Raw genomic sequence first — 72,089 nt, forward strand, 5'->3', positions numbered from 1 at the left:
AACCTGATGTTAGGTTTAGACACGGCCCGAAATAAAACGTACATTGACCACCATTGACGTAGTTACGGATTTTCTGTTAGGCAGCAGACAGAAACAAAACAAAAGCTCGCAGAATTCAAAGAAAGGCCACGCTAGATCCCTGTAAGCGCAAGGTTAGAACGGGCAAGAACGTTTCTAAAATGCTTTATAGCTACATCCATATTTACAACATAAAATCTAAAATAGAGCTCAAACTACCTTAGTCGTCCGCTTACTTCTCTCTCCCTCTCTCCCTATCCTTCAGGTTATACCCGTAAGTTTAAGGTTAAAAACTTTATCAACGCACAGCCGCAACATAAAACAGTAAACATCGAACCTCGATACTCCAAATGATATTCACATTCGTGTCGGAACAGGTTTGAACATAAAGTTCACGTGAACTGGTGCCGTTTATGTCTAGGGTTTATAACTGACAATATTAGTAAAAGTTTTATTATTCCTGCTTTTTTTATGTATTACTAGTTTTTTGCGACTACTCTAAAATTTCCAGGATAGAAAGCAGCTTTAAGCTCTTAGGGGTAACGTATCATCGTATGAAAGAAAATGGGAGCAGAAAATCCAAATTTAACCGCATTTAAATAAACATAAGATGCATCCAATAGCATAATAACTTAAGAAATAACCACATAATAAAATATATTATACTGAACTTTTTCACTATCTGAAAACATTAATGAAACTAGACTTATTTTACCACAAGCTCAAAACCAACAATCCTGTTAAAAGTTTCTCACCATCACAAAACATAAATAAAACTAGACTTATGTTACCACAAGTTCAAAACTAACCTATTGTAATTATCATGTTGAACTTTTTAAATATTTTCAATTATTTCATCATTTACAATCTTTGTTTACAATATTAATAAGACGACAATAACTTCTAACAAGATTGCTTAGTAAAAATACTTTTATTTAAAACTAAAATCTTAAAGATATTGATAAAAATCACAAAAATCAGTGTAAGATTCGCAATCAATACATTTACACGGCATTTTAACACGTCTGCGACAAAAATAGACGGCGACAAAACGTGGCCCATCGCGACTGATATCGTTTGGCGTTTATAAATACGTGTGTCGTACGATTGTCTCGCGTCCCTGCTTCACTCTTTCTGACCGTCCAGTGCTGGACTTTAGCTAACTTCTTCATGAGTCCACGTGCCTAGTCTTCGCTCTTCCTCAATTGCATCCTGGGTTTCCACGTTTCTAACTATAAGAGCTTTTCCATGCATTTCAGATTCCTCTTCCACTTCTCGACCAACTGGTTTAATATACCTCCATTTAATACAATTGGTCAACTTCAAATAATTTTTAAGTATGGAAGTGTATATCTTTGTGCAAAACTTGTCAATTAATATTATTTTTAATAGTAATTTATTTCAACTAGTCCAAATTTTTAAAGACATTGTTCTATGATAACCACATTAAGCACAGCCTGTATCGTTGCGATCATTACGAACATTAAATCCAAGAGGGCTGTACTGTTATTAACACAATTTTAATATATATTTTTATTTAATATTAGGACGTGATGATTATCTTTATACAATCATTGCGATTTTTAAGCTGTAGTTCTATGTATAGTAGGTATTAGTTATTCATACCAGTATTTGTATAGAGGAAATTCCATAAGTAACTAATATTGATAGTAATCATTCCAGGTTGACCATTAAATGTTTTAACAAGAGTGGACGCGCTTTTTTTTTACCCGTGTAACAATTTTACTGTAAATCAATATATAATCATTCAGTCGTCATCAATTCACCGTGTAACAATTGTACTGCAAATCAATATGCAGTGTTCCTTGAAAACAGAATGCCTTACTAAAAGGCGCTTATTATCACCACAAAAAATGTAGAATAATTGAACGTCAAGCAAAATTGTCAATTCAAAACTTAACTTGAGACTGTTTGGAAAATTGTACATCAAGCTTACACGTCAGTCAAATCCCAAAACTCGCAGTACACTGAGTAGGACGACGGTAGGCGGGTAGTGGGTAGCGCATGGTAGCCATTAAAACCATGTCAAGCACAATAACTTTTCCTATGTAACGCAGATCGTTTACAATTTTCACTAACTTAAACATTTGCATTGTATTAGCCAGCTTGCGACTGACTATTGGACTGACGGTTACATAAGTGTTGAGTAATTTATTTAAGTTATATTTATTATTATCAGTATGTTGCGATTAGTCAAGCTTTAGATATATGACTGTGTCATCGTTTTTAAAAATAATGACAATTTAACTTACTAATTTAGAACTTATTTAAATTTGAGGAGAATACTAAATTTCTCGCTTCTGATAAATTAAAATATATGTATGATGTCGACATAAAATTATTTATTTTTCTAGATCAACAACCATTATCTATATATATAAAAATGAATTGCTGTTCGTTAGTCTCGCTAAAACTCGAGAACGGCTGAACGGATTTATCTTATCTTGGTCTTGAATTATTCGTGGAGGTCTAGGGAAGATTTAAAAGGTGAGAAAAATTCGAATAATTGCCGGGAAAATCCTCAAAACAGCATTTTTCTATTTCCCATACAAACGTTTTCTAACTAATACGTAGAGTCAATTTGAGCTTTATTGCTATTGTATAAAGTTCACTGTTGTCTAAGCAATGTAGGTGTGTTCCTAACATCAAAGCAGTGTGCGTTGGAGCACAGAATATAATAATGTAATGTCGCGTTCTGAAACTCAACAAAAGTGATATCGCGGACCCGACTAAATTGAACAGTCACAAAATTTAATATATCATTAGTTATTTGGTTGGCTTCACGATATTATTTCTTTTGTTTTACTTTTAAAATGCATGTTTTCGTTATGGACAATTTTTGAGCTACTTTTGCATATCTATACTTATAATAAATCTGAAGAGAGGTCAATTCTGTACATGAAATATATTTCCAAAATAACTGGGGGTGATTAGGGATCGATACTGATGCTAAAAATGCAATTAGTAAAATTTTTGTCTGTCTGTCTGTATAACCGTTATAGAAACAAAAACTACTCGACGGATTTTAACTTAACTTGGTACAATTATTTTTCATACTCCTGAGCTGGTTATAGTATACTTTTCATCACGCTACAATTAATAGGAGCATAGCAGTGATGGAAAATGTTGGGAAAACGGGAGAAGTTACTCCATTTTTAAGCTTCCGTCATTTCGTGTGCAACCTTAATGGTTAAAAGTTCCTTCGATTTCACCAGGATCCCATCATCAGACCCTGACCGGACAATCGGACCACCTGCATACCACCATAAATTAAAAAAACATCCCGACAAATTGAGCACCTTCTCCATTTTTGAAACCCGAAATCCACGCGGGCGAAGCTGCGGGCGGAAGCTAGTAATCTATAAAATCTGACTGTGTTAATCCAATTTAAAACCTAGTCCATCCACGACCTACCCTCTTATGAGATATAGTTCAATACCATTAAAATTAGGAGAAACACACATAAGTTACAACAGCCGTAATCCATAACACCTTTAATGTATAAAAATATAAAAAAATACGTCGTACGCGAGTGTACTACATAGAAAGTTACCGAGTTTTATTAACTAGCGCCGAGTCTCTGGTGTTTTGCTTGCAATTACTGATACTAATATATTCCTTCTAGTTATTTGTGTTGTAATTTAATTAAGTAACGTTTAATGGTCATTACGTGGGTGCTGAAGAATTATGGCGTCCTCCATTTACTGCGGGAACTGTGTGTCGTGGAAAAATGTTTTACTAATTAATGATTGTACGTGAGATTCGATATCGCCTGCTTCGATTTGCTGGTAGGATATATTATATCCGCCCGGGTAGCGACCACCGTACACAAGGTGTTCAAACCCGCCGTAGTCACGTAAGTGTTATCACATCCAGTTCCAACAGGCCGGCATAATTGTCTCGACTGCTGAGGGGTAATCAATAGTCAGTCAAATCAGTCGATATTTTACTGGACCCCATTCCACTTACCATCAGGTACAGTGAGGTCGCTGTTCCGTACACGTGTAATAAAACCTAGAAATGATTTATGAACTCGATACGTTAGGGTATTAGATTCAATGCCATCAGGAAATTCTCGGCTTCAGTGCTTTTTATTTGAACTTCATACATTTAAGTGTATTAGATTCAATACTATCAGGAATTTCTCGGCTTCAGTGGATTTCTGGTACAACTGCTTCTATGACAGATTATCTCCATTTTAAAGCAGTGGAGAAATAGTCTTGTCATTGATCTTATTTGATCGGACAAGAGGATAGGTAATCAGATTCTGTTCGTAATCTATCACATAAGACAATAAAGTAGTGTGCCGTTATGCTACGATTATGTGTGATTGCATTAGCTTTAATCCTGTCATTATAAAGAGAAACTGTATTAATGGAGATGTGAGTGAAAAATCTCAAAAAGTGAATGCGATTCAGAAAAGTCTTAGAAAAGAATGTATGTCGTCTCCGACTGCTTAAGGCCGTATTTTAAGTAACTTCCTTGTAATTGACAACTTATTATTATAAACCTATAATATCTTCGATTAGGTACAAGTCACACAAATCATAACCCATTGTGTATACCAAAATTCAGAAATAATTATATAAACGGCAAACACTGAATAAACAGCTTCATTTGTGTACATTATCGTATAATTATTTAAATTTTCATATAAAGCAATAAATTTCATGAATTATCAACACTGCCTTTAATAACGACTTATTTATCATCAACATGACATATTAACTCATTATTGATTCAATACGATAGTGCTATATCTGCCAGTTAGGTTTTTCTCGTGAATTGGCCTGTGTTTTAACGTCATCTCGGAATCAAGTTTACATAGTCTACGACTGGCTTGCACAACGACTTACTAAACATAATTATTTAGTGCTAAACACATTTAAGCGGCGATAGCCTAATTGCTCGTAGAACGGACTGGCGTGTGCTTCTGACTTTTCTAAAAATTATGTGTGTATTCTTTGTGAATTATCGCTAGCTCTAACGGTGAAGGAAAAAATCGTGAGGAAACCTACATACCTGAGAAATTTTCTATAGGAATTGTTGAGGGTGTGTGAAGGCTACCAATCCGCACTAGACCAGCGTGGTGGAATAAGGCCTAATCCCTCTCAGTGGTAGAGAAGGCCCGTGCCCAACAGTGGGACAGTATATAATACAGGGCTGATATTATTATTAAACACATTTAAAACGTCGTGCTGTCACTGTCATCGTTTACAGAGTTGTGACAACAAAACAAGACAGTACTATGTTTAAAACATATTTATTGTTAATCATGTTTAGTGAGTGGTTGTGCAAGTCAGCCTAAGTATAATATCAAGACTATATTAAGGCACCGTCTTCATAGCTTTGTATACGAAATTTTGAAATCTATTAGTTCAAAAACTAACCTTCAAATTTATCATTGACATCATGGCTATTTGTGAGTGAAGGAGTTTTAAAATTCAATTCATTACTTGCAAACATCAAACCTACAGACTACACGTTCATTCTAGTGAAATATTGAATTTAATTGAGCTATTTACTAAACTTTACTAAACGCCCAACCATACTTAAATCCTCGTTCCTCCTCATAAAGCAACATCACAATTTCTATTGTAGTAAAAATACTGTATGTGGTAGGTCCGTTTTATGCGTTAGTCCATTGAGATAGATAGCATCTCTTTGTATCGGATACACTCATACAGATATTTGAATAGTAAAGAGTTTTACATATTTTTTGTAATAATCAGGATTAAACGAAATTTGGATTTTCTCAAATATTTCAATCGACCCTAGGAGTTCTTTAAGAAGCCTAAGCCGTTGCGCCAGCAGCAGCCAGGATGTGAACAGGTTCACGGTTAGTATTTAGAAAAAAATATATTAAAATTTTGATTAAAAAAATACGTGTCAATTGCTCGGGATTAGAATTTGCAACATACCGACTGTCAAATATTACTTAATGGCAATGATTAGTTATATGACGATGAGCAAGCGCTGATGCATGATGCATCGCATCATGGAAATAATAAACTTGACGAAGGAGGTGGTACAGATGCATCTCCGCCTACACCAGAGGTTAAGCGTAGGTTCATGAATGTTTTTTTGTAACTTACAGTTCAAAGTGACCTTACTACACCTGATGGTAAATGAAGTGGGATTCAATGATTTCCTCTCCGCAGTCGACACAATTATGCCGCCCTATAGCAATATATACACAGGCTGATCCCGAAACGCGACGCACTTACGTAGGCCACTATGGCGGGTTTTAACACCTTGTGTACGGTGATCGCTATACGGGCGGCTACAAAATATCTACCACAAATATGTACGTATGTTTACATGTATGTATTATCCTTTTAAGGTGTAAACTGTCTGACGTTCTCAACGCCATCCCGCCTCGCTCGCAACTTTTTGCCTTCAGCTGATCAAAAGCATTAGTCACATGGTAGTGCTCTATTCGTGGCTTTGTCACTCGAGTGCTTACGCGTCGCCGGTCGTTTTGTTCATTCATTGAAATTGTTTCAAATATAAACATGCTGTGTGTCAATAAAAAATTGCGTTTAGTCATTGATTATCGGGGTGTATGTTTGGGAAAAGGATAAACTGCCATGTTGTCTTTTTTTTCGTTTACAAGGTTCACGGTAGAAATTTTGTAGTAATTGAATACGTTTAATACTTTTATTTATATTCCTGAATTTTTTTTTGAAATATATAAAAATTGTTATAAAAATGTTTTATAATTGTTTTAAAACTTACCAAAATCAACTCGCATTTTCAATATTTTTTCAACCATCAAACTGTATAACACAATAAAAAACACAGACTAAAAATAAACTATGAAATAGCCGCACTTTCTGAAGCACAACACGTCACTGCACACACTAAAATTCCATAAAAAATCTGTCAATTTGAATTTGAAAATGGAACGTGTCGCGACGGTTGGATTGTGAAAATGGCGCGGAGTCAGGAGCGGGCGCACGCTGAGCGTTCAAATCTCACACTGAGCTACCGAAGACACGAGACAGCGATAAACCTCTTTTCTTTTTTTTAATTTTTTAATGAAAATCTGCCAGACTTACAGTTCGCTGTGCGGTTTCCTTTGCCTCGTTTTTTTCGCCCACTTTAATTCGGATGCACGCGTGTCACAAATGACGGGATAATCCGTCGAGTTCGAATTTTAAAAATGTATTTTTAACGAACAATTTTAAGGTTGGTTGAGTGTGCAAATTAAAAATTTATATTTGGGTATCAATTTAACCTGTCTACTTAAGTACCATCTTAAGTAGAAATGATATTTTTTTTTAAGAATAATATTTTTATAGTTTATTGTATATCATAGCATTACTATATCGTTTTTTCTTGAAGGTATTAATAGTTAAGTGATTTAATTTAAATAAAATATACTATCAAAACAAACTATAATTAATTCAGTTATTCCATACTTAATTATTTCAAATATTAGTAACGCATACTCTATCACCTTTCCATTCACAACTCAACAACTCGGAAAAGTAATTAGCTGTTATCTCCATACAAACTCTCGAACATCAGTTTTTAAAAGCCTCGCACAAACAGATTTACGATAAAAATACTTATTTTTCTCAATAAATTTCCTTACTAGCGAGATTTATGCCACCTTTATACGACTCTAGATGTTCTGAGATAAGGTATCACCGACCACTTAATATTAAGCAATAAATATACATATTTAAATGAATTTATGTAATAATTATGGCTGCTTAATATACTGGAAACTGGGTGCCGTGAGTTAGTGCTACGTCAGTGTGGATGCGGTGAGGTAGCGTGCAATAAGAGCGAGTCAAGGGTCTACAAAAGAATATAAAATATAAATGACAAGGCATTATTGATGCTAAAATGCATTTTTTCTGACGTAATATTTACGTAAAAAATGTATCAAAGATAAATTGGGAGTAATAAATACATAAACAAATAAAGATGAAGAAACAAACTTGTTAAAACTTTTAAAAGATATTAATATAGCCATTAATAATCATTTCAATTTTACTTTTGAATACTACATAATTGTAGTATTATTTAAAAAACACATCTCACTAGACAGCTACTTACCACACGGCATCACATGCGCACGCGCATCCAACTGCATTCTCGGATCTCACACCGACACAAAGTGTTTCAATGTTTTTATGTACTTGTAGTAATTACTAACGTATTCAGTATACTATTAAGGGCTAATTTATGCGATTTTTCACCTGTTTAAATTTGTTATGTGGGTAACTAACATCGACGATAAATGGCGCAAGAAGAATTAAATATATTGCCTTACTAATAAACGTTGTGTACGTTTGTCACAGTTTAACATTCTAGCTCCTATGACTCTAAATATCATTCAACTTGGTAAGACGTACATACATAACATTACGCATCCTTTTCCAAGAGTAAGCAGAAACGAATTACGCATTTCACAAGTAATGTTGTCTCATGTAATGGCGAAGTCTATGCAAATATTATGTCTTATTTGCAATAAATAGTAACTCAGACTGGCGTATCTAAATTAACAATTATAACAAAAACTAACACTTATCGATGTTACCAATTTTCTCCACAATCGATATAAATCCGATTATAGTAAACACGCATTATAATCGATTACAAACAATTAATCAAAAAAATACAATGGTATTACAATTACGTCGCAAGAGCCCAAGCGCCCGTCACCCGGAGGCGATGTGAAGCTTTGGACACGATACAAACGTAACCTGACGAAAGATGACGCAAATTGAACCTTATTTTAACCCATTAAGGGTGTTTGAATAGCAAAACAATTTTGCAAAACAACGCAACACAAAAGATTTATAATCAAAAATTACTCACGAACATTTCACGCGGTGAAATTATGCAGAATTATTGAATTATTTATTTAACGTCACTGTGATGAGCGGATTAAATTTTTGCGCCTTCCGGGAAAAGATATTAGTTCCCAAATACTGGATGAATACATGAGTATTTTCAACGTAGTATACATAATGACTTCCCGTTGCCTATACATTCATTAATCATCATCATCATCAGCCGCAGGATGTTCACTGCTGACTAGGGTTCCCCCCACAGATTTACAGATCGACCTTTTCAAAGCGGCATTCATCTAGCGACCTTCTGAGGTTTTTATGAGGGCATGGCACTAGTTATAACATTTTAAACCATGCTATGCCTAAGAGTTAGGCTTAGCTCAGTTCGTACCACTGGTAGCAAATATATGTTGCAGCTGACTGGATAGCAACCATATTAATGGAAAACTAATCATAGTGGATCATCCGACCAGTGGCGTGCTAGCATCAGAGTACATTCAAAAATATACTATGCCAGCAAAAATGTGGCGAACATCAAAGGACTCAGAACTGTTGTTTATCGATATATTTGGACTACAGTGTACTACTGGTGGTAGGTCTCTCATTTGTGAGAGTCCGCCTGGATAGGTAGTAGGTACCACTGCAATGTCTGTTTCGGCCGTCACGCAGCAGTGTATAATCAGTGTTGTGTTTTGGTTTGAAGAACACTACTGGACGTAATAAGACTTAACATCTCAAGTCCCAAGATGGCGAGCGCAGTAGAATACCAAACAATACTTTGTAATTCAAGGTGTTGGATGGTTTTCTACTGTTTACGGGCGTATCGCTTACCATCAGGCGAATAGCAAGCTCGTCTCGTCATTCAAAGCAGTAAAAACATTATTGTATTATTTTCATTCATAAGTATCCACCATTCGTACACCAAAAACATGAATGCATCGTCTTTAATTTCAACCGCCATTTGTAAGTATATCGCGATATTTATTTTCGGCCACCGTGTGTTTCTTTTAAAAGTCACTTTTGCACTCAGTTTCCGACAAATACGACTAAAAAGGATTGTTAACTTTAAATATGTATTCTTTTCTCAAAAAAACATTAAAAAGCACTGACCTGTACGTCGATTCCAATCTTCTTTACGATTTTATTCTCTCGGTGATACTATATTTTATCCAAGCCACACATATTATGAAGATATATTATATAAATATTAGAACAAATTATATTGGATCAATTGTTTTAGAACGGAGATCGAACCCGTTTTTCTCATTTCACAACCTCATTCATTGCGATCAGACTATGAAATTATCCAAATCAAACATCATAGATCTCTCACAGGAATTCTATACGTAGTAAGAACTTTGACGTTGCATTAAAATCGGCAAGTGATATCCAAATACCTTGCCCACGTCCTTCCTCATCCTCCTAATGTACTACAATCCCGTAACTTATCTATTTAATATAACTTTAAAAGAATAAAATGAATTGTCATTAAATTACGTATTATTAAGTGACACATTCATTCCGATTTCAGCTAAAAATCGAAGCAAAACATTAAACGCCAACAGCCAAGGTACTATACCATTGTTAAAACAGCACAGATTAGCATAGCAGACATGTTTAACATAAGGCAGACAGCACAATAAGACACGACGGCGACCCGTTGCGATTGTGCGTCCTTTACTAATCGTACAATGTATTGATAGTTAAAAACTGTTTAGGAACAAAACGGTTTAACCTCCAAATACGCTAGACAGCCACGATTGGTACGATGGTCATCCAATGAGTTCTCGTCTTGGAACGATAGTACTTGCTGTCATAGATTTTCCATCTTAAAAATGATTGTCATAGCTCGGAGTTAGTCGGTGGTGTATTATCTCCGTGCCGACAGCCACGATGGTCATCCAAACAGTTTTGGTCCTAGTATGATAGTACTCGTTGCCATGAATTTTCCATCTTATAAAATCACTTAGTTGCAGCTCGGAGTTAGGAAGTTGGCGGTGTGATACCCCCGTGCCTCGGAAAGCATGTAAAGCCGTTGGTTCTGCGCCTGATCTCACTCCAGTCGTGTCGGATTGCCGTCTCACCGAAGTATGGGAGTGAAGGACCAGAGAGTGCCCCTGTGTATTGCGCACACACTTGTGTACTATAATACCTCCTGCGTACTTCGCTGCTATTCTTTGAATTTGGTTGCCATAGCCGAAATTCGGCTAAGAGGAATTCATTCGTTCAATTGTTTCTGTCCGAAATATTAAGTCAACTAACGAAAGATGTAACGTCACTAGATTTTCTACTATTATGCTGGTATATTAATCTATGAGATTTAACTACGCTGGAGGGTTTAAGGAGAGGTTATTCTATAGGTTATTCATATGAAATTTGTTTTAAGCATACAAAAGCAAAAACATTTTCATATACTGCTTTGTTCGTAAAACAATACTTGTGTATTTACTGTTAATTAAAAACAAAGACATACGACACTATATCATATTTTAAAAAGTTTATGAAAGCGTGTATTTTCAATAAATAATTCTAGGGAACAATTTTTATTTATTTTGACGCGGAAGATTTGGAAATTTGTTGTAGTTGTAGTTTTCAATTAACAAAAAAAGCATAGTATATCCCTTCGAAGTAAACGAAATGTTCTAAAGATAATGTAAATGTGAGAAACGCTTAACACTTTGATATCGTAATCGATATCCACATCGTAAAATCGATTCTATTATCGAGCTAATAATTTAAATCGATTTAACCACCCGTTTCTCAGTACAAGCGAACGCATTCATTTCAAATTAGGTATGCGTTGAATTGTTTGAATGGGATGCGGAACGAATGGTATTGAACGGGTTCTATGAGTGAATGATATTTGGTGATTTAAATTCTTCAAGAGGAATGTAATCCGTACTTTTACGTATTTTCTGTGAAGACAGAACACAGTTTAAACTAATTTTACAACCAGATTTATATATATTTTGCTTTTTACTGAAAATTACGAAATATTTGAACGTTATGTATTTAACTGATATTATATATTCTCTACTCTAAAACAACTGTTAGGTACAATAAAACTTCCATAATTCAATTCTCCTCTACCTCATTAGAAAAGCGAGCAAATCCGCATGCCCAACCCATCATCTAGTTTCCGTAACAATGAAAGCTAATGGTAAGTACGCACTCAGTTAAGTAGCCCTCAGTAATGTGGCGTAAGGAATCGCAAAACATTAGTTATCGCTCGTACTACATTGGTGAAATTTACGCACTAGGATTGGGCGGGCAAAAACGCGAACGTGCGACGCAGAGGTGGATTTAGCACGCATTTTCCGTACCATAGTGACAGCATACTTAACCCATGAATTATTTTAGTACTGGTTGAAATATCCTGAAGTCAGCATGATTATCGCCTACATCTTGTGTATGAAGGGACGAGGACATCCTGAGTGATTAAAATTCTAGGATATCTTACAGTTTATGAACAGTCATAAGGCCTACTACCGGATGAGCAATTTTCCCTTACAATATATTCAGTAAATACACTGGCTACAATGTCGCTCAAATTAAAACATGGAGCTTGCCTGACTGGCATATCTCCCTAATTGGCCTCTCGACCTATTCCTTCTAGATACTATCATCAATATAGTTTTGTAAATATATCTGTAGACGTATTCGTACAATGACTATTTAATAAATATTTAAAACGCTATTAAAACAGGCGCCGTGAGTTGTTATCTAAATTACTATGACTATTATTATTACGAATAAATGTTTTGATTTTAGACTTCATCGAATTTATTATTCTTGTAGATAATAAAGTATCTCGAAGTAAGGGCTCGATGTTAAGTCCCGTGCAGTACTATAATATGATCTTATGTGGTATCACGCAAGTTTCAAAGTAGATACTAAAGCTACAGTTTCGTAGGAATAATTCTGAAACATACAAATCCGTACTTTAACGTAAAAATACAATGCGATTTCTAAAGGTCGTTGCGTCCATTGACGATTGCCAGAATTATGCCGAGCTGCCTTTATAATCCGGTACCCTCCCACCCACATGTCCTTCGAGTATGATTTCATTCAAAAAAGGTGCTAGTTAATTCTTACTTACAGTAACAGTAAGGTACTGTCAAAATAATTTGTAGTGAAGTTTAGACATAGAATATTTAAAAAAATCTGATATATTTACCATGTTTTATGAGATACAATTAGATAACACATACAGTAAATTTTTAATACAAAGTTATTCAGTATAAGGGCGTATGATTACGTTTTGAAGGTACCTACAGCTTACAAACTCCTTTCTGCGTTGTTGAGCAATCCTCCAAATCCGTCCATTCCTATCACGTGTAATAGAGAGCGAGCGAACTGCTCTCCACGGGCATCACAATAACGGATCTCGCGTCAGCCGTCAGTGCCGTCACACTTCAATCCGTAAGTATTGCACGCGCTTCCTACAACGCTGTTACCACTCCTTATCTACACCTTCATTAATAGTATATTGAAACGAGATAGTTAAAACAAGAAATGGTATTGCTAATATAAATAGAATTTATCCAATTTGTAATTTGGAATGAGAAGAAAACGGAAAATCACGTAGTTTTTACCAATTGCTTACTCAAGCATAGTTTGATCTTCAAAAATTTCATTATTTAAATTTAATGGCGGTGGAGCTCACTTCACTTGGAGAGACCTGGTCGATCATTAAATATTGATACAATCATTATAAAGCTTGTAAATTCTTATTGAGTTGTATATTATTATGTTATGATAAAAATCGAACATAAGATATTTTTTCGACATTGAAATCGTTAATTAAACATCAGACTTGTAGAGACTTAATTCCATCTAAAATTGCCGTCCTTCTTCTATAATTAATAAATATAGATTGCAAATCCAACGTCCTGTGTATGGTTAATAAAATTGCTGAATCTTTCTAACAATATGCATCAATATGACTATTTTTAATCGAATTATTAATATCACCACATTTGTGATGCGAAAAAATAGCAATTCATAGCACGAGCTCCATGAAATTAAAAATCATGCTGTACAAGGCATTCACATAAGTCTGTCTGTCTGTACGGACAGGTTTATTGTGTGAGGGACAGAGGGTCTAGACGCGTGCTACGTGACCATTATCTGTTGAGTATGGTCAGTGACTCCATGGTCACCATTGAAGACCACGGAAGGTTGTCATTGGCCCTACAGAAGATGCCAAAGATGACAAAGTTGCAGAACATAAATGGGAAGTTCTTCAACAATCTCCTCAATAGGGTAGTTGAGGACTTTTTTTAAATACATTTATCAAATATGTTTTACGTCCAAAATGTATCAGAAAAAGATTTTTCAAAATAAACACAACTAGGTATATTTTAAATACGAATAAATGCTTTATTATTCAATTGATTTTGATGCTGATTTCACAGAAGAATTTCTTTTTCATACTTTATTCTGTTACATATAAAACAATAAACTAAATCAGACATATTCAACTACGCTATTTTGAAATCAATATGTAAATCAAAACAATCTTGTGTGTGTTTGAAAAGAACAAACAAAAATCAAAGGTACGGTATATTGTAGGTATACAACTACTGATATAAACCGAGAGGCGAATCAATTGGTAAACCATTGTGATCTGCAACATGCAAACATCTAAATTTCGTAAGGCATATATTGTAGAATACACTATTCAACCTTTATCCCATCTTCTTTCCAACCAATAACATTATATCAAAAATATTAAAGATTAATTGGGTGTTTGTTAGTAACATAAAACGCGGTCAATACCAGAAATATAAATTTATTATAACTACTTATCAATTCTATTCAGAATGTTATTGATCTTCAAAAATAGTACAAGAATCTAAATTAGCAAAACTAAACAAATTAGCTTAACTTTTCTGGTGGTCTCGAGGAAATCCCTCAATCTTCACCGCCATGATCATTGCTATTCTCTGCCTGTGTTCTACCACTTAAATATTCATTATTATAATATAAATATTCATTTACACCATTGCCTCCCAAGGAGACTATGTCATTTTATCAATTATTGCCAATAAAAAAAAAATATGTCCGAATTTTTTTGTTTTCTTCTGTCGTTTTTTAAAGTGGAAGGCCATATGCAAGTAGGTCGTTCAATGACCATCAACAGCTACAATGTCAGGGGAATCGTGGTTTAATCAATGGCGAAAGGGACTGTTAATTTGCAAATTTATATTCTCCAAAACACCGAAGAATATTTTTGATATGACTAGTTATAGCAGAAATAATTAAACGTTGAGAACTGAAATTTTAGGTATGTATTAATTTTATTCATTTCCCGCGGCTTTTGATTCATTTAGTGACTGCAACAGATTTCTCCACTACATCAATCGAAAATAAACTACTACTTCCTACGCACACCTTGATATATTCCTGTCAAACCCTAATAGAGTCCACGTGGAATTACATCTATTTCCAATCCTAAAATACACAAAATTATGCAAACTTCTAACAAGATACAATTACCGCCCAAACATATAGAATAATAAACCACTCAATCAGATTCAAACAATCCCACAGTAATTAACGGTACAGTATTGTAATGTTGCAGATTTGCGTCGCAGCATCCCCAGCGGAGTGACAAAGGCCCTCATTATTATGTAAAGCGATGCGGAGTTGTCGCTCGCTGTTGTTTTGTTGACTTGTGAGCAGCATTTGTCACTTCGGCCAACGTTTGGTAAGGCTCAGACATTATGGCTGGTGTATGCTTCAATATATTTTTAGTCAACAAAATGCTATTGCGTCTGATAGAATAATGAAGTCTAAATATAATATTTAACAAAAAACAATTCTTGCTTCGACTAAGATTATAATGTTGCCTCTCTTCCTGATCATACACCTGAAACCAGGGAACGCATTTTGTAATGAGCTAATATTATATCCTTTTTTTAGGTTAGATAACATCCAATACAACTACAGGTGATGCGGCCGAATTTGAAGGAGAAGACGGGATCTAGTTTCATGAAGAATAAAGCAAAAAGAAAACATTAGGTATATAATTCATCTTCTCGTAAATAACAACAAACAGATACTGTCATTGAGCATCATTTGATTACTGGTGGCAGTTATTCGTCGTAAAACATTGTAATAACCACACATTAAGCAGCTTAGCATCTTCAGATTGACAAATACGATGCAGTGACAGGCATTGCTTTAAAATTTTAAGTCCAGGATTGATATGGTGTTTGAGAAACAATTTCTGATATCAGTATTTATTTGTAAAAGCAACAAGAAACTACCTCCTCAGGGCTGTATATAACAAAATACTTCTTCCTTAGGACTGCAATAACTATTTCAATGAATTCAACTGTACTTGAATAGCTTTAATACAACCAACACGAACATCCCAATCCGAACACACCCTAAGGATCAATGCACAAAATAAGAATGCACATCGTGACTTTTACTCAGATGTCACCTCGTTTATCAACATTGAAAGCGCGGACGTGATTCTCTCGCGAGCGAGAAAAAACGTCCAAACATTTGCATAAAGCCACCTGGAGAATTGCAAATGAGCCCGACGCTTACACTTTTGTGGGAATTGAAAAATGTACATTCCGATGAATCGTGATAACTACATTATGATTTGTATTGTCTATTGGCTGTCAATCAGTAATAATGTATTCCGTAATGTGAATAACAATTGACGTTTTTCGTGTGGCTGTCTGGAGGAGTTTCCTCTGTCTATTAGGTTATTCAACTTTCACACGTTTTTTTTTTATTTCTTTGAATGACGAGACGAGCTTGCCGTTCGCGTGATGGTAAGCGATACGACCGCCCATAAACAGTAGAAACACCATTCAATACCTTGAATTACAAAGTATTGTTTTGTGTTCCACTGCGCTCGCCATGCTGAGACATTAGATGTCGAGTCTCATTATGTCCAGTAGTTACACTGGCTACAATGTCCTTCAAACCGGAACACAACGTAACACAAAAATAGACCTTGCGGTGGTACCTACCCAGGTAGACTCTCAAATATGAGAGATCTACCACCAGTAAAAAAAACGGTTGTCGTTATATACTTCAGACGAAAACACATTGCTTATCCAAACGGACATGTATATATACCTCATAGTAAAGCTCAAAATGTAAAAGAGACTATTATCAATTTGGTAATTAGTAGCCCTTTACTAATTAACCTATAATCTTCTTATAACGTAATCAAAATAGCAACAGAAGGTAAGTAAAGTGGCAGTCCACGCGTGCATTTCACAAGTTTATTGCCCGCCGTGTTGGAATGCTTGCTATTTTTAATCTACCAACTTCCGATCTGAGTAAAAATAACTACGTGTAGACAGATGTTGAATCGTGCATCAATCAAACTGTTGCATTCGATAAAGAAATATAATAAAATATAAATTTTACAAGGCAGCATAAATTTAATGTTGAATAATGAAATACATTGCTTCTCTCTTCTCTATTGATTCTTTGTAGTGTTTTGTTCCGAATCGAGCTGCTATGGGCGATTTTCTTTAAGGACGATGGTCTTCGATGGTCACTACAGTCAAGTACAAGATATTACGATATTAAAAGCATTGTCAAATTCGGTTTAGTACTTCCAAAGACCACCGCCTACAGAAACCCACAAACTGCCTCTATTATGTAAATTAGTGCGGATAACAAATTTATGAAGATTTCAAACATTATTTCATCTAAAGCCGGCAATTAGACAAAGCTAGACGGGTCACGTTTCTGTTAATTTATTGCTATTGACTTATAATGAGTCTACAAGGCGGACATGGCATCTGGCATCTGATTCAACTACTTAAAGATACCGACTCTAGATTGACAATAAAAAATGTGGAAAACAATACGACTGAAGAATGTGAGAATCAAACTGGCGAGGCAGACGTTCGACCCCTAGTCAGGCATTTCTGACTATTTGAGTAGACAATTCAGTAAGTATATGACGCTATTCATTCCCAATGCTCTCTATCTCATAGAGCAATGTAACTCTAACTAGGTTTACGTACCCAAATTAAACTTCTAAGACAAAAGGCGTAGTTCTTTAAAAAAATACTTTAAAACATATAATATGTAATATCAGCCCTTTACACTATTGTAAGGGTTTAGGCCTAGTGCAGGTTGGCACTTGGCAGACTTCCCATACCTTTGAAATTCTTACGCAGAATATAATATCTGGTGTATAGGTTTCCTCGCGATGTTTTTCTTCGCCACCATTCACCAAGAATACACACATAACTTAAGAAAAGACAGGTGCATGCTCTTCAGTTTTAAACATGTAGACATTCGTCTTGGAAGTCCCTTCCACTGCAAACCAAGTTATTGCCGCTAAATAAGATGAGATATAAAAGATCTCTTATTTTACGCGCCGGTAATTTTGAAATAATACCCAATTTCATTCGAATTCGATTCCTATAATATTCCACCTTTATAATGAATATTACAAGTCAGTAAATTTTAATAACGAAAATTTTGTTGCGTGCCTCCGATCTGCTGGTGTACATTGAGGGATACGCGTATCCTGCTTTGCGAAACCGTTGAAATGCCCTTGTTACTCTATCAATCTTGTGCCCATACTTGGCTCCTTAACACATTGTTCCGAGTTCCAAGAACGCTGTCCAATAACATTAAATAAGCGTGTAAATATCATGTGCTGTATTTAAATGATATACCAATGTTAATGAGAGCGCCGGTGGTCCCGCCCGCCTCTTGTTTGCTAATGAGCTATGCGTTTAGATTTGCCATTCCTCCATTATACCTCCTAATGTATTAAATAACCACAAATTATGCGAAACACACGTAAGTAGAATACTTATGTTTGAATTTGTCGAAAATATATTTTTAAAAGGTCAATATAGTGTTTTATTCGCGTGGTCTGTTGTTTATGGCCGGTGCCGTGAGCGCGGTAGGTTGGATTTACATATTGGCATTTCTGACGGGATTATTTTTAGGTTATGTAGATAAGGGCTGATTCACACGATTGGTCTTTTTATAGTATTGTAATTTTTATGTCGATTGTTTTGTGTTTCTTGAAAAGCTCGTAACATTTTTATTGTTCTGTAACAAACAAAAAGAGATACCTACGAAGCAATATTGGAATAAATGAAGTTATATTGCTAAGCTGAACAGTTATCGGCAATTTTATTAAACTGCACTCTCGTTATTCGCGCTTATTCCGAAAACGAAGCTACTGGAAAGTAAACAAGTAAAGTAGTCACAGTTTAAAATTATTAACTACTAAAAATTATTATCTTAATTAACATGCCTATGAATATTATGATGTATTAAGTGTAATTTTTGTACCTAAAATAAGTAATTAATTCTTACTCTTGGTTTTATCATAGCAATGTTAAGGCTATTTGTTAATCTTCATTAATTCTATCCCAAATAATCAAATTTTATCGACACATAAAAATTCTTATCGATATTCTAAGCCAGACCTATATAACCTCTTTTATGCATGCTTATCATAAATTAAATAGGCAATGTGGCTACAAAACGTGCATTAGCATAAATTAACTACGTTTGCACTTCGTTTCTTAAGATCTGATAACTACTGACTCAATCTTCTAAACTTCAAGTGTTTCGTTATGCCTTGCGAGTGCTCTTAATCTAAATAAACAAAGGTGTGGGTGCATAGGTAACACTTAATAAGAAGTTAACCATCCATCCCAACGAATAAACAACGGTGGTTATTTCCAGACAGACTAAATATGGAACAGTCTACTGAAAAAGATTAACAGCTTTGGGCAGGTAATTTCAACATTGTATTGCATAGATGTGATGGACTGATATGCGTTTAGTAACGCCATCTTGTGTCGTTTTTATAAACTGTATATCAGTAACATCTAGTGTTGAGTAGCAAAAGTAATTTTACAATTCGCATAGTATTTAAAATAAATACTAGATGGCAGTGCATCATACAGAAATATTTTTAGTCTGAATATATTATTATATACGTTTACAAATAAATGTATAAGGTTATATAAAACACGTAACAAAATATTTATACATAATATATTCTTAATTGAATAACAAGTATATAATACATACGATCTTTGACGAAGAATAGGCAACACAAACCAATAAAGCTCAAGGCGGCCATATTTATTTTTCATTCTTTTTGACGTGCCTGTCACAACAGAGCACGCATGCACGTGTAAAAATATACAAAAATGCGTATAGAAACGTGTTATTTCTGCTCATCCAGGATATATCCTGGCCACGGCATACAGTTCGTCAGAAACGACTGTAAAGTAAGTTCATTTTCCATCAATTTTATTAGTAACCACAACAATAATTCATGTTTTAGTACCAACAACCAAATTTGATAGATTTTCAGATTTTGCCGATCAAAATGCCACGCAGCGTTCAAAAAGAAGAAGAACCCGCGTAAAACTAAATGGACTAAATCTTACCGTAAGACTGCAGGCAAGGAATTGGCTATCGACCCATCGTTTGAGTTTGAAAAACGTCGCAATGCCCCAGTCAAGTATAACAGGGAATTATGGACCAAGACCATTGAGGCGATGAAAAAGGTGGAAGAAATCAGACAGAGGAGGAGTAACAATTACATCATGCAAAGATTACGTAAGGGTAGAGAGGTGGAATGGCAGAGAGATGTCAGGGAAGTACAACGGGACATTTCCTTGATAAAGTAAGTGTCAACATTATACTTAGTATAACCTATTTAGTGAATAGTGATAGCGACCACCATACATAATGTGTTAAAATCAATCATACTGGCCCACAAAAGTGTCACATTGCCAGTTGCAACAAGCCAGCATAATTGTGTTGACTGTCAAGCAGTCGACATTCTAATAGATCCCACTCCACTTCTACTAGGTGCAGTGGAGTCATATTGCTATGCATGTATATGAAAAAATAAGGATAAATTCTAGTATCCAATTAAAGTTTTTAGATAGAAGATATGCAACTAAATTGGACCGAGTTATACCAAAATATATGTACTTAAAATTTGTTGTTTGTTTGTTACAGCTGGATTTTTTTATAAAATTGTGTGGGTAGATTCACACATATGTTTTTTTGTGTCAGATAAAAGTAGATCTTTGCTTGTTTTGCTGAACAGTAAAGTTTCACATTTGGATTAATTGTGTGTTAAATGTTACTAACTTATTTTTGGATGATTTATGTGTACATTTTGGCATGACTAGATCCAATTATTTGTACCATTATCTATGTTAAATATATTAACTAAAGTAATATTGTGCAATATTTTGTAAATAAACAAGCTGTAATAAGTTATCATAAACTAAAGCCTTTAAGACATCAAAATAAAAATCTTTATCTTTAATAAAAAATAATTCTCAATAATAATCCACCCATCATCCCAAAATATAAAGTATGTAATTATTATGTATAACATTATTTTAATATCATTTCCAGATCCCCGGCAGCCGGTCTAAAACAGAGACAAGCTGAGGAAACCATGGAGATGGACGTAGAACCGGAAACCATTGAGGTGGTGGACGCTAAAGGAAGGAAGCAAGTCATTGAGGCTCCAGTCATGGTGCCCGCTACTGGAGAAATGATCGAAGACGGAGGAGACATTGAGTTATAAGAATACAGACCAATGGCTGATTTTAATAAATGATCCCAATCTCTTATTGACACTTTGTAAAAATTGACCAATCAGAAGAATGTTTTTTTGACATGATAACAAATGGCTTGTTTTGATTGGTTGATTCTCAGAATTAAATCAAAGATTAAGATTGCGATTACTTGAACTGCCATCAGAGTGATTAACTGTAGATGAGTTTAAATGTCTTGTGCACTTGCTGAAGTTATCTTGTAGATTAAAGACTGCCTTCTATTCTAATTACCCTAGATTTGATTTTACTTGCAAGGTATCAAGTAGAAAATGATTTAAGTATATTTGTTGTTTTATTACAAAATATTTCTTACATGTTAAATACTTTATCACAGTGATGTATTATTTTTTGAAGGATTTGCTTTGAAACTATTTAAGAGTAGGCAAGTGCACAAAATAATGTAATTTTTTCAAAATATTACTATATTGTCCGTGACAAGTACTTGTAATTTTGGTTTGTTAAAACTGCTAACATAACATTCTACTGTGGATGTAGTTGGTACTGTTTACAACTAGACTATGCTGCTACATTTTGTATCTAAACAAGTACAAACTTTCATCATCTGGAAATAAATGAAAATATAAACTAGTGTTTTATTTCCTTATACAATCATTTTGACATTGCGTCAATAAATGAAATCACATTTTCGTGTTTATCTCTACAGTGTGCTAAAAGATATCACGAAAATCTGGGTTTAACTTTACTGATTGATGATTTTTTAATTCAGTGCGAATTTGGCGTGTATTTCTGACTGAAAATGTCATATTGCTGCTGTGAAGAATTCACTTACAGTTGTAGTGGTACCAGGGCGAGTAAAATTAATATTACTTCTATTAATAGTTATTTTGTTCGAAACTAACACGTTTTTATTTCACATATATGGTTAGTAACTTATTGTATTGTTATTTTCAAGAAGATGAATATACGGTTTAATTTAGTAACTCCAATGTCGATTTAATTATATAAACATACTTAATGTCTATCTGGTGTTACAAAATCGTATCAAGTTACAGCATAACTTTTTTTATATTAAATGTTTAAATGTAATTTGATAAAAAAGTTTAAGAACTATTAAAATATAATTGATGAAATTAATTTACTGCCTCGGTTGGGTAGTAGACTGAGATTTGTGCCCGACACGAGGATAGCATCGCACAATATCACATTATGAGACGGAATACACATGGCGGAAAGTGGGTGCAACAGTTGCGCCTCTGCCTACCCCTTCAGGGATAAAAATCATGTTTGTAAACATATTGAACTTGGGCCATTAACAGTGAGGTCAGAGTTTGATTCCCATAAAACTACGAGATTAGTCAATTCGAAAAACAAAATACCCAAATTTAAAATTTGTGCCCAATTTAGCTATATACTCGCATCCTATCTATTTAAAGCAAAATCCAATAACCATTGTTCCGATCCCGAAAATACCAAACAAAGTGCTATTTGTAAATATCTCCCAAAAACCTATTCTCATTGATTAATTCCGTGATGAATAAAAAAAAGGCGATCGTTTATTCAAAACAGTGAAACGATAGGCTATTTGCCAGCACCGGCTTTAGGCGAAGGTCTGGGCGGATTCTTGGGTCCAGGTCCTAGACGGGAGTTCCAGAGTCGAAATATAAAGTAAATAAATTCCTACCTGCCAGCCCGAGCTGGTTACTTTGATTTGTTCGGTCGGTTTTCATTATAAATTGTATCCCTAATTTACATTGTTTTGACTTATTATAAATGTAACTTTGTTCGCCTGCGTGATAAATAAAGTATTTTATTTTATTTATTTGTAAAGATCTATCGTGACTGCTTAACTAGCTGCAAGACTTTTTAGGTCACCACCCTGTGAACACTAACAAAAAAATCTTATTTACCAAAAAGTAAAAACCCAGAGAGTTGGTTTCTACTCCCGCCCCGGTCCTCGCATCAGTTGTCGCCATTGATCATGTTACACACACTGGGCTGGGAGTCCTATTGTTTTATTGGCACCAAGACCCTTGATTACCTAGCTATGTCACTGCATATAACAAAAACGTACAATACTATTCTTCTATAGTGGCATTATATAGGCGCCGAATGAACCGCCTGGAGCATCCTGTGGTATTTAGGCTTCCTCATAATGAATTCCTTCACCATTTCCGACTTAAACAGTTAATAACTTATGCAACAAAGTCCGAACATTGCGTGACATCATGAAAGTACTATTGATCTGCCAGACAGCTACATAATCCTCTTATGTTAAGACAGGGGTTGGAAACATTTTCGATTCTCGTTAATGCCGTAATTTATTATGATATAATTAATTTAAGTCGATTATTATGTCATTTATTTGGCTAGGGGACGTCAGGTATCATAACAGGATGGAAATAAGTTGGCGTGAGTTCCACGACTTGCGTACTCATTATAAAAAAATAAACTATTGCATTACCCGTAGGTAATCTTAAGAGCGTAGCTAAGGGAGGGTTTGCGGTGTCTGCACATTCTTGGTGTCAGACTGTCGTTGAATTCGTGGAAATTTTTTGCCTCCCGCTAGATGACCAACCCCCCCCCCCCCCCCTACAGATAATTCATAGCTACACCAATGGGTTACTTAAATGTACCTATATCCGCCCTATGACCATGAATACTGCACTCTTCGAAACGTCGAGAGTAAAAATTAAATAAATTTATCACGAAAAAATCCGCAAAGTTACATGTCCTACATGGAGCTTACCGCAAGTCGCATATACTTATATTTTTAGGCCGTGCCTATAAATAGTTCACAGAGTATTGCCTCGCCCATAAATCCAACAATATTTCAATGACCCTCCCAAAATGTTAACGTTTTGAAAGAGCTAACAATACGCTTTGTCCTGAATGTTATACGTATGTACATAACACTAACATTGGCATCGTTAGCTATCAGAATTGTCTGAAAAAATACAGTTTGTACGCCAACTAAAATTGTTTATAACCTCTGTTAATTCAATTAGTATCAAATTAAAGTTACTGAAATCACAAAAGTCCAGCAACTCGATAGGTATTTCTAGTTCCGTGGAACATGCCGGTGTATTCCTACATTTTTGGTGTGTTTTTAGCATGCGCTTCTTATTTAGTTTATCAAAAATATGTGAATGTTTACACGAGTGTTGTTCTAAAGCCGGAGAAACGTTATGATTATATTATTGGTAAGTATTTGTATAATGTAAAAATCTCTACCCCCATTATGATAAAAACAACCATCTCTTTCAGTGTGGTTGATCTTTTGAATGTCGAATAAGTATTTTCGTCTCAAAGTCTAATATTTTTGCCGCTAAACCACATTTTAAGCATTGTTGTGTTGAAATTTAAAAATAGAACATAGAGAGACCATAGACAATATGAGGGTCAGAATTTGAAGTCAAAGAGCCTTGCAGTTTTTTCTACCCGGTTTTTGCTATTACTATAAAGACATCGTTTAATAAAATATTTCGAACTTATACTCTTCAGTCGGTGCTGGTACAGCAGGATGCGTGCTAGCCGCTCGACTCTCAGAAGACCCCAAGATCAAGGTCTTACTCGTCGAAGCTGGGGATCAAATGGGATTTCTCACAAAGATACCACTAACACCAACATCGGCGCAACTAGGACCGAACGATTGGTCTGTGAGAACTGTGCCGCAGAAGTTTTCTTCGTTTGGAATGTGGAAACAGGTAATATCTCGGGTCAATTATGGGTACTCTTATTGAACAACAGCTTCCGTCTTTTTCCCAGTCTAATAGTTAGCGTAATATACGTATTTACACGTTGCAGAAATAATTTGCCTTTATTTTTATTACTGGAAGTCTGCGTAATTTCAATTTTTATATTTACCTCGGTACTTAGTAGGTTTTATTGTTACTTAATATAGCTTGCGATTAACTTGTTTATATTATAACACAAGAATTAATATGACAGCAAGATATTCAACTTTCTATTTTTTGTCGTCATATCGATAGGTCGCTGGATTGATAAACTTGCTGTTTGTAGGCCTACCAACCTACATTAAGTAATAAAAAAATATATACAATTATAAAATAATACAATAAAAAGACGTAGTAATTAAATGGAAAGGAATGACATAGTACGAGATCAAAATGTTATTATTCATTGCAGTACTTATTTAGATGTATCAGTGGGTCCCTCAATGGCAAGGGCCCATAATGGCAATTTTAGTTGCTCGCCTTTAGTGCCAAAAGGAAATTATCAAATGGCGGGAATTATGCACCACCAGCTATTTCACTAACCTCTGGTAAAACGGAAAGTAGATTCCATGCTGATTTTCTGGAAAACAAAATGCTTTACTAGGGCAGAGCTGTTTAATTAATATTAATAATATTAAACTTATGGTAAACGAAATTAAAGAACCCTTAAAAGTGTAATACAAATGTCTACATAAAACAGTAAATAAGTTACCATTTTAATTTATAGACATCTATAATACCACGCGGAAAAGGCCTAGGAGGTTCGGGACAAATCAACTTCCTTCTACACGGATTTGGCCTACCTCAGGACTACGAGAGATGGCCTGAATTGGGTTTTAATGGATGGTCCTTTGATGACCTAAGACCTTACTTCATAAAAGCGTTTGGTACCAGCAGAAGTGACTTCGATTCGGGCCATTGTTCTGTGGATGGAGAGTGTCCTGGAGAAAAGGTAGGTTTGGTGCAAACTTAAATAATATAGAAAGGACGTGTTTTTATATTCCGTTTCTGCTAAAGTATAACATCAAATGCTTATGCATATATTTATAAAAACTGTTGTATTCGGCAGATTAGTCGTGCGTAAAATAAACACGTGTTTAAGATGTGTGCGTTCATTACGATACAAAACAATAGACAATACCGACTCATAATATTGTGTTGCATTTTCTATGTAGTTTAACTGAAAGTCACAACATTTTTTATACGTGGTAATAAGGGCAAGACGTGTCCTTTCTGGATGATCTAAGGGGGCAAAATATTTTTTTCATTCCTTTTCCTTGTATTAATTTAAGATACTCAATCGCTCATAAAAACCTTCGACGCTATTTACAAATTCCGATTTGAGATATGCTAATTGTTCACTACTATGTATATTAATACGTACATAATTCAATCGCCAATTAAAACTTTTCACAAAATATACAAGACTTAATTTTATTTCACACATACATCATCAGGATACAATTTTAGGCTCCAATGAAACTCAAACTGATAAACGAAGATGATGAACTGATGAATACGTTCAAGAAAGCTTCGGAGCAGTTGAAGAATAAGTACTCCGCGTTCAGGAAGGCGACGGGGACAGTGGTCAACGGCATGAGACATGGGACCCTGGACGCGTATCTGAAGCCAGCGATGGCAAGGAAGAACCTGCATATATTGTTGCGGACTCAAGCTGTTTCGGTAAGTCACTATTTTATTTTTATTGTTGTGGATAGATTGCAGACTAATCCATTCATATTATAAACCAAAGTCCTCTTTTCTGCCTGTCTGTTGTCGATTTTCTCAAAATGTACTGAACGGATTTTTATGAACTTTGGTATGAAGATAGTTTAAGAGCCTGGGAAGATTTTCAGATTTACAAAAATCAATGAATTTAAAGTTCGCAAGGTGATGCCTTCATCAACATCTTCTTAATGCTCTCGCCAGAGGCATCTTAATCACATTTTTCGTACTATTTCCAACCTTGGTACATTCAAACTAGGTTGTTATTTCCAGATCCGTTTCGAGAACACCACAGCTTCATCACTCTACATTCTACAAGACCATAGGGAGTTAAACAACATTTTCGTCAATAAAGAAATCATCTTGTGTGCTGGTGTGATCAAATCTCCTCAGATTTTGGTGCTCTCCGGGATTGGACCAAGAGATTTATTGCAGAGGTATTCCTATTTTATTTTTTATATTCGTTGCATTTTTACGCTACCTTATGAGCGATGTTATTTGTGTTTCGGTTTTAAAGTTGCTTATCGCAAGGAAAACTGTTAGCTTGTTAAGGACACTTTCTATTATTACATACATTTTGCTAGTAGTAAGACATATTTTATAACTGCCTGGATAGCGATCACCGTACACAAGGTTTAAAAATCCGCCATAGTGGCCCACGTAAGTGTGTCGCATTTCGGGATTAGTCTGTGTATATCCGGTTCCAGCAGGCCGGCATAATTGTGTCAACTGTCGAGGGGTAATCATCTCTCATCAGTTGACGTTCTATTGGACCCCACTCCATTTACTATCAGGTGCAGTGAAGTCACTTTGCGAGTCGCAATAAATAAAAATACAAATCTAAAGCTATGACGTTTACATAAAAATAAAATTTGAAAACATCAACTTAATTTTTTTAACTATTCGCCCAGAGGATAGGCTATTACTTATAGTCTTTCAACCATTCTGCCTAGTCTTACGTACTTAATACTTATGTCAACATACAAAAATAAATGACCTTCTTTACATGTTTTTACAATTGTTCCAGCTTACGTATAAAGGTAATATCGGAGAACAGCCACGTCGGCAGGAACTATCATGACCACATGAATATGCCCGTGTATGTGAGCGTCAAGAAGCCCATCAGTGTGACCTTGTCTAAAGTCTTTACCTTCAGCACCGTGTGGGACTACATCTTCAAAAACGATGGTACCTTTATAAGTAGCGCTTTTAGCTGTTTGTTTTCCGTCCTATGATGTGATAGGGGGCGAGCCTATCGCCATAACGGGCACAAATTCCAGACTCCGGGTTGACACTAAGAAGAAAAACTTAGGTTGCCATTGGAATTTTTTTTTTTTCTTACTAATAGGAATGTAAGACTACAGAGAAGTTTGTGACGTAACGAAATGAAATGGGCTGTAAGAGGATGTTACTAGTAACAGATGGCATCTCTTTCTTACTTTTGATAAGGTCTTAAGCAAGAATATAGAGAAGCATGTGACAGTTTAAAGGAACTATTGACTATCCTGTGGAACTGGAACTGTTTAATTTTTTTCGTAACGATTATCGTTTGTTATTTGTTCATACCTGTTTTATTTAACTGTTACATATTGCAGGTTGAGTGAGTCAACAGTCTACCATGCCATCCACATCCACAACTGGTCAGTTATGACTGATGGCTGATCCTTTTATTTTACTAGCATGATTCTTCATAGAGCTTCGTGTAGTCAATATTTCAGCATTAATTGCGTCTTGTACAGTTCTATATATACTAATACTTCTTGTTTTCAGGATTATTATCATTTCCACCTTTAGCGGGATTCGAACACCAGAACAAGTCCTTGGTAATGTTATTCTCCATGGGGACAGCCAGCGAGAGACTGCTCCGAGATCTGTCAAATTACAAACCTTTGGTGAGTTTTATTTAACATGACCCTGCGTTTGTTAGGCTGGCTAGGGTCACCTCATACAAACACACCGGACTTTTGGTTGAGCGCTTTAGGGACTCGCAATCTTCAATTAAGTGACCATGCTGGAGACAACCCACTAACGGGTAACGAACCTCGGCTCATGACACTGGGAGAGGATGAGACTTCACCGATTATGAACCTTAATGAGTCTGTTTTGATTTTTGTTAATACCTAACACATATTCACGCCTTATATCTGAAGGAGTTAGGACAGGTGCAATTAGTGCGACCATTTTTCACCATGTCCGTCCCAAGTGATAGGAAGCGATTTTCGTAATTTACTTTTTATTAGTGACTAGCTTCCGCCCGCAGCTTCGCCCGCGTGGATTTCGGACTTCAAAAATGGAGCCGGTCGCGAACGTTCGAGAATGTTCGTTTTACGAAGCTACTCGCTAGGTGATTCGCTAGCCTCTAGGTGCCAAGCAAGCCGCCTGCCTGTGCGTTCGCGACCTTATATATATTATACAAAAATAATCCTTATAGCATGATTCAGTATTCACGCCTGATGGCTTATTATTAGCGTATTTCATGTATATATTTGGTGTTTCTATACCGATTTCTATGATTCTTTTTTATGGAATATTTATAATGTTAACTTTTTTAATTAGGGATGACTGAGAGTGTTATAAACGTAAGAGCAGACAAATATAATGAGAAAGCTTCGAACTGCTAAGCTATCGGGAGTTACACGTGTTATTGTGAGTCAACCATAAAAGATAGACATATGCTGTCGTGGGATATTTTTTACATAATTTTAAGGAGAACATTTCCGTCATACATGATTTCTGTGTAGCTTTAACCATTAAGGTTGCACACGCGACGGAAGCTTAAAAAATGGAGTAACTTCTCCCGTTTTCCCAACATTTCCCTTCACTGCTCTGCTCCTATTAATTGTAGCGTGATGAAATGATGAAAAGTATACTATAACCAGCACAGGAGTATGACAAATAATTGTACCAAGTTTCGTTAAAATCCGTCGAGTAGTTTTTGTTTCTATAACGGTTATACAGACAGACAGACAGACAAAAATTTTACTAATTGCATTTTTGCATCAGTATCGATCCCTAATCACCCCCTGATAGTTATTTTGGAAATATATTTCATGTACAGAATTGGCCTCTCTACAGATTTATTATAAGTATAGAAGATTGCTATGACACATATTTTTGCTCAAAAAATTTCGTCATGTAATTCGATAGAACTCTTGTAAAAAGCGGGAATAATGTCCGAACCCCATTCCCTTTACCATCATATAAGTACTGTGGGGCCACCTCATCATGCCCGTATATATAAAATAACTTATATGATACGAAAAATTATCCTAAACATAAAACATGAAATTCCAGGTGTTCCGCTCAACATTCCCATTCTACAATTCAACGCATAAGGAGGGCTTCATATTCCTCTCGACCTGCACGCAGCCTCTCAGCAGAGGCTATGTCACGCTCTCCAGCGCTGCAATCAATATACCACCAGTCGTCGACCCTCGGTACTTAGAGCAATATAGCGATGTTAAATGCATGATCCAAGGTAACAATGCCATATTTTTAAACGTCTAACTTTTCAATTAAATTTTATTTATAAGATATAGTATAATACAAACGAATTAAAATGACGTATAATATTGTCACTGGCTCACTTACCTATATATAGTCAGGTTATAATTTATTTCACGCTTTTTATTTAGCGATTGCAAAATAAGCCCGAAATATTTTGAATAAATTAACATTATATGTTATCAAGAAAGGCTTAACTAAATTCGTCGACTTTTATACCGAAAAGCTCCTTCACGCGGGCGAAACGGAATAAAAGCTCAAATTATAATTATTGTATTAAATTCAAAAAAAGGTCAACACTTATCTTTCCAGCAATAAGAAGAGTGGAACAATTAATATCTTCCAAAGCATTCCAAGAGATTGGCGCGAGGATCCACTGGCCGCGACCGGAGAGGTGTCTCACATTCTGGAACTACACACTGAACGATCAGATGGATACCCCGCCGAAGAGGAAAAGATTGTACGGGATATTGTGCTATTAACATATTACTAATATTGCTAGCAACTTTGCTATTGCTAAATTTAATATAATGTTATCTGAGAATAAGAATAATCACACACACACACGTGCACGCACACACACACACACACACACACACACACACACGCACATACACACGCACACACACACGCTCACGCACACGCACACGCAAGTCTCTTATCCTCCGAAAGGGTAGATAGAGGCGCAACTGGTGGACCCACTTTCCGCCGTGTGTATTCCGTCCCATGACGTGATAGGGGGTGAGCTTATCGCCATATCGGGCACTTCAGTATCAGCCCGGAATCTGGAACTAATTCCAGACTCGGGGCTGATACTGAATAGAATAACCCAATATCACTGCCTGACCCGGGCATCAAACCCGAGACTTCAGCACTGCAGTCGTACCGTAATTCAACTACACTAGAGGTAGTAAGAATAGTGACATCAATTAATAATGAGAACAATCTAAGAAGACTCCATTTATAGTATTCCTTGATGCTTAATAATAATATTTCGACTTAGAAAATAATTATTAATATCCTATCCTTCTATAACGTTATAAAATTTAACAAAATCTTCACAGCTCCAAAGGGCAAGTCCCTAAAGAACCGAAGCAAACCAAACCAAGAAAGTCGGAAAGACCCCCCGACGCGTACCTAGAATGTATCATAAGAGAGGTCGCGGTGACTGGTCATCATGCTAGCGGCACTTGTTCAGGAGGAACGGTGGTCGACGATGAACTCAGGTTCGTATTTATCACATATTAAGGAATAGGAGAAAAATAATATACACAGATAGCGCCTTTTTATAATATAACTAGCTTTTGCCCGCGGCTCCGCTCGCGTTATAAAGTTTTTCAGGCTAAAGATTTCCGTTATAAAAGTAGTAGTTTCCCGGGAGCCTATGTTCTTCCCAGGGTCTAACACTGTCTCAATACCAAATTTCATCTTAATACGTTGGGTAGTTTTTGAGTTTAACATGTTCAGGCAGACAGATGCAGCGGGGGACTTTGTTTTATAATATATTTTTTAGAACTTTTTAAGAGGAACAATCCCGTCATACATCATTGTTGCATAACTTTAACCGTTTACGCAGCGCACGCAACGGAAGCTCTCAAAACTAATAAATTGTTCCCGTTTTTGCAACATGTTTCATTACTGCTCTGTTCCTATTGGTCATAGCGTGATGATATATAACTTAGAGCACTCCACAAACAAAGGGCTATTCAACACAAAAGATTTTTTCAGTTCGAATCGGTAGTTCCTGAGATTAGCCATTACTGCTCCGCTCCCATTGGGTATAGCGTGATGATATATAGCCTATAGCACTCCAGAAACAAAGGGCTATCCAGCACAAAAAGAACTATTCAATTCGAACCGGTAGTTCTTGAGATTAGCCATTACTGCTCCGCTCTTATTAGTCATAGCGTGATGATATATAGCCTATAGCACTCCAGAAACAAAGGGCTATCCAGCACAAAAAGAACTATTCAATTCGAACCGGTAGTTCTTGAGATTAGCCATTACTGCTCCGCTCTTATTAGTCATAGCGTGATGATATATAGCCTATAGCACTCCACGAACAAAAGGCTATCCAACACAAAAAGAATTTTTCAGTTTGACCCGGTAGTTCCTGAGATTAGCGCGTTCAAACAAACAAACAAACTCTTCAGCTTTATATAATAGTATAGATATAGATACTTACTCTGTCAGTTATACTAGATAAGTACAGTAAGGACCTTATATAATCTTAAAAAGGTTGATAATTGAGAAAACGTTATTTTTTACATACTTAATGTAGATATATAAATAAATATTGATTAATAAGTAACCTAGCCTTGATGCGAATAATAACAATTATGATACAGGAAGAATTGTTATAAAGGTCGCAGGAACTCATTGGATGCAAGCCACTTTCGACAGATCCGTCTGGAATTTTTTGGGGGAGGCCTATGTACAGCAGTGGACTTTATGTGGCTGATGATGATGAATAATTGTCATATTTTGTATCAAATAATATCACTTTGTTCCAGGGTAAAGTCCGTGACAGGAGTTCGGATAGTGGACGCGAGCGTGTTCCCCTCGCCACTGTCTTTTTACCCCAACTCCGTCCTCGTTGCAATGGCGGAGAGAGCTGCAGACATGATATTGTCAAATACTGCTTAGTATGAAGAAGGTTTACGATATTCTGTGTCACCATATTAAAATATAAAGCAGGACTTTTATTTCGAACAACCTTTCTTACGCTGACGAAGCCGTGAGCAATTACAAATAAACAATAAACTTATAAACTTATAGACGTTATCTATCTAAGGACGGAGCATTGCTGTAATAACAAGCCTGTTTCTCAGCTTTGTTTATCTGACAGCTTGCTGTTTGTTCAGCTTTGTTTATCTGATAGCCAACTAGATTCAAGTTGTATCTCAATATTAGCCAATCACAACGGTCCTATGTCTACGCACTGCGAAGGCTGCCATGCCGTCAGCACTGAGAAACAGACTTGTTATCACAGCAAAGATAGAGGAGGTTAGCTTCCATTGTCCATATCGGTAAATTATTCAAATCATGTTCAAATTGCAAGGATATTGTCTAATTTTGTAATCAATATGACACGCATGTTATTTAGGAGATATTATGGCATATAAATTGTATTAATAGTAGGGTTTCTTCTCTGTATTGAAAGAATCTGTTCTATTTTCGATTATATAGTGTCGCTCCTAGAGTCGCGTTCAGGTTCAGTCAGCTAAATAAAACCAAACTTTAAAATGTCTGTATCAGAGATTCCCAATGTTTTTTTTTTCTCATAGACCCCTTTTAAAATTGTTTTGGATCGGGTGGACCATTCTTTGGTACGCAGAGGCTGTGGGGTCACCGTGCCTCTTACGACCCCTATCAATATTATCTGCCTACACTGTTAGGTGAAGTCACGCCAACATTTTAGTATCTTACTATAAAAGCAGATACATTTTCGTGGATCCCCTTTGCGAATTGTGGAGCCGCATTTTTTAATTTCGCTAAAATAGACCCGTAAAGTCTCCCTTGGATTCCTGGAGTTCCACCTGGACCACTTTGGAAATCATTGGTCTAAGTATATAGTTACCTACAATACCTTGGTTATTATAGAACTTTTCTTCCTTAAATTAAACTATCAGGATTTCACTTTATTTAAATAGAAAATAGAGGTGTTACTAAAAAAGATTTTTAAATATCATAATAAATTAAATAAAAATACAGAAACAATTCAGTAATATTTATTTATCCCTTGCGTGGTTTGCTGTCATCGAAATGCAATAACGTCAGGATGTCCACTATGGGTTCCTTGGTGGCCGTGATAAACAGCTCCATCCTCAAATAGTAGTCACCATCAGCCAGGGGAATCGGGATGTTCTTCGGAGGTAGTTCCATGTTCGTGTATTTATATGTACCCTGTACATTTTACCGGATTTTAAATCGGAAGCCTATATAAGAAATTGCTAATGCCGACTTTTGGATAATTCGTTTTAAAAGTATAAGTAATACTGTGATATGTTATATATATTAAGTATACAATACAGTTACAATGCTTGGTGATTATCTTCGATTGAGGGTAGATAGTTTTATGCTCACCAGTCGCATGAATGAAAGTGGTAGGACCATAGACTAATGTAATTTATTCTATTCTTGCTTACGTCACTATTATTCAAAATGGCGGTCCTACTTACAAATCGTGGCGCCATTCTGACAAATAAATCTAAAGATCTCCATTACACAATAAAATACAACAAGAACGAAAGAAATTCGTTAGCTCATTATTACAAGGTTCTATGTTCGTTTTTTATGTTGGGAAAATTAGATTATATATTTTCATATTTTCATAAAAATTATAAAAGACAATAAATTCTTGGGATATACATAGCTCAATTTGTATAAAAATATATATAATACAACCTTGTCATAATTAGCCAGCGGCTTGTTTCTCGATACAAGAATAATCATATTTTATATTTTTCATATCCGAGTGTCCTTCGGGTAATCGAACAATTACTTACTGGGGGAAAAGGACATCTGCTAAGTGGAATATTCGTGAACTGCTGCATGAACTCGCGAGACCACTTAGACTTGACGGTGTCACACGCCTTAGCAACTATGCGGAAATCACCGCCGGACTTCATTGTAAAAGTCAACGCAAACTGCAACGAAAATAACAAGATCGGCAAGAATAGCTTGATCAAATGGTCAAATCAACTGCTTAGTCAAGGAATTAGTGGTACTATTAGTGAGTGTATAAAAGGCTAGGTGTGGCTCGCAGTTTCAACCGAACTGAAAAGCATTTCCCGCCACAAACGTTCCTAAATCGTCATCCATCAGTAAACATTAGTGCCATATACTTAACTTATAAAAATCCATGATTTCCCATTGGACCAAATCAACAGAATAAAAATAGCCTATGTATTAGTCCAAGACATTGTCAACCCGTGTGCCAAATTTCATTCAAATCCGTTCAGCTGTTTCTATGTTTAATTTTAATATAAATCCAAAAAATTATATTATTCAGAAATAACATTTTATTGGTAATAATTACCTATGTATATTGAAATTAAACTATTTACCGACTTTATCGCGGATATTAATATTATTTTTACCCGATGTTTCGAAGACTACCGTCATGGTCACGTCGAAATAAAATAATTATATAAACGCAATAAAATTCCTAAATACTTTTATTTCAATGTCTAACATTCGCATAAACATAGAAGTCATTAAACCTATGTATGTATAACTCCTTAGGTGCTGACCCTAAACGATGCACTAACATTAAACACCAACACGATATTTCTATAAATAAACCCTATTATTTCCCCTTTGTAGATTACAATCTTAAATTATATTTTAAAAACAACAAACTGAGTTAACTAGTTTAAGTTTTAACATTTAAATGTGCACTTGAATGTTGTAGACTCGGATATTTTCGACTAATGACGTCAAACTCAGTTCATGGTATTTAAGACACTCGTATTATACTTACAAGTCCGGCTGGGTAGGAACTATCGCTTTTTATAAGTACAGGTATAGCGAAGTGATCAAACTGGACACTGGTCAGCGAACTGAGACAGTGCATCGACTGAAGAGTGTTTATACCTCATCAGTCGATATTATTATGCTGGCCTGTTTAAAACCGAATATACACAGGCTAATCACGGAACTCGACTTATGTGAACCACTATGGCGTGTTTTACCTTGGTTTTAGTGACCACCAAGGCTGCAGTCTTCGAAACATGGGGAGAAAATTATAATAAAATATCTGAAAAAAAGTTCATCGTCAAAATTTCACGTTAACATAAGAAATCACCATGAAACTTACTTTGGCCACCAAACTGTGCATACTGCAAACCCGGACCCTTTTGAAGGATGTTGTAATTACTATTTAGACTTATGAAATTAAACCTGCCACTATGAAGATCTTTGCAGTTCAAAATCTTGGATAAAATTAATACGGATTATAGTCAAACTGCTTTCGGGTTACCTAGTCACTCCGCTCAGTCCTATAACAAATACTTATATAGCAGAAAACATTTCTCGAGTTTCTTCGATACATTCTGGAACCTTCTAGAATAATCCAACTTGTAAATTAATTGAAACCAGAAAGAATGGTGATCAAATTCAGAATACAAACCGACACGTTATTCCCAAAGGGCACAAGAAGTGTTCCAGTCATGTTGGTGCGGTACACTTTATCCTTCCGGCTCTTTCTACCGGTAAACACGATGCAGTCCTTTATGTATTTCGGATTGCACACTCTCACCTTGGCTTGTTCTTGGCGGAAATCCTGAGAACAATTTTTTTTTATCAAGTAGTTAAGTATAGCTTAACTATGCATAATAATAATTGAGTACGTCTTTATTATTAAGCATTATAGATTATTAGGAAATGTAACGGGCTGCAAAAATGGTCATAAAAAGTTAAATCATATTTCTAAACATATAATTCTGTTTTTTTGTTACGCTAAACTAACCTTTAGTTTATTATACTGCTATAGATTAAAAACCCTATCGTGTTTTGTCAGTCATAAAAAACAACAAAAAATACGTGTATATAAACATACTTACACCATACAAGTACCCGACACAAAATAATATAATCAAACAAATACAAATTCTAAAGTGCATTTGCGTTTATTCCTATAAATTTTCTATACAACCTTGTGACTCTTGATTTTGATACAAAATGACAATTACCAATATAGAAATAGTTAGACAAACAGATAATTATTTCCGCATAATAATTTGAAATAATGTATCATCGTTGTTAGCTTAATGTGTTGGGAGATTCTGTACACACCGGTAAGAACATTCTAGAAGTATCCTACAATTTATATAGCAATCAAGACTTTTGAAGGTGACGAATAAATCATTTCGCTCATAACGTTATAAGCGTCTCAGTAGCAACTGTACCGACCTTCTGATCGATATTCATTTTATGGAAAAAAGAGTACATTGATGTAAATAAATCCAACTAATATTCTACACTCATTTAGCGCGTAAAAATACTCATAACATCTCTCTCTTTCTTTCCCTCTATCTCTCTCTCTCTCTCTCTAGGAAATGTGAAATACCACCAACTTGGGACTTTGAATTCCAAAACTATACTACTGAATACGTATTATTGTACTGCAATCTTCAGACGTTTTAGATATTACATCTCATAATTTTATGGTTTCGACTGAGTCTGTTACAACCCTACTACAAACCCTACTACAGCCTACAACGTAAAAATCAAAATATTAGCCTTTGGTCTTTTAAAAAAAGGCTTTTCAACGCATTAAACCGCCCAAGGTTACTCAGGCAAATAACCAAGATGGCTACCGAAATCTCGCATATAGACTTATTACGTAATTACAAATTATGACTAGAACAGAATAACTCTACAACTATAATTATCGTAGCATCATCATTATTATCAATACAATTGTACATTGACCAAACTAGGCCTTGTTATATGAAATCTGTCGACTTTAGTTGATGACATAATTAGTTTCCATTTTAGTTGATATGTAGCTTCTAATATCATTTTTATTTTGTAGACTCTCCTTACATGAGATATCCTAATATACAATAAGACATGGTACATTTAAAAATCAACATAGTATAATTAGTGATCGTATTAATAATTCGCAATTTAATGACAAACAATTATAACTTATTAACTCATAGTAGGTTAATGAAAATAAAACAAAATGTCTCGTAGATTGACATTACTTTCAATAAACTTTATAGGTACCTATCGTGTAGGTATATAGGCTTGCAGGCAATTTACCTTGTTTACATTTAACTTAAAAATAAACTCATCTGCCAAACCGCTTCCGTGCACAAATTAAACTTGTTTAGCAAATATTTTAATGTTTAGATTACTCATATCAGAAAGTGGGTGCACCTGTTGCGTCACTGCCTACCTCTTGGGGGATAAAAGGCGTGAGTGTGTGTGTGCTGTTATTTCTTACTGTCAAAATTACTCGTTAAATTAAACTGTAGCAGATTATAATTGAAACGGATTAACCACGGAAAATCATCACATAAAAATGTTTTTTAGAACTAATAATGTAGAAAAGGAGTAGTGACGAGCTTATATTTGACCAGCACTCAACTACGCTCTCAGATGCTGGTTCAGATAAGGCTAACAAGGTCTTTACGCACGGAAGATGCTAAACATTTTTATCTGCTTGATAAAACCTTTATAAACAAAAATAAAGACACATGACGCAATTATCCCCGAAGGCAGGCAGTAGGTAAAGTTGCAACCTGGGCATCGACTTTATGCCATGTGTGTTCCGTCCCATAATGTGATAGGGGGCGAGCTTATCGCCATATTGGACACAAAGTCTTGCCTCCAGACTTATACGGATCAGAAAAACTTAATCGCTGCCCGACCCGGGACCTCAGAGAGGTCCGTAACGCATATGCTATACGGAAGCGGTCGCTTTTTTAAGTGTTTCGAATGCACAATAACTTATCGTAGTTCAAGAATGTATGTAGCACTTGATATTGAGCACTAATCGCAAACTTGCACAGATCTCAATATAAACAACGGTTAACTCGAGTAATTGGCATTGAGTTTTTCATCAACATAAATGGAATATAACTTAAGCCCCATTCATTTATGAATCATTACTTCCTAGTTGTATTTTCCAAGCTAGTTTTTATTTCGTCACTAACATGCTAGTAGTATTACCACCTAGCAGTAGATACTACTATGGTTACAAATTACAATTCACATTTTACGTATAATATTTCACATTTTAAATATGGGTGACGGGAAAAACCTTGAATTTGGTTATACATTCCGCTATTATCCCTTTCCGCCTTTAAACCCACCACTGCCATTCCTGTTAACCAGGAACGCCAAGGGTCTCAGTCTCTGGGTACAAAGCAAAACAAAGCTGTCTTCAACCGACGCGACGATGAAATATATTCTTACTCCTTTTTCGAAAGAAACTGTGTAAAGCAAGGTACAGAGATTTAAAACAAAACACGGCAGATGTTACCCTGAAAAGTTCACTCATAATTTAGATACAGGTTATATGTATGCAGTATGCATGTTCCAATGCATTGCTAATGTCATTGTCCTGACATCTATGTTTTCCTGCTTCCTTCAACATTTACATTAGACGTGAGGAATCCGTTACTAACAATGCAATGTCATTTGTTTCGAGAAATGTACTGAACCTGATTAATCAAGTTTTGTTTAAAGGTTGTCTTTTTATTCAAAAGTGTGAATTTCTAATATAAATAACTCATCTGTCGTCAAGTTCTATTACTAAGGCGCCTTTTTTGACTAAACTTGAATCGAATTATGCAGTTCATGACCTGAACTACTAATTTTGTAACACTTTACAAAAATATTTACCGTTAATCAGATAGCGGATGTTTTTAAGAGATCTCGATAGTTATTTACGTTTTATCATAAGGCGCGTTTGCATCGAAATTCCGTAGTATCACTTATACTTTTTGTCTTGAATTTAAAAGAGTACAATCGGTCAAAGGGTTTTGTTTTCCTGATAAATTATCAGTAGCATCTCGCGCTTGTTCCCGTGCTGTCTTACGATGTGCGATACCACGACGAGGCTAGACGGGAAAGTAGTCGTCGTTACTGGAGGCAGCTCAGGACTTGGACTTGAAGCCGCAAAAAATATAGCAAAACGTGGAGCACGCGTAGTTATCGCAAGCCGCAATGAAACAAAATTACAGAAAGCACAAGCCGAAATCGTAAATACGAGTGGAAACTACAATGTGGCGTATAAATTACTTGATCTAGGATCTTTGAAGTCAGTGAGAAGCTTCGTTAATGATATGAATGGTGAAGAAAGACTTGATGTGTTAATAAATAATGCGGGAGCGATCGGATTACCAGACAGATTGACAGCCGACGAACTAAATCTTACTATGCAAGTGAATTTCTTCGGAGCATTTCTACTTACGTTTCTAATGCTGCCTAAGTTGAAGGCTTCGGCTCCAAGTCGCATAATAAACGGATCAGCTGCTTCAATGTACATCGGATCTATAGATTTTAACAATTGGAACGACGTAGGCACTCATACAGCTATACAAGTGGTTGCTTCTTCAAAATTAGCAATGGTTTTGTTCAATGCAGAGTTAGCCAAGCGTCTGAAAGGTACTGGAGTCACAGCAAACAGTTTTGATCCATTCATCGCGCCTGGTACGGACGTATTTTTTGGCTTACCCTCATACTTGCAAGATGTGTCGCGGATTATCGCCAGTTTGATAGGACAACCCAAAGAGGAAGTCGGGAGACAATTGGGATATTTGGCAGCAGCGCCAAACCTCGAGATGGTTAGTGGAGAACATTATAAGTTTTGTGGCAAATTTCCCAGTCATTGGTTAGTGAATGATGGTGTTTTGACAAAGAAGTTGTGGGAAGAATCGAAAAAATTGGTGCATATCAGCCCTGAAGAAGATTGGGAATTAGGAAACAAGTAATAGAAATGGTCCGAAACCCTTATATATAATTTTGTTGCGCTTAAGAAAAGTCGTATCATTATCGTGAATTTAGTATAAATTATAATATAATATTATCATTTATCGCATTTTGTACAATGTATTTAACGTTTTCCTTGTAAGAGGAGTGAAAGCAGGTTGTTTATTTTTTTTTTAATCTGAATGAAATCTTGAGATTTTCTGGTACTCAATAATAATTTAGCTCACAGCTCCGTCGGCTTAATAACATCTATTTGCGACATAAAATGATATAGATAGCATTCAAACACAAGCTAGGTAGCTTTTTACTAGGGAGAGAATTTTTAGAATCTGAGGAATAAGTCTAGAAATTAGAGCATAAATTTCATTGTTACGAACAGTTTATTGCCTACATAATATGACTATGAAAGTTTTTATACTAAATTGTCGTAGAGTATTTAAAGACGAAACTAATATATTAACATTATATCTATAGTTCCGTCAGGACTTGAATTTAAAAATATATATTTCTTATAAGTAAATTGATCTGTAACAAAATTTATAACATGGTATAGCTAAAAATCCAAATGTAATTGTATAAAGGTTTTTTTAACTCAATAAATAACAAGTTTACAATGTTGTTTTTTGCGTGATTTTTTTTTTTTGCTTATTAGCACCGCGCCATATAGCATATATAAAAATTAACATAGGACCTTGTAATATGACTGTTATAACAAGATGGAAAAATCTGTTTTTTTTTCTTTTGTATGACGAGACGATCTTGCCATTCAGCTGATGGTAAGAAATACGACTGCCCATAAATAGTAGAAACACCATCCAACAACTTGAATTACAAAGCGTTTATTGGTATTCCACTGCACTCGCCTTCGTCAGAAATGAGATGTTAATTCTTATTATATTATTATGTTAGTTATACTGGCTACAATATCCTTGAAACCGGAACACAACAGTGACTACACACGGCTGCTTGGCGGCAGAAACAGATATTGCGGCTCTACCTACCCAGGCGCACTCTCACATATAAAAGATCTATCATCAGTAAATGTAAAATATTAATGTTGGTTAAAATTTTAAATAAATAATTATTTATGGTTCCCCTTTTACTTACTTTTCGGGCGTATTGGGATTTTTTCCTAAAAATGACATAGAATCATATTATATAATAAATCCAATCAGTATACAGTAAAGTCAGTCAGTTATTTAATTTCTGGAAAAAATATATTATAAAACCTTATAATAGTGAGCCAGCGATTATTGATTTTGGATGTTTTTTACAATTATACCCGATTTATGAATGAAATGTTAAATTACATATTTACTATTTATCCCTGAAAATTCTTCAGATAACGTTTAAGTTCTGGAAAGGTCCCCATTATTGTCAAAAAGTGGTAACGTATACACTGCTGTCATTTACCGCCTGTAAGAAATTTAACAGCAAATTTGCTTCTACCCGTTGTTTTGTGAGACATTATTTCTGCAGTACGTTCTTTGTAATGTAATAATAGTAACTGGGGTACTATGGGGTAGGTAGAGCCGCAATATCTGTTTCTGCCGCCAAGCAGCCGTGTGTAGTCACTGTTGTGTTCCGGTTTGAAGGGGGGGGGGCAAGCCAGGGCCCGTGCCCTGGGCGGCGAATTTAGAGAGCGGCAAATTCAAACTTGGCAGACGAATACACAACTTATAATTAACGCAACTTTGACTACTGAGACATCCAGTACATTACACATATAAATTATTTCCCGCGGGGCGCGTAATCATGATGATAATGATGACAAAAGTAAATATATAGGTGGTCGGGGGCTGCAAAATCCAGATTTTGCCCCGCCTCCAAAAAATTCAAGATCCGGGGCTGGAAAGCGGCCTGCATCCAGCATTTCTGCGACCTTTATCAAATCGTCTGTCCACATTGCAGGAGGATGTTTAATGTTGCGCTTATCGGTACGTGGTCTCCATTCATTGCATTGTGCGTAAAATACATGTAATATTTTCATTCGTACGTATTAAGATATTCTGACGCGCCGGTCAGTTACATCTCACGCTCTAATTCGCATGCATTGTACACTGTTATTAACTAACGGTTATTGCCCTGTATGCGACATAAACAGAATGTTCATGCAATTTTTCCCGTGGTATTATGGGGTTTACCCCTGGGTTGGACAGCAGTGTGTGTAGTTGGCCTCACGCTGCCGTAGACGCCGAGGGCATCCTTCGGTGCGCGGGGGCTTCTGAGCTCCCCCCATAGGAGACGGGCCGCAAGGCGGCACCGCGCAGGGGCGGTTGCGGTCGCAGACTAGACACTTCAACGTAAGAGGAAGCCCGCAGCCGTCCCTAATGCGCCGAAGAGGGCCACCGCGGAGTTTTAGCTGGTAGGCCGTGCATAGGTTTAAGTTGTATATAGGGTTAGGGACTCGGCCCGGCGGTCGCCCGAAGGTCGTCATCAAATCCGGGCGGCTCAACGCCGGGCCGTAAGGCACGGTTACCCCAGCATAACCGCTCAGTCGCCCCCCACGAAGGCTGGGCGGTAGTAATAAGGGACTTTCTCCGCGAAACCAAAAAAAAAAAAAAAAAAATGGTATTATGGGGTTTGGTTAATTAATATAGCTAAGGGGATATAAAACAGTTTATGAACGGTTACCCATGTAAATCATTGATCTACTGCAGGGTTTCTTGACTAACCGGCGGACTGTTTACACAGTATACCGCAGAGGTTGTTTCTATAGAGAACTGAGGTAATGCTTTATGGTACCCAGGAGCCGCCTGCTTCGATGAAAGCTACCGCGGGGTTTAGTTGGTACGCCAACGTGCATAACATGCTGGTAACCGCAACATACCCGCCTTAGTACCTTGGACTAATGCGGGATCTTACAGTGATTTCCACGCGAAAAAGAGGGTTTCTTGACTACGGACAAATGAGAAGCATATAAATAATGGAATTATAGAATTTTTGCAACAAATATAGAAAAATCATTAAATATTCATTGAAGGTTAACTACCAAGATTTAATTCTAGTCACGAAATGCGAACACTATCTAGCGACGTAGCTTGCTCAGATCAAAATTTGTTGAAGACCTTCATTGCCGATGTAATGTTGTACTTGTCGGCAATTTTCATCCCTGTGGGAAAAAGATATTTGATCTTACTCTACCAGTATATTTAGTTACAAATACGATATCTCGCGTGATTTGCTCACGAAATGTGATATTACACAAAATAAAATTTGATTCAATGATCAATGAAATATTCATCTCATTAATTCACGTTTATTCGTTATGCATATAAGATGTTAATGGTTTTATACTATGTTTGAGTGATCTGTAGGCAAATAAGACGACAAAATATTGATACTAACGGAACTCTCGGTGACTAAGTCCGAATGTGTAAGTCGATTTGATGACATAGCTACACATAATATAACATCTGTGCAAAGAGAAATTATTATTACAAATTATTTACCAAAATAGACAATGTGCGGGCATGAAAAGTTTACGACTTTATAACATTTATAGATAAATAATAAGATAGATCATATCATTCTGTAGATTTAAAATACAAGTTGTCTATCAACTGAATGAAACTTACAAATGCTCAACCTTAACATTAATCTACTATGTAACAAGTACTTAAATATTTCTATGCTATTAGTATGCGTATTTCTTCACCTTATACATTAGACCTTGTCCGAGGTCTCACCTCCGCATTGCCGGGCTTATGATAAATCAGTCTCAGTAATAAAAGTAACTTTATAATGGACACACACAGTATGTATAGGAGGGACGATTTTAGCGATTGTGACACGGATATCCGGTTAGATGGAAAGGTAGCTCTCGTCACCGGCGCTACAGCGGGCACTGGCTTCGAAATTGCTAAAAACTTAGCAAGACGTGGCGCGAAAGTCATCATTGCCAGTCGGAATGCAACCAAACTAGCTGGGGCTAAGCAAGACATCATAATGGATTCTGGAAACCAGAATGTCGTGGCGCGGCAGATGGACTTGGCATCGTTAACTTCAGTGAGGAACTTTGTTGGGGAAATGCGGAGTGAACCTCGCTTGGACATCCTGATTAACAACATAGGAGCTATTGGACTCCAGGACAGGCTGACAGAAGACGGTCTGCAACTCATGATGCAAGTGAACTACTTCGGATCGTTTTTGCTAACGTTTCTTCTGTTTCCGCTGATGAGGAGATCAGCACCGAGCAGAATAGTCAACGTATCATCTCTAGCTTTGATCTTAGGCCACATAGACTTCGACAAATGGAATGATGTAAACAAATACTCCAATTTTGGATACTATTGCAATGCGAAGCTAGCTGACGTTCTCTTCTCAGTGGAAATGAACAAACGCGCAGCAGATAGTGGAGTGAGTGTGTACAGCATGGACCCAGGATTAGGCAAGTCAGAATTCTTTAGAAACTTCGAGAACGATATTTTAAAGAATATTTTGAACTCCGCTTTGTTGCATTTCGGTCGGCCCTTGCATAGAGTGGCGACAATGTCGGTGTATTTAGCAGTAGACCCGAAATTTGAAACGGAGAGTGGAAAGCACTTCAGAGATTGCAAGGAATTCTACAGCTCTTGGTTTGCAAACGACACTATACTGACCAGAAGAGTTTGGGAGGAATCTAAGAAACTGGTGAGGATCACGAGAGAAGAAGATTGGGAGAGAGCACAAAATAATTTTGGGAGTAGAACCCGCTTGTATAGTATTATCTGATCAGAATTTATAGTGTAAATGTTTTCATGCCTTTTAGTATGTGGATAATCGTGATATAATAGTACAAATTACATTTTTACTGGTTTGAAATATATATTTACTAGGCAAAACCCTCTCCCCAATTTTTGTAGATTCAGTTGTGCAGTGAATAATATTTAGGGTCTGCATGATCTATAGACCTATAAAATAAACAGGATAGATCAGGAACGGCACGTAATAGAAAACTGAAAGCATGGCAGTATGTTATTTTAAAGTGTAATTAAGAATATGTACTAGTGTGGTTGTGCAACAACAGTGTAAAACTTCGCGCAGTATTTATGAGGTAATAAGCAGCGAATATTAATATTTTACTATAACTTTTATTACGTGTGACCTCACACGTTTACGCGAAAATGACAACTATTAGTTGATTATTTCAATATAATTTATTTATTTTTATTTATTTATTTATTTATTTAAGGAAAACTTACAACTAGCATAACAAAAAGTAGTAAATATAACAAAAAAGATAAAGGTCAATTAAAAGTTTTCACAAATACAATACAATAATATAGAACAATAATAGGCAGATAACCAGCCTAGAGACCTACATATTTTAAATGTACATTACGATATGTGAAAAAATGCATTGCACAAAGTTTTCTTTAATTTAGTACAGTTGAAGTTAAAGAGATCAATATCAACATTAGAGGAAACATCATTGAATGATCTGCACGCTCTTATTAGGTACGAGTTCTGCCGATATGCTGATTTAGCAAATGGAACATACAAGAGGTTCGGTTTTCTAACCGTAGTACAAGGTGTGCGCAGTCCGATTTTGCTTAATAGTTCAGGGCTATCAACCGTGCTATTGAGAATATTGAGAAGATATGCTAGATCGGCTATTCGCCTACGCTCCTGCAATGGAAGAATATGAAATTTCTTACATCGAGTAAAATAGTCATTAAAATAATTGCCTGAGCGGTATTGCAAATATCGTATAAATTTTTTTTGTATTTTTTCAATTTGGTTAATGTAAACATCATATATAGGGTTCCACACTTGCGAGGCATATTCAAGGTGGCTGCGGACGAAAGAACAATAAATTATTTTGAGTGTCTTGATGTCACTAAATTCTGAGCACAGTCTAAAACGAGACCAAGTGCCATGGAGGCCTTCCTAACTATGTTCTCAACATGAGCATCGAACAACAGTTTGGTGTCAAAAGTAACTCCAAGGTCTCTTATAGAGTTCACACGTGATACAGTGGTGTTTAACAAGAAGTAGTTATGAAGTTATGGTGTATGCTTCCGTGTGTAAGAACAAATGTAGCACTTACTGGCATTGAGATCTAGCTTATTGATATAGCAATAACTTTGAAATCTGTCAAGGTCGTCCTGGAGACGAAGGGAGTCTGCAACTGAGCCAATTGGGCAAAGTATTTTCATGTCGTCCGCATATAATAATATTTTGGAATGAATAAAGCTGTGAGATATGTCATTAATGAATATAATGAACAGCAGTGGCCCCAACAAGGACCCCTGCGGAACCCCTGACGGAATAAACATTGCTTTCGAAGAAAAACCGTTCAGAACAACAGTTTGACACCTGTTCTCAACGTATGACGAAAACCATCTATAAAGGTTACCTCTAATTCCCAGGGATAGTAATTTATGCAGTAGAATTTTGTGGTCAATACGATCGAAGGCCTTACTAAAGTCCGTGTATATAACATCCACCTGACCACATCGAGACATGTGATGTGTTAAGAAGTCATTGCACAGAATCAAGTTTGAAGTGGTGGAACGCCCTTTTAGAAAACCATGTTGATAATCGCTAAAGCTATGTTTGAGAGCACTGTAGAGTTGTTGATAAACAATTTTTCTAAAATTTTGCGAATAAACAAAGCTTCGAAATCGGTCTATAATTTTCAACAGAGTTTTTGCTCCTTTTTATGAATAGGCGTAATAAGTGCGCATTTCCATATGCTCGGCACCACGCCAAGATCAAGTGACCGGCGGTATAATATTGTGAGAGGAACACTGAGACTTTTCGCACATTTAACAATGAAAGATGAAGGAATGCCATCAGGGCCCGCCGATTTATTGGAGTCGATAAATTTAAGCAGTCTGTACACCTCAAGTTCACGCACTTCAATTGATGGTAAATCTGCACAAACATTGGCAGACTCATTGATATCGTAAGTGCCTGACGAACATGAGAGAAAATTTGAGTGAAAGTAATCACCAAACAGATTACAGATCTCCACTCCATCCTCAGAGGACCGATCTCCATATTTTATAACAGAAGGATAACAATGTGACTGCTTCTTGGATTTAACGAAGGACCAAAACGCCTTGGGGTTCTTACGAATGTTATTTTCGATAAGTGAGATATATTTTACGAACATCTCATTTTCAAGAATCTTGGCTCTTTCACGTAATAGAACAAAAGACTGATAATCGGAGACATTACCATATTTTCTGAATTTACTGTGGTATTTAGTTTTTCTTTTAAAATTTTAATTAGAGGGCTTTTGTACCAAATAGGGTACTTATATTTGGGAACAATAGTTTTGGTAGGAATATATGAGTCGCGTAATTTGTAGAGGACGTCATAAAAGAAGGTTAAGGACTCCTCAAAGGTCAACGCACCAAATTCTTGCAGCCAATTAACTTTATCTAATTCCGTGCAAATTGCATCAAAATCTGCTAAATTATATAAAAACTTCACACGTGGATTTTCGGTAAGCATATGAAGTTGAACAAAGTCAACCACGGCGCATAATGCTTTATGGTGTGGATCTTCGGGAACAAGTGGGTCAATGCAACTTGTTACATTTATATCATTGTTAGAGAAAATTAGGTCTAAGATCCTATTATTACAATTAGTATAGGAATTGTATTGAAACAAGTTACATGCATTGAGATTGACAAAGAAGTCGCCCTGGACATGACCATAGATGTTAACAGGATACAGAGAGATGCTATCATCTGCCGGGACCCAGTTTATGTGCGGCAAATTGAAGTCACCAAAACCACAAATTTATCAGCAGGATGATTTAAGACAATCTTAATTAAATTGTCTGAGAAATTGGCTAGTTGATCGGCCATTGAGAAACCGAGGTTTTCAGGGCAAATATAAACAACACATAGGTGCATTTTATATGATATATTAGGATTTTTGTGTCGGAGGGTTAGCGTTACCCACAAATCCTCAGCTGGTGAACACCAATCACTGCAAACTTCTGCTGGAAGGTCACGCCTTACAGCAATAAGCACCTCCTCCGCCCCGAGACTGGTTAGTTTGACAATAATTCCGGTCACGTCTCCAAATAATGTAACGGTTATCAAACAATTCACTGTCCTCTAAACCATCCGCAAGCCATGTCTCCAGTCGAAGCAAAATAACATCGAAACAATTAGACAGTAAATTCTTATAAAACATGTGTGTCTTCGTCCGCAGCCCACGAACATTTTGATAGTAAACATTAATGAGCATTGTAAATTAAATCATAGCAGGCATTCAATACAATCATATAAAAAAATGGAACGGTAGCAAATAAAAAAAACGTGTATGTGAAGCATCAGAAGCAGAACAATCAAGCAAATTGAAACCCTAAATAAGAGACAATACAAATTAAACTTGTAATTACGACACAAAGCGGAACGATCGACCCAATGCGATAAGAAAACAAAAGGACTGCGAGCGCACAAAAAACCGGGGCAAAAAATACAGTTGTTTCTCAAACTGTGTGGTGCGTAGATATAATAAAGCTGAACATTAGTAATGTAAAACAGGCAATGGACTATTCTAATTAATGAATGAGTTTTTAAATCCTCTTCTGTTTTGATGGCCAAGATAGGGGAAGTTGAGTTTTTTCGTATAAGTATTTTGCAACTTTTTACCCACACATAAGCAAAACCCTGCTCCTTGGCAACCGATTTGGTTTTGTTCAGTAACAACTTATTGTCCAACGTAAGATGGTCATTGACGAATATCCTTGTGTCACCTTGTAGTCCAATATTAGAGGATAAGATGGCTTTGTGTTTCTTAGCGGCAGCTACAAAATCATCCTTAATATAGCGGCTGTGAACGGAACATATTATGTTCTTACTGCGGTTGTTACCTCGCATCGGGACCCTCACAATATAGTTGATCTGCTCCTTAGGAATTTTGAATGCAATAAGTTCACCAATTCTCGACACTATTTCAATTAGGTTTTCAGTCTTAGCCTCAGGTACTCCCTTAAACTCGATATTATTCATACGTGATCTTTGCTCACATTCACGTCTGTAGCTCTCCAACTCTTTGAACCTGTTCCTTAAAGAAAACATCTCGGTCTCCATCTTCATCAAACCTTCCACCTCAAGTTCAACTTTCGATGTTTTGCTTGTTAGCACATCCAAAGAATTATGGGCGAATTCAATAGAAGATTTCATGCATTCTAAATTAGTCTTGACGGATAATAGTTCGGTCTTCATCGATTTCAAGTCAGCCAATTCAGACTGAATCGCCTTTATATTTTCAATTATGATAGGTAGTGATGCCATTTGGGCCGATAAATGTTTGAGTTCAGACAGAATACCGTCAAGATCACTGGTAGAAAGACCCTTGGACGACGAACGTGGACTTGCTGCTGCCGATGACTTACAAGTGCTGCACTTCCAGGTCAATTTCCTATCACCGAGCTTGCGCCATCCACCTTCTGTGATACCAGCACAAGGAAAGTCAAACCGAAGTTGACATGTTGAACAAAGCACGCCATCTCTAAACTCAATTCCACAACGACTGCACGAAAACGACATAATTTGTAGTAGATTCGAAAGTGCACACAGATTGAGAACCGTAGGCGGTAAGCAGGTATCGCAACTACTAGTGTGTACGTGCGGTCGATCAGCTGACTGCCGAAATACTGAATTATTACTGAAATACCGAATTTACTATTGGAGGTTCTTTTGTTGGATCTTAGACAACCTTACCAAGAATCTCAAGCAGGTTAACGATTCAACTACCGTGCGTCATTCATGACTTTTTAGGTTATGTTGAGAGATAATTAAATAAAAATAAGTTTTTAAGTTTTTTTTTAAGTGTTACTACTACTATATATTATTTTTTTTAATTGAGTGTTATATAAGTATATATATGTAAATTAAATATATAATAATTGTTTTGTTGTTTTCATTGTGGTAAGTTTTGTTTGTGGCTCGTTCAGTGTTTTGTCGTGTGTTTGTTGACATCCGTTAATTGTTAATTGTGTTTAAAGGATGGAGTTTGATGTTAATGATCGTAGGCCGGAGCCCGATCCTCCACCAGATGCTGGTAAAAAATATTTTCAAGCTGCTCATAATGCGACGCTTAGTAACATTGGAAACCAGAAAGGTTTTACTCCCTCCCCGTCTCCATCTCCTTCTACGGCCTCATATGTAGCATCTTATGTTACCTCAGCCGCCCCTAGCCTTCCTCAAGTTAATTCAAATAAAATAAATATTTTAAAAATAATTAAAAAAGACAGTCCAATTTTAAAGAAAAAAGGTCGTCTAATAATTCAGCATTACATTTACAAAAGCTTTATCAAATTCAAATTTAAGTGAAGATACATTAATTATTAATAAAGATAAATCTCCGAATGCTTCATCTTCAGGTTCTTCCAATATGGATACTTCCCTTCTCAGCCTCAAGGTCAAGTTCTTCCGCTCACAAGGTCAAGGTACTCAAGTAGTGATTGTGGTCCCTTTATTGTTTACGTGGAGTTAGCTGAATCCTCCCCCCTACAAACGGGGCCACATTACACCCTATCAAGTTTGGCGCTTTCCTTTATAAAAACAAATTAACTAGTGTTTTGCAGGACGGCATTAAAAAAATTGGGCGCAATAGACTTTCTGTAACGTTTAAAACGGCTAATGATGCGAACAAATTTATTGATAATCCAATTTTTCTTTAAATAAATATAAAGTTTATATCCCTCTCATAACATTTCCCGCATTGGTTTGATTAGAGGAATACCTATTGAGTGGACGCAAAATGAAATAATTGAATTAGTTCAACTCCCCCCCTGAATCGGGTAGTATAATCAAAACTCGTAGGCTTAGTAGGAAAATTTCTTCCCCTGAAGGTTCTAGTTGGGTTCCTACCCAAACTGTCGTCATTACTTTTGACGGCCAAGTGCTGCCTAAAGAAATATATTGCTGCTATACACTGTTACACGTTGAACAATATGTATATCCAACCATCCAATGTTATAATTGCTGTAGGTTTGGGCACACTCGTGCACAGTGCAGATCTAAACCCAGATGTTATAAATGCACAGAAAATCACTCTGGAGATTCTTGCACTGTGGAGGATTCTGATGCTCTTTGCATTTTTGTGCAGGGCATCATTTCGCAATTAATAAAACCTGCGTGGAGCATAATAGGCAAGCAAATATTAAAAATTTATGTCTTCCCACAATGTTTCTTATCAAGAAGCAATGTCAAATTTTCCTTCGACACAAAAGTCTTATGCCAACGTATTATCATCCTCTCCTAATCCATCTCCGCATTTAACCCCTTCTTCATCTCACGTATATGACAGTCAATCCTCTGCCTCTAAGTCCTATCGTAAAACAGTCCTTCTTAAACCCCTTCAAGACCTTCGCTTCCCAAATCCTTTGACCGAAAGGCGCATAGAGAATTGTTAAAATCTTTCGAATTTTCCTCTCCTAACGGTTGTGCACTGAGTAGCAACAAAGAAAAATGTGATTCCTCCATTGAACATGCATCGAAAGAAGATTTGTTACCTAATTCTATTCAAAATTTAATATCCTCTCTAATTAAAGTTATAACTGACTCTAATCTACCGAACCACGTTGCCTGTAATATTATTCAAACGATTACTCTTTCTATTTTTAATTACTTAAAACATGGACCTAGTTCTTCAGTGGAATTGTAGAAGTTTAATTAAAAATAAAACCGACCTCTCTTTTATTTTAAATAAATATAAACCATTTATTTGTGCTATTTCCGAGACGTGGTTAAGACCACATTCTTCATATCGAATTCCCGGGTATGTATTGTTACGAGACGATAGAAGTGATGGGTGGGGCGGTGCAGCTCTCTTAATAAAAAATAATTTAACTTTTAATCAAAATTTAGTTGTAAATAATAGCAATCTCATTCAATTGGTGTGTCTTCGTTTTAATAATATTTCTTTTATTTCTGTATATATTTCGAGACGGGATAACTCGGTTATTCCCACGTTACGTAGATTTTTATCTTCTGTTTCCCCTCCTATATTATTAATGGGTGATTTCAATTGCCACAACCAGATCTGGGGTGCTCCAAATAATGACTCTTTCAGTAACAGACTTTTGGATCTCCTAGACGAATTTGACCTATGTGTGTTAAATGATGGGTCCCCTACTCGCCGCACTCCGCCCAATATTCAACCCAGTTATGTTGACATCTCTTTTTGCTCTCCCTCTTTAGCTTCCTTATTATCGTGGTCACGTCTTCCTTACTCTCATGGTTCCGACCATTTTCCTATCCTAATTTCATTTCCTTCTCAAAATATTAATGTTCCTATTCTTCCTCCTCTTCTACCTTACATCATAGATTCTTCTAAATGGGGTCTCTATGGCGCTTTACTTGAAGAAAAACGAATTTGCTTCCTGAACCTCAGTTATCTAATATTAAAGAATGTTGTGAGGGATTTAAAGATTCTATACTTGCTTCTGCAGAGGCGATATTTAATAAAAAATGTTGTCTTAGGCAAAATCCCTTCCCCCCCTGGTGGGATTCAGAGTGTACTGATTCTATTAAAAGGAGATATGAAGCAGAAGCACTCTGTTCCACTGACATTAACCTTGACTCTTTCCTAAACTATCGTAATGCGAGTGCTGCTACGAAAAGACTTTTAAGTACACAAAAAACGTCACGGCTGGCGCACATTTTGTGCGTCTATAACGCCTGAAACTCCTTCGTCTCTCGTTTGGAAAAACATGAAGTATTATAGATTGTCTCGTAATCACCGTTCCCTTTCTTCCTACTCAATAAGCTGGGTAGATGATTTTTTAGACAGGCTAGCTCCCCTTCAGTTCCTAATTTCTATCAAATTCCCTATTTATATTCCCCGGGCTATTTCTTCTATTTTAGACTCCCTTATACTTTTCAAGAATTAAAATTAGTACTCAGCCATATCAGGGACTCTTCCCTGGTCCTGATGGTATCCCTTATTCCTTTCTTTCAAAATCCCGGAATAGTTCCCTTAGTTATTTTTAAACTTGATTAATTTAATTGTTGATTCTGGAGTTATTCCGGAAAATTGGAAACATCAATTAATTGTACCCGTTCCCAAACCAGGGAAAGACCCTTGTAATTCACTTTCATATCGGCCTATAGCGCTCTCATCTACCATGCCCAAAGTAGTAGAACACTTGATAAAAAACAGATTAGAATGGTTCCTAGAGCACCATTCTTTACTGGCAGATTCTCAATATGGATTCAGGAAAGGCCGGAGTATTTCCGATAGTCATGCCATTTTCACTACTGACATTCAGTTGGCATTTAGTCAAAACAAGTCAGTGGTAGCTGGCTTCCTCGATGTTTCAGCGGCATATGATAATGTTAATCTTTGGGTCCTTAGGAACAAATTAGTTCAGCTAAGGGTTCCTGAAAAGATAACAAATTTTCTTTTTAACCTCTCATCAGGTAGGACTATATCATTGAGACATCCAGGCATTCAAGCTGCCACTAGAACTGTATGGAAAGGATTACCTCAAGGTTCTGTAATCAGCCCTCTGCTGTATGATGTTTACACTACCGATATAGATCATCACATATCGGATGGGTGTAATATCTTACAGTATGCTGATGACCTCCTTATTTATTCTTCTAATAATTCTATAAGCGTAGCAAAGGATAATATTGAAAGTGGCATGACTGTACTATCCTCATGGCTGAATAATAATTATTTAGACCTATCAGCCTCCAAAAGTGTAGTCGTTGTCTTTTCTAGAAAACGTCAGATACCCCATATTGATGTTGAGTGCAATGGGACCCTAATTCCAGTAAAGAAAGAGGTAAAATATTTGGGTAAAAATATTTGACAGTAGAATGAACGGTGTAGCGCACATAGACCATATTGTTAATAAATGTGAGAGCAACATTAATATTTTGCGATGTTTAAGGGGTGTTTGGTGGGGAGCACATCCTTACTCCCTCAGATTATTATATAATGCTATTGTGAGGAGTCACTTAGATTTTGCCACCCTTTTGCTGCCTCCCTGCAATAAAAAGCATTAAAAAATTAGATTTGGTTCAATATAAAGCACTTAGGATTGTAGCTGGAGCTATGAATAGCTCACCTACAAATGCCTTACAGGTGGAATGTTCTGACCCTCCTCTTTATCTCAGACGTCAATATCTGTCAGACAGATATATTTATAAAATATCTAATTACTCCTCTCATCCTCTTTTCTCTAAACTTAGATTATTAAATTCATTTATTATTTCTAACTCTTACTGGTATCATAAACCCTTACCCTGTCTTATTGAAAGTTACAGGAGGCTAGAAGGTATATCTTGTGCTATTAATAAATTTAAAATACATCCAGCATTTTCAGTTGAGTTTAGCTCTAAAATTTCAACCCCTTCTGTGGAGTTATCTCTTGGTATAGATAAACAGACTGCTAATCCAGATTCTAAATTAAAACTCATTATTCAGAAACGTTGGCCCCAAGCTAAGATTTTTTTCACAGATGCCTCTAAATTAAGTAAAGAAAGCCCTGTTGGTGTTGCTTTTTTACACTGGAATGCCAATATATCCTTTTCATATAAATTTCCACACTATTGTTCGGTATTTTCTGGTGAATTTTTAGCTATTAGGGAATGTATTAAATACATCAGAGTTAACAATATTTCGCCTTCTATAATTTTTTCCGACTCTAAAAGTTGTGTCCAGTCTCTTCTTAGCAACCCTTTTGCTAAAAATTGTATTCACCCACTGTCTCTAGAAATTAAGCATTTGATTAAATTATGTAATGTAGAACACATTCAAGTGTCGGTGGCTTGGATTCCAGGCCATATAGGTATTAAAGGTAATGAAACAGTAGATCAATTAGCCAAAGATGCTATTGTTCATGGTAACGATGAGTACTTCTCAGTGTATTCTTTTGACCTTTCTACTTTGGCCAAACAAGTCCTAGAGCTGGCATGGAACACCAGTTGGAGGAACTCTAGTACCCTTAAAGGAGGTAACCTGTACAAAATTCAACCTTACATAACTTCTAGGCCTTGGTTTTCCAAATTACGTTTCAGCAAACATATCTCTGCCACCATATCTCGGTTGAGAATTGGTCATTGCTCGTCTCCAGTGCACTTATATAAATTACACATAAGAGACTCGTCTATATGTGAGTGTGGCCTGGATGAGGGAACCGTTCCACATATACTTTTTAGCTGTCCCCGTTACTCATCTCCTTCTTTTTATGACATGTTGGTTGATAATGGGGCTCCTCTCCTGCTAATATATCATCCATCCTCAGCCTAAGTAACAAAATATATATAAAAACACTTGTTTCATTCCTAACGATTCATAATATACATTTATGATTGAAACTAACCTTCTGTGTCAGCATGCATCATTAATTAACACCTTTCGTAATAGTAACACATTGTCTTAAATTTACCCTAAAAATTTTATTTTTGACAATAATTTTAGACATGAATGCGTCACATGACAGTTGACACTGGCAGTAATACTCCTCAGTATGGAGGAATCGGTTGCCATAAAAAAAATAAAAAAAAAAAAAAAAAAAAGAATCTCAATTTTAAAGGTTTCTTAGAAATAGAGGTTCTTAAAGCCGAAGTGTCTTTATCAAGCTGTAGTCATATTAGGTGTATTACTGGATGTTATCGACTTAACATCTTCTGTTTTAGAAAACGATCGTAGTGCAGTTCCGTGTGATTTTAAGTTCCCATAGCGTTGCTACTTTTTATAAACGGTCGTGAAATTATCCATCAGGCAAGCTGTTTGCTCGTCACATTAATTAGTGGTTTAAAAGACTAAATTCAACTGACTGAAGCATGACCATGCTAAGTAATCTAGCTATCGTAAGACCTTACGATATGCATTTAATGGCATGCTGTACTAACTATATGAAACAACTACAACCTTGCAATGACGTCATTGTTGATACATGATTCCAAACTTCATGCAAGCTACCATGGCCCTGGCATTAAATCAAATGATTAGCAGTCGACCAGTCGACCTTCTAACATGAAGCAATCTTATTAACTATATCATAACTAGAACGTTACTACGAAAAGTAACTAACAATGTAATTTTAACATGTAGAAATAGACAAAATTTTCAAAAAAAAACGTAATTTTTTCTAACAAGTTCCACTGGATCATTGCATGCATGGAAAATTTTGCTGACATCAATTTGGAAAGGGATGAGAGCAGGTAAAGGAGATGATAGATTTCTTGATATTTTTTTGATGGCTTACGTGGCCTCGACTGTTTATACCTTTGCTTTGTTGGTGGTAAGATATATTTTGTATTCGCCCGGATAGCGATCACCGTACACAAGGTGTTAAAATCCGCCATGCTAGCCCTCGTAAATATGTCGTGTGCCGGGATCAGCCTGTGTAGCCAGTTCCAGCAGGCCGGCATAATTGTGAAGACTGCTGAGGGATAATCATCTGTCAGCTGCCATTCTATTGTTATCCCACTCCACTCACCATCAGGTACAGCGGGGTCTTTGTCTTCGCCGTGCCGGTATATAAAAAGATACCTTGTTATTACTCAAACAAACTTCAAAACTGCGGGATACGGCATTACATTCCTGGCCCGAGATAATTTGTTATAAAGTCTCATGATACCCAATAACCTAAATTATTCCTCAAACCTTGAAGATACCGTTTATCACGTCACCTATTAAAACAAAAGGACCTTCCTCCTTCCCCCACTAAAAACCTTATACTCTTGGAGACTTGCCATTTCTCAGAAATTCTTAAAATAAACATTTCAGGGTTTTTGACCTTACTAAGTACTAAAAAGGCAATAAGAAAAAATCGTGTTCGAGTTCATCCTCATTAGGCATTCAAATCATGAGAGAGGTAAGTTTAAGCGACAGATACAAAAATAAATCCCAGATCGTGATAGAAATGACATCCAATTACATCATTTATCCATCACAATAGCTTTCTATGTACTTTTTTCAGGTTTCGCGTTATTGGTGTGACAATACATGCAACTCAGTTCCGCTCTGAAGTGCGACATCAGCTGAGATGCTGTCAAAAAATCAGCTACTCAAGAGCTTCTCTGTTAAATACATAGATATCGATATCTCAATTAATATCTTAAGTCATAGCATGTAATTTTGACAGCTGGGTTTGGTTCATGAAACATGGCCTTCTAAGCTGACGACAGACACTTGAATGAGAGTTCAAATTTTGTTTATTAAATAGTTCAATACTTTAAATGTGTATTCAAGACTCTACTCAAATATGAGATTGGTTTAATAATACGAACCATAGTAAAAACATCTAAAACCAAACTTTAGCAAGCTACACCTCAGTGGATCTGAAACCTTATATGACTAGTTAATCTCCATATTTTTCTATTTCTTCCTCCAATACCTCCTAAAGTCGTCACACAAGGCAGCAACCAACAAAATTTTCTTCCCAAATGATGAGCACGAGTCTAAAACCAATCAAACACAAATTCCAATCGATCTTTCTTAGCTTTAACTGAAAAATCGGTAACGTCACAATTTAGCTTAGAGGACCTTAACCGTGACGTCACAGATTTCTCAGCCTAAGCACGCTGGACCAATAAGCCAGGTCGTTGAGCAAATGTTAATGAGGAAAGGTATCAGATGCACTTGTCTGTTTGTCTATCGCAATACAAATTATTATGTCAGTCACAAACCGTCGGCTTCCGTGTGAATTGCGCAAATCTCTCACGATGTGGTGCAAGTCATGGGCTTGGGCATGTATGTCAACTGCTGCCACATTTCCATTGTTTTTATTAATATTAAAGAGTGGCAGAGTAGAGATGTTTAAACTTTGATATCATAAAATGTATGGCATAAATGCACTGCGCTCGACTCACTGAGATATCAGACTGATAATACGACGAATGATATTACGAAGAGCGGTGTAAGAATTCTATATTAAAAACATCATTAAAGCGCTACTGGTCTTAAAGAAATAGTATAAGAAAAATCGTTGGGGTTCTTTAAGCGTTTATTGGACATTAGACATTCAATACGCAATTGCAATCTGTTTCTTAAGTCATGACAGACATCGGATGAGCTGGCCCATTCATAGTATAGACCAGTGGCTATGGGTAACACACAAGCTATAGGTACTACAAATATCCATAAAAGCGGTTTGCAAATCGTTCCAATGATAATTAGATTTAACATAAATTATATGAGTATTTACATAACCTACAAAATGGAAGACAGCATTAATCGGGTTAAATATGGAGAATTCGCCACTGGGGTAGACAAGTTATATCTACAGGCTACAGCATAGCTCCAATATTGCTTCATTTAGTACTACTTACTGTATGACCATGAAGAACTGACCCTCCAACCGTTTCTGCCACACGCCACCGCAAGGATTCTGCGTCGTGTAGGAAAGTCGTTGCTCATTGTGGACGCGACGTTGCATCTCTAACATTTTCTGCACATACTGATGAGTTTTCTAAATAAACACGTTATGACAGAAGCACGCATCTTGAATAGTGCCTAACTTCATAGCATGGTTATGTCATTTATTACAAGATTAGAATGGTAAAACGGTTTTTTTTAATGACGAGACGAGGGGGAAGCGCCACGTGTCATATGCAAAATAGTGGAAACAGGCATGTTTTGAATTTAAAATTAAAGTATATGTCGTGTTAAATGTATAGAAGATCGATTCTCTAAGCCCTGAAGTTACTAATTAATGTTTATTTTTTATTTAGACCACAATTTATATTATAGTAATTAAGGAGACAAGTGTAATCATTTTTATTTGGAAGCTATATTGTGTCTAGTGATACTAAAAAATGCTTTCAATGAAAAACTGACAAAACATAAAAGTACAACAAAAAGTTCATTGAAAACTAGCTGTTGCTCGCGATTTCGCCCTCGTAAAAAAGTTTTTCGGGATAGACAGTAACCTATGTCTTTCCTAGCATCTCAAACTATCTCCATACAAAATTTAATCGAATTCAATGGGATAGTTCTTGAGTTTATGACGTTCAAACAGGCGGACAGTTGCGGCTGGGGACTTTGTTTTAAAATATATTTTTTACAAATTTTTAGAGACAATATTATTTCGTCATCCATGATTAATACGTAACCTTGACCGTTTACGCAGCGCACGCAACTGAAGCTCTCAAAAGGAATAAATTTTCCCGTTTTTGCAACATTTTCCATATTTTTTTTGCCGCCAAGCAGTAGTGCATAGTTGTGTTCCGGTTTGAAGGACATTGTACCCAGTGTAACTATTGGACATAATAAGACTTAATATCTCGTCTCAGTATGGCAAGCGCAGTGGAATACCAAACAATACTTTATAATTCAATGGTGTTTGTACTGTTTATGGACCGTCGTATCACTTACCATCAGGCGAACAGTAAGCTCGTCTCGTCCAACACAAAAATAATTTTTCCATTCGAACCAGTACTTCCTGAGATTATTGCATTGAAAGAAACAAACTCTTCAGTTTTATATATTAATATAGATTAATAAAGTTTAAATATAACTTATATCACTGAACAGATCGTGTTGGCAAATCCCATTCCAACAGAAGTAAAAAAAAACAATTTAGCAGACAATACATGCACTTCCTTATGTCAAAAATGGTGAATGTGCTGGTAATACGTCTGGCAATTACGTTCGAATATCGGGGCCAATGACATCTCATCTCGTGCAAAGAGATTGCCAAAATTATATCTTCAGGCAATCGGTACGTTCGTAAAAGTGCTATGATTTAGAAAGCTTTATATCTCTAAAATTGTGGCCCAAAAAGATGTCTTCTCTAGTATTTGATCTTTTTGGCAGAAGGCAGGGAAACGATTATTTACTTTAGCTTAATGCATTAGAACAATAATTATTATGCCGGCCATGGAAAGATCTTACGCCATTATCATTAAGAAACATGAAAGTAATGAGCCCATAGTTTTAGATGTGCCTCTGTGTGTTACTCGAACTGTGCTGCATTTACCAATATCTAACTGGTTTTTCTGGTGGTAGGACATATTTTATATCAGCCCGGATAGCGACCACTGTACACAAGATGTTAAAACCCGCCAGGGTCACGTTATTGTGTTACATTCCGGGATCAGCCAGTATATCCGATTCCAAGATGCCGACATAATTGTATGAACTGTCGAGGTGTAATCATCCCTTGTCAATCGACATTCCATTGGCCCCACTCCACTTACCATCAGGGTGACTTTATCGTCCCCATATAAAAAATAAAAAGTATCAAGTGGAATCAAGGCAATTGGATGATAAAGGTGAGGAACGGCGATAGGGTTAATAAAAGAATAATTAACTAGGATACTCGTAATGATCGTGGGAAAGGTAAGGCCTGTGAAGCTACAGGTCTTAGCCTAGTTAACCAGCCTTTCACTAGCTACCTAACCGATGACAAATTAAAAAAAAAGCCAGGAACTCCAGCCTTTTGTTTTCTTAATTTTTTTTTTCACAAAAATCATTTTAGGAATTGAAGCATTTTTAAGTTGTTAAGGCTTTATAAGCTGTGATCGTTTCTCCTTCACTAAACGAAAATTGGGCCGAATTGTGATCACAAACAACTTCAATATTTTAAGCAATATTAGTAATCTTCAAATCTCCAAGTCAAACATAAAACCAAAAAGTAATTATCATGCAATCATTAATGTGAGTAAGGTTGCATTAGAAGGCCCTTCTAAACATTTTGTAATGCCGTTATATCAAGTAATATCTAAATGTGACATAATCGTTGACATTACCGTTCCACCACTAACTAGTGATGTGCTCGTACTATTATCGATAATTATAGAAACTCAAACAATAGTTATTGATCTATTATCATAGAAACTTTTAAAGAGTGGTCCTTTAGTCTAGTGAAAACACCGAAAGTAAAAAAACTCACATAGGTTTTCGGCCTATATTTTAAATTTTAAAATTAGCATAAGCCGGCCTTTTATCAAGGGAAATAAATAAGATTAGCGAACAATGGGTGCACTATTGACAGCTCTATACCACCTGGGATAAAGGCTATTATACTCCATATTGCTATATCGATAAATAATTATCGATATCGATACGTAAAGCATTCATTCATTGTATTCAATTAATTAGTTGATTAACTTTCTCTTTATAATTTTTATGTTAGCTCTGATTGCCTTCCCAAGATATGAATTTATTAACCTTTAACCTATTCCAATAAAATTAATTTTATTAAAATTACGTAATCATATAGAAATAATAATGATTTTAGAGTCCCTCACCGTTTGTATACAATAAACAACTCTATTCTTAATAAGTATTTCAAATAAGTGGTCATTCCTATCATCACAATTTGTAGTGGAATCGGTCTGAAACTTTCACTGCAAGAATCTGTACATGAAAACGTCTAGTGCATTCCACATAGAAGTTTAATTATTTTTTTTATACATTCTACCTGCCTAATATAATTGCCAACCCTAAAATTGACAAAAATTCGAGTAAAAATAACAACTGTTTTATAAACTGATAGACTTTGGTACTTGCGTAAAATTATTGATTAATCGAATCTGTCTTCTTATGTTATCTTATCACTAATATAATGCTAATTTTTTACCTGTTTTTTTTTTTTAATTTGATTCTTTAAATAGACGACATTGTTATCGTGTGCTATGGATCGTTTTACGGAATTTTGTAGTGAGAAGGGCTTTTCACACGGGTTTAGCCGCGACTCGCAAGTAATACTTCGTTATACATAAATCTGAACTTCATCATTTAAAACTATCGAGTCGATAATGACACATCACTAACGTAAGGACGGCCCACGTAAGAGGTTATGGCAAAGGTAAGGTAAGTTTGTAGTTATCGACGATCGGACAACAGCAGCAAATTTATGTATACGGAAGGTGTCCTCGCGCCTTTCTCTCGGGGTGGGCAGAGGTGAAACGTAGCTAGTTCCTCAGTGCAATTTTATAGATTCAACTTATTAGATACATAATTACGACTCTAGAAGATATGCATAATTTATCTGAAATGTAATCGATAAGTAAAAAGGACCACTAAATAATTTATCTGAAATGTAATCAATAAGTTTTCGAATATTGGAACAAAAGATATATTTGCTTGATTTATTTTCGGTAATTGCATGGTGTTTACCTACAGGATGTTGAGGTAGCCTACTAGGGAATACTAGTATAATTTTTAAAAAACCAAAAATTAACCAAATCTCCAAGTTCAACAAAGTATTTTTTTTTAGTTTTGGATACAGGACTCCTTGAAAGTTACCTTAGCAAGGCCCATGTCAATAAACTAACGGACAACGCAAAAATTGCTAAGACGGACATCCGTCTTAGCAATTTTTACGTTATCCGCCAGGACCTCCTGGGTGGATCCCACAACATGACCTTCCGAAGTTACTTGTATAATCATTTATTTTGTAATTCATAGCTTTAATGTGTAGTTTTCCATCGTGAGGACATCTACATACATGAAACTTCTGTCTTGTTGTAGTCACGATTGCATGGCATTAGAGAGTAACATCAGCTTTGTACTATACACATACTATACATAATATATGCCAAATCTGAGCATGGGCTGCCTTTACTATTCATTTATTCTTTTAACAATTAACCATTGAGAATTATAGATAAATACGTAGAAGTCTATCTTATTATAAATCGAAATTTTGTGATTTTTTAGATCTGTAGCCAGTGTAACTACATAATAAGACTTAACATCTCACGTCTCAGGACGGCGAGCGCAGTGGAATACGAAGCAATACTTTGTAATTCAAGGTGTTGGATGGTGTTTCTACTGTTTATGGGCGGTCGTATCGCTTACCATCAGGGGAACGAGAAGTTCGTGTCGTCTTTCAAAGCAATTAAAAAAATAGAAAAAACAAGATGTTTGTTAAAAGTAAAAGCAAAAACATCTGAACGGATTTTGATGGAATTTGGCGCACAGATAGAGCAGATCCTGAAATAACATAGACTACTTTATATCACGTTAATTTGCTCTAATGGGAAATAATGGGATTTTAATATAGATGGCGCTGGCGTCGTAGAGGTTGCTTTGTGAATCGCTACAATATTTACGGGACTTTTGTAGCGGGAAAGGTTTATCACGCGATTGAAGCCGCGAGTAAAACCTAGTTATTTATAAAAATACAACTGCGCTACTCAAAACGTTGTCTACAAATTATTGTACATTATAATATACTACTGAAAAAACTATTCCCCCTTTACCAAAGTTGAATGTTTGTTAGTAAATTCCAAAGGTTTTATAAAGAACTCTACGCTGGTTTCTTCATAAATTTAGGTAGTCTAAACTTTGAAAACATTTTATATATTAATCTATGATTTTGTTTAAACTATCTTCAATATTAAAATTCCTAACCATAAAAATAAGCGCGCAAATTGCCGCAAGTGTGCGCACTACTAACCGTCCGTGCACGCCTACTCTAAATCCTCTGCGAACGAAAGAACAAATTTACTTACATTCACCCGATGTAGGCGCCTAATATTGTTCTGTTACATCATATTGACCGTTTGCAAGAGTTATGAAACGTTCATAAGTTTAACAATAAAACTGCTGACCAGTCGACCATCTCTTACGTGGGAAACGCGGTTTAAGAACGGAACACTCAAAATTATACAAAATTATAGTATTATTTTCTTGCGTAGCGTAAAAGAGGTGAGTCATCTAATATTAAGGGATGTATTAAAAAAATAATTTCACCTTTGAGTAAGATCCCAAGTAGACATTTACAGACTTACTTGTAAAAATTTCGCAAAGCTATGCAAGTTATGATTTGACTAATCTGTTCTTAAACTTTTAATCAGTGTTTAACTTTTTCTTACTCAAAACTTGGACTACCAAAACAAAAACGATGAATAAATTACCAAACAACACACAGCGAACTTTACATCAGAGCAAATTATAATTATCGAAATCCATTTTTAATAAAAATCACAGTACCCCGCCTTTACAACAGTATTTAATCGCAAAACACAAAGAATAAATAAAGAATGCCGACTTAGTTGAGAATGAGCTCATGACAACTTAATCTTTGTTTTTTAAATAGTTAAATACTTTTTAACAGTCTTACTTATAAACTTGTTTAACCGTTAAGAAGTTGTTAATAATTTCTTAAATAGCTGTAAAAAAACATCACCGGTTTCCTGGTTTAAACCTAATTAAGAAGCAAGATAGCGGGTTTTGACTTACAGCTGATCGAGTAAATTTGTGTTTTAACTAAGCATAGCTTTACGATTTTTTTTATAAATGAGACTTATGATTCAACAAACGGAGAGCACAGACATACGTCTTTGTAAATACATAGATCAGTTGTTGGACAGAAATAAACAGATAAAAACTTGTTTGTAACGACCTTAGTATAAAGACCTTGTAACCTAGATAAAAAACCTACTATTCAAGTATGTCATAAGGTTGAATATGCTTTATTTATCGCCAATTAAAGCTGGACTAATATTCAATATGGTGTCGCCTAAATGAGCTATCTGGTAACTTCTTTTATATTTAAATTGAATGACAAAAGCCCGAACATGCTGCTCTTTTTTATGCGTACACAGCAAAGTGACCCGACTGCACCTGATGGTAAGTGGAGTGCAGTCCAACAGAACGTCAACTGATGAGAGATGATTACCCCTCGGCAGTCGACACAATAATGCCGGCCTGTAGGAACCGGAAATACACAGGCCGATCCCGGAACGCGACACACTTACTTGAGCGTGTATAGCGCCTTTTAATACATTGTGTACGGTGGTCGCTGTCAAGGTAGATATAAAATATATTCTACCATTAGCAAAAAAGCTCGCCTAAACAATAGCAACACCATACAGAACTTTAAATTACAAGTACTACATGGCACTCCACTGCGCGTAACCCTGAGACATAGAAGTCTCATAATGCCCAGCAACTGCTGGCTATAATGTACTTTAATTCGTTACACAACATTGCATGCACCTAGCAGAAACAGACATGGAGCTACCTACCCAGGCGGACCCTCGCATTGAAGACATTTACTATCAGTAAAATGAATGAGAAATCAGGCGCCCCAAATTCCCGCAGTTATAATTCCTTAAAACCTATGCCTTTACAAGTGCGAACGCATCCCAGTCTTTTTTTATTGGTAAAATTATTTATACCTGCGTGATTTAAATACGGTTGCACGTCTTCGGCCCTAAATAATACGACGTCTGCATAGGTTCTTATATTAGGCATTATTATAATTAATAATATCAGCCCTGTATTATATACTTGCCCACTGCTGAGCACGGGCCTCCTCTACTACTGAGAGGGATTAGGCCTTAGTCCACCACGCTGGCCTAGTGCGGATTGGTAGACTTCACACACCTTCGAAATTCCTATAGAGAACTTCTCAGATGTGCAGGTTTCCTCACGATGTTTTCCTTCAACGTTAAAGCGAACGATAAATTCACAAAGAATAGACACATGATTTTTTAGAAAAGTCAGAGGTGTGTGCCCTTGGGATTTGAACCTGCGGACATTCGTCATGGCAGACCGTTCCACAACCAACTAGGCTATCGCTGCTACTTAGCGCATTAAAATCTATTGCTCAGGGTATCGTGACTGCAATGTCATGCGCTTTGTAATTTAAATTTCCGACTGACTGCTATGTATGGACAGGCGCTTGCCATGAGATCGACCTCCTCGTCTCGTCATTAGGTTGTATAAAGAATTGGAATCCAATATGACACGCTGTCACGCCATTCTATTGGAATAACTATGTCATAGTTTTCCATTTATGTTTTAAATTGTATATGTAAATTTTGAGATATGTTATTTGCCTTTGCGCCAACTATATGTGAAGTCGTCGCAACACTAGGTTTTTACGCAGTTTCCGAAATGATTTGTTTAGCTTTTCCGCCCGCCAGCCTGACATATTATGTTCGCTTTAGCGAATCCAATTTTGGCCAATATAGGAAGACTCACACAATATGTTTCCCCAACTAAAAATGTTGGTCATAATCTCCAATAATCATAATGTCGTTCAAACCTAAACATAATAGAGTTTGCTTAGGGGTGGGATATATCCCACCCCTAAGCAAACTCTATTATGTTAGTATACTGCACCTGCCCCGTAGGGAAGAACCCACGCTACGTCTCTGCATATGATGGTAAGTGGAGCAGGATCCAAATACAATGTCAACTAACAAAAGAGGATAACACCCGCTAGTGTATGTTCAAATATGGCAAACTGTATAAAACTGGATATACTCAAGCTGATCCCAAACTCGATGTACTCACGAGGTGCTCTATGGCGGGTTTCACACCTTATGTACAGTGATTGTATCCGGGCTAACACAAATATCTTACCACCAAAATGTATATAAACCTGTGTATAAAACCTACTCAATCAAACTCTGGATACCAGCAGTTTATAAAAATGTGTTTAACAAACTTAATTAGGTACCTATCGGTGGCCGATGGTCCGATGCAAATTACAAAGCTCCCTTCACTTCTACGATTCCGCGAACCTTACAAAATACATTTCAATTACTCTTCATTGCTAATGTACCGTCTTATCATTTGCCAATTCATCTGAGAACCGTAATACGACCGATTTGTCGGTTACCGATTTTACGAACGAACGACTTTTTTACACTCACCTTTTATCCCCGAAGGGTTAGTTAGAGACGCAATTGGTGCACCCAGTTTCCGCCTAGTTTATTCCGTCCCATGATATGATAGGGGGCGAGCTTATCGCCATATCGAGCACAAGTAACAGACTCCAAACTGATACCGAGTAGAACAACCCAATATCACTTTGCCGGCCCTGGGGATCGAACCCGAGACCTCGACACGGCCATCATATCGTATACAACTACGCCACAGAGGCAGTCAGTAGGAAGACAAGGCGATAAACATCCACAATGTTCGGTTACTCAGTAATTGATACAAAAATAAACACTGTCCGAGTTTACACCGAGTTTTAATGGATTTTTACCCTTAATCGTGTCACGAAAGTATTATGGTCTTTTAAATATTTATATTTTCGTCGAACCAGTTTTGCTGCAACATAAAATATGTACCATTCCGTTTCATTTACAATCCGATTTCTACTGACCCGATATATCGGTCGTCTACGATAACTTTAACGGTTATACGATATTAATCGCCTTGATATCATACCGTCAGATTATGATGACTTTTTGATGATCGGAAAGGATATTTATCGACTGGATCCTTTGATATCGTTATTAGCTTCTAGTGTTTAGTAAACACAGCCATTTTGCTAATTTATGTAAGACATTACTAAATATTATGTATACTCGGTATTGCTCGCGGCTTCGCCCGTGTAGAAAGCCTTTTCTGCTACAAAAGTCTTTGAAACACTAGCTGTGCCACGAGTGTCATGCCAGCGCCATCTATCTAAAAAAAAGTTCTGAGGTAAAGTAAGTATATGTTGGCGACATCATTTTAAGATTTTTCTGGTGTATCTATGAAGTCAAGGGTCTAACAACAATGAAATATGATCTAATAGGACGACACGGGAAGCATCAGCTTTCAAATAAAATAAGAATCATCAAAATCGGTTCACCCAGTTAAAAGTTTTGAGGCAACAAATATAAAAAAACATACAGTCGAATTAGAACCTCCTTTTTTGAAGTCGATTAAAATTTTGGTTTAAATACTATTATTTCCAATGAGAGAAAATTACCGATATAAAAAAAAAAATTATGTGTTAATCCATAACGTGGTCAATCCATGTGGCAAATATCATAATAAATCCGTTCAGCTGTTTCTACGTTGACTTTTTACAAACATCCAAATATTACATTTATAATATTCAAAATTTAAAAGATATTGAAAATTTTAATTGTTTCTTATAAAATTGTCTATCTAATAGTGTTGGTTTCAAATTAAAATTATATTGACTTTAAGAGGAGATGCACGGAATGAACAATTTAAGAAGCTTTATCATTATGAAATTAAATAAACAATATTCACCTTAGGATAAAATAAATTTGTGAATAAACCGCTTTACAGTTATAAAAATCGATCGAGTATACTATAAATTTAGGCAGGTATTTTATTATTATGTCATTTAAATACTAAGCCTTGCTCACTTCTTTGCAAGTCCTTCCGGTAAAAAATATTCTCGAGATTATTCTGAAATCACAATCCCTACCAATACCGGCTCAATTCATTCAATCCAAATATTAGTCGAGCTATGAAACAGACAATAAGTATTTTCTACTTGAAATATTGACGTGTGACGGAACTTAAAATCTTAAAACATAGTTTTTCAAAATATAGTTTTTCGTTTGGGCCCACACATGGCGTACATAGGCATAACTTGTGCGTATTCATTACACTAGTGATGGACCATAAAATGTAAAAAAGAACTCAAAATATACAAGTTTTTTGGCCCACATACACGGCATAACTTGCAACGAACACGCAATCGCATATTCTGCCCGATCGATTAACATTTTTATATCCACTTACATGTTGTAATAATTATAACAATAAAATAAAGTTTATGAATATTGCGTTAATATTTTATTAGAAAAAATATTATTGTTTATGACATAATAAATTAAAAGGTCAATAGGTTAACTATTTTTCCTACCAAGCGCGGCAAAATAGTGTAATCCCAAATAATATTGACAAAAAATATTGCATACCCTAACCATCGCCGGAACCAGTCCATGTTACTGAGAAACCATCTGGAGGTAGGTCTTATTTTGTCTATTCTTGGTGCCAAGCAATAGTTTGTTAGCACTATACTCTACCTCAGAACCTCTTTTAAGGAGATATTTTTATACCACGGGATAACGAGTGCTTGACCATTAAATAGTATTACCTCTTTTTTAATACAGACGAAAATCGGACTATCAATGTGCTCGGCTATAAAAAATGCCAACATCAATTGCAACTGACCTTTCTGGACCAAAATGTTTAGAGTCATTTGAAACATAAGGAAATATAATTAAGCCCGCGGCCATGCGTGACCGGTGACCGCAGCACAATACTTGAAGTAAATTAAAATAGGATTTCACCTTTCGCTTCAGGCAGCGACGGATGATGCTCCATTGCATATGTACTCTATGTGCCTTTCAAAATACAAAAGATCACGTATATATGGAACGAAAGAGCTATCAACATTTTCTGTTTGATGACGTCACTCAAAGACAGCTCCTGTGTTTAATTTTATTATTTAGGATACTAGGGACCGTGGTCAATACTGTACTAAATGTGTGTGTTTTTTTAAGGGCACGGCACCGGCGCCACTGCACCTTATGGTAAGTGGAGTGGGATCCAATAGACTGTCAACTGACGAGATATTATCCCTGGACGATCGACACAATTATGCCGGCCTGTTGGAACCGGATATATACGGCTGATCTCGGAATGCGACACTTACGTGGGCTACAATGGCAGATCATTTGGCATTGACACGTTCATACGATAAGTCTCTAGGATTTTGTCATCATTTATATATTATTTTGTTTTCTATGGACGATATTAATACGCAACTTGTCAACAGCAACTGATGGCTTTACAATGTAGTACAATTATAAGTGGCAAGAGATGTAGGTATCTGTTGATGGCCAGCCTAATTATGACCGCGAGTCTAGCTATTTCCCCCAGTCAGCTTGCAGGAGTCAATATTGTAAATAGTCAATGAGTGCTGTGACACTTTAGAATGCTGTACATTTAAATTTATTATTACATATTATTGGAGGTAGTTATATTGTAATAACAACTACTGAATGTCCCGATTATAAATAAATAATTATTGTAGATAGGATTGAATGCTTTTCCGGCAAATCGTTTTACATAAAATACCCAGAAATCCGGTGTTTGGCATACAACATTTTTTTTTATTTAAAAATAATGCCTCTAGTGGTTGAATTGGGTAATATACTTATTATACCTAGTAGGTAGGTACAGACTGAATTGGTTAAAACAAACACAATACGAATTAAGACCTTTCCATAAGAAAACGGCTTTGAGCCATTTTGTACTATTCTTAGCGGCATGCGACTTACGGCCGGAATACGCAGATTTAAAAATAATTCATTTAAAAAACCAATTTTAGATCTTAGCTCTAAGAAAACAATATCCACATTTAAAAAAAAATAACCAAAGTAAAGATAACATATTGCAGAAATAATATTATGTAAATATTTACGAAAAAAACGAAGAGATAGCTACGAAAAACATCGGTAACGCGCCGCTTTGCTGTGTGGACAGTCTTAATAACAAATACAACAAATATCCCACCCACACGTAACGCTAAAAGTGAAAATTAAAAGTATATAATAATAATACAAACATGTTTTCAATGGAAACATTTAAAGCAAATATTGGTTTTTAAAAGTGAATGTGCGGCCTTGTGCAGCTCTGTTACCATGGGGTACCGATTTATATGCTACGTTACATTATTGATCGCTAATTAAAATAGTTAACTCATCACTCTAGCTTTGATACTTATTATTAATCGTACTTGTTTATAATGTTAATTTTCTTTGTTTTTTCCCCCCTTATACGTCTGTACCTATACATGTCAGTCTGTGACAAGTAAATTAATTTTCTCTCTTTCTTTCTTTTTATCTTTTTGTGATTTTCCGGTTGCATACCAATTAGGATTCAAAGTGTAGTGAGGCGAATTATAGTAGATGCTTTTTTGATTATATGACGTAATGCTTATTAAAGATTTCTCGTAGCTTCTCATGATTAAAGATTTTTATCCGTATCCAGAATTATGATCCAATACCATTGTATTACTAGTCATTACTAGTCCGAAAAAAGTCTAATTCCTATTCCATACCTTCGAAGTGCTCGAACTCACACTTACAATGTCAGGATGACATCTTTATGCTGTACGCTACTTACAAAATTTAGGCTGGATGATAATTATATTATTATTTTATATTCTGTTTTTATTCCCGGGATAATATCGCAGTTAACACCCGAGGACATGGGTAATGCAGTTTCGTGTTGAAAACAGGACTCAGAGTTGCAAGATTCAAATAAACAAACACTAACAGAATAAATGAAAACCTATTTTAGATTAAACCGGAGATCGAAACTACGGCATATAGATTTGAAGCTCACAATTCGCTGCATCATGGAGGTTGAAGTATTACAAGGGAAAGTAAATGTAACTAAATATTTTTTCCTCATACCAAACGATGAATATTAATTTTTTACATAATCACATTCCGTACAATCAATGAATAATAGTTTTAAGTGAAATTCCAATACATTTTTTTACATATTGCATTTATTTTATTCATGATGAATAAACTACACTGACTTAAGGTAGGTACAGTGTAGTGCAAACTAATATAATAATAATCATAATATCAGCC

General features: G+C 36.0%; 6 protein-coding genes and 1 long non-coding RNA gene across 7 annotated transcripts in view; 4 read left to right on the forward strand and 3 right to left on the reverse strand.

Moving 5' to 3' along the window:
• LOC115445951 overlaps positions 1–7,009 on the reverse strand; it is a 239,298-nt gene extending 232,289 nt beyond the window's left edge. Inside the window, exon 1 of the mRNA XM_037436408.1 lies at positions 6,778–7,009. The gene's annotated coding sequence lies outside the window, so the exon portion shown is untranslated. The remainder of the gene's footprint in view (positions 1–6,777) is intronic.
• A 10,253-nt stretch (positions 7,010–17,262) lies between these two features.
• On the reverse strand, positions 17,263–18,751 carry LOC119188651. Its single transcript, XR_005111997.1, has 3 exons — positions 18,524–18,751; positions 17,998–18,158; positions 17,263–17,385 (listed from the first exon to the last, which is right to left on the reverse strand). It is a non-coding gene; the product is annotated as an uncharacterized LOC119188651 (long non-coding RNA).
• Positions 18,752–19,889: 1,138 nt separating this feature from the next.
• LOC115445960 (probable ribosome biogenesis protein RLP24) lies at positions 19,890–22,051 on the forward strand. The gene is made up of 3 exons (XM_030172483.2): positions 19,890–20,107; positions 20,186–20,508; positions 21,258–22,051. Exons 1-3 carry the CDS (start codon positions 20,027–20,029, stop codon positions 21,430–21,432), a joined length of 579 nt encoding a protein of 192 aa, XP_030028343.2. The 5' UTR covers positions 19,890–20,026; the 3' UTR covers positions 21,433–22,051.
• Positions 22,052–24,354: 2,303 nt separating this feature from the next.
• LOC115445957 (neither inactivation nor afterpotential protein G) lies at positions 24,355–33,187 on the forward strand. The gene is made up of 11 exons (XM_030172478.2): positions 24,355–24,624; positions 24,926–25,128; positions 25,886–26,110; positions 26,629–26,841; positions 27,157–27,320; positions 27,911–28,071; positions 28,654–28,775; positions 30,178–30,361; positions 30,700–30,847; positions 31,452–31,613; positions 32,901–33,187. The coding sequence occupies exons 1-11, from the start codon at positions 24,498–24,500 to the stop codon at positions 33,031–33,033; spliced, it is 1,842 nt and encodes a 613-aa protein (XP_030028338.2). The 5' UTR covers positions 24,355–24,497; the 3' UTR covers positions 33,034–33,187.
• Positions 33,188–34,096: 909 nt separating this feature from the next.
• Positions 34,097–37,563, reverse strand: LOC115445963. Its single transcript, XM_030172486.2, has 4 exons — positions 36,954–37,563; positions 36,521–36,673; positions 34,896–35,036; positions 34,097–34,293 (listed from the first exon to the last, which is right to left on the reverse strand). Exons 1-4 carry the CDS (start codon positions 37,011–37,013, stop codon positions 34,123–34,125), a joined length of 525 nt encoding a protein of 174 aa, XP_030028346.1. The 5' UTR covers positions 37,014–37,563; the 3' UTR covers positions 34,097–34,122.
• Positions 37,564–39,906: 2,343 nt separating this feature from the next.
• On the forward strand, positions 39,907–41,457 carry LOC115445962 (retinol dehydrogenase 11). Its single transcript, XM_030172485.2, has one exon. The coding sequence runs from the start codon at positions 39,945–39,947 to the stop codon at positions 40,836–40,838; it is 894 nt and encodes a 297-aa protein (XP_030028345.2). The 5' UTR covers positions 39,907–39,944; the 3' UTR covers positions 40,839–41,457.
• Positions 41,458–43,399: 1,942 nt separating this feature from the next.
• LOC115445956 (retinol dehydrogenase 13-like) lies at positions 43,400–46,673 on the forward strand. Its single transcript, XM_030172477.2, has one exon. The coding sequence runs from the start codon at positions 44,581–44,583 to the stop codon at positions 45,547–45,549; it is 969 nt and encodes a 322-aa protein (XP_030028337.2). The 5' UTR covers positions 43,400–44,580; the 3' UTR covers positions 45,550–46,673.
• The last annotated feature ends 25,416 nt before the right edge of the window (positions 46,674–72,089 follow it).

This window comes from Manduca sexta, chromosome 8, assembly GCF_014839805.1.
Source record: "Manduca sexta isolate Smith_Timp_Sample1 chromosome 8, JHU_Msex_v1.0, whole genome shotgun sequence".
Lineage (NCBI taxonomy): Eukaryota > Metazoa > Arthropoda > Insecta > Lepidoptera > Sphingidae > Manduca > Manduca sexta.

What these genes read in the sequence shown, in the direction of transcription:
- LOC115445963 (XM_030172486.2), bottom strand. Translation starts at nt 37,013, where the DNA reads ATGCACTTTAGAATTTGTATTTGTTTGATTATATTATTTTGTGTCGGG. An exon ending in GTGTCGGGTACTTGTATGGT is followed by an intron (nt 36,674 to 36,953) that starts GTAAGTATGTTT and finishes AATTGTTCTCAG; the next exon opens with GATTTCCGCCAAGAACAAGC. An exon ending in CCTTTGGGAATAACGTGTCG is followed by an intron (nt 35,037 to 36,520) that starts GTTTGTATTCTG and finishes TTTTCGTTGCAG; the next exon opens with TTTGCGTTGACTTTTACAAT.
- LOC115445960 (XM_030172483.2), top strand. Translation starts at nt 20,027, where the DNA reads ATGCGTATAGAAACGTGTTATTTCTGCTCATCCAGGATATATCCTGGC. An exon ending in TCGTCAGAAACGACTGTAAA is followed by an intron (nt 20,108 to 20,185) that starts GTAAGTTCATTT and finishes CAAATTTGATAG; the next exon opens with ATTTTCAGATTTTGCCGATC. An exon ending in CGGGACATTTCCTTGATAAA is followed by an intron (nt 20,509 to 21,257) that starts GTAAGTGTCAAC and finishes TATCATTTCCAG; the next exon opens with ATCCCCGGCAGCCGGTCTAA.
- LOC115445956 (XM_030172477.2), top strand. Translation starts at nt 44,581, where the DNA reads ATGGACACACACAGTATGTATAGGAGGGACGATTTTAGCGATTGTGAC.
- LOC115445962 (XM_030172485.2), top strand. Translation starts at nt 39,945, where the DNA reads ATGTGCGATACCACGACGAGGCTAGACGGGAAAGTAGTCGTCGTTACT.
- LOC115445957 (XM_030172478.2), top strand. Translation starts at nt 24,498, where the DNA reads ATGCCGGTGTATTCCTACATTTTTGGTGTGTTTTTAGCATGCGCTTCT. An exon ending in CCAAGAGATTTATTGCAGAG is followed by an intron (nt 27,321 to 27,910) that starts GTATTCCTATTT and finishes CAATTGTTCCAG; the next exon opens with CTTACGTATAAAGGTAATAT. An exon ending in TGTTAAATGCATGATCCAAG is followed by an intron (nt 30,362 to 30,699) that starts GTAACAATGCCA and finishes TTATCTTTCCAG; the next exon opens with CAATAAGAAGAGTGGAACAA.